The 72,089-nt window shown below is 38.9% G+C and overlaps 1 protein-coding gene and 1 pseudogene across 1 annotated transcript; one reads left to right on the top strand and one right to left on the bottom strand.

Annotated features, from left to right (window-relative positions):
• The first annotated feature begins 15,689 nt into the window (after positions 1-15,689).
• Positions 15,690-58,774, top strand: LOC140144085 (NXPE family member 3-like). Its single transcript, XM_072165921.1, has 6 exons — positions 15,690-15,834; positions 32,831-32,947; positions 35,039-35,068; positions 47,209-47,978; positions 57,823-57,875; positions 58,293-58,774. The coding sequence occupies exons 2-6, from the start codon at positions 32,855-32,857 to the stop codon at positions 58,772-58,774; spliced, it is 1,428 nt and encodes a 475-aa protein (XP_072022022.1). The 5' UTR covers positions 15,690-15,834; positions 32,831-32,854.
• On the bottom strand, positions 46,408-46,506 carry LOC140144104 (small nucleolar RNA U3; annotated as a pseudogene).
• Positions 58,775-72,089: the final 13,315 nt, after the last annotated feature.

The raw sequence follows: 72,089 nt of genomic DNA on the forward strand, positions 1-72,089 counted from the left end.
ATCTTGTACATTTTTCTGTAACCTTTTGTAAATAGGCCTATATAGCTTGTAAATCCACTTAGGCCAAAAAAAATATTGTTGTGTTGCCCTCAAGTGGGAAAATGGGAAAGTTGGGTCACACGGGCGGATTTCTTTTTTTTTTTCTTTTTTTTTCAAATATTAAATAATGCTTCTTCAATTAGGAAACATTTGTCAATTTTGACTTCTAAAACCTGTTAGACATCAATTTAAGACTAGTCTTTCAATAAAATATTAATTTTAAGTGAAAAACATTGATTTTTGAACAAATCTGTAAAAATCATCATTCAAAAAAAATGCCGACCCTGATTTTTCAGGTTTTATGGTCGGGCGGATGAGGGCAACACAACAAAAAAAATTTGGCCTTATTGGCACAATATATGCCAAAAGAAAATAAAAATCATCTTTCTTGCTCTGCTTGGCCAAGTTTTCAACTTGTTGGTCATTGAGGAAATAGTCTACTGCAGTTCCCAGACCCACAGCTGAGATACAAAGTTCTTTGTAAAGTAACCCCTATTTTTGATAATCTCTCACAGAATGATTTTTTTTTGTCTAAATTCACTAACTTCTTATCCAGCTGACCTGACAATAGGCTCAATTTTAAAACAGTGGGCCTATAAATTTCATTACTTCAGTAAATGAAAGGATTGACAGGTTTCACTTTTTTCGTTAATATAGGCCTAAACAGTTTGGAAGATAAGCTAAGATATATATAGCCTTGATCAAGGCTTCCTCCTTACTTTTTCTCTATTCATGCTCTTCATTGGATCCATGTATAATCAGTGGTAGAAGTAGGCCTATCATATACTGGACTCTCTAAAATTTTTAGTCAGGTCAGATTTTTGTGTAGGACGAAATGAGCTAGGGAGGAAGTGTGCCTTGTGGGGTGGGCGTGGTGGGCATTTTGGTCAAACACTACCCCTGCAGTGCACAATATGCCTGGAGTAAAGTAAGATAAGAAAGTCAACTATCTGGCCTCAACAATTCAAATGTCAAATAAATTTTTACAAAGTTATGATGCTAAATAATTATTTCTAAAGAATAACTTTTGAAACAGAAATTTTTGTGGCAAAGCTTCCATGAATTTTACATTCACTAACTATGGACGCCAAAGGACTTGAAACAAGTCTAAGATATATAGTCCAAAATTTCATAATAACATTTATTTAATGAATGCAAAAACGAAGCCCTATTTCCAGACGGGAAGGGGCACTCGAATCTGGAAATGACAGGGATGTGCAGACACCAGTTTGAAACTAGGTGTCTTTCAGTGTGATAATTGACACCAAACATAAAAGGGAGTCATTTGATGAAATCCCCCCGGTCATTCTTTGAGACTGCATGGGGAATATTTTACCCCAAAAGAGGGCATGATAAAGTAGCCCCATTCCCTTTTGGAAGACCTAATATGCAGCAAAAGACTTGTTTGGACAACCCCACCCTGGGTTTTACCCTAAACCTAATCTATGAGGGTGTGAAAAACCAAACACCTGTATGATGATGCAGATTTCACAATTGCTTGTGCATGAGAAACATGTATTTTTATAGGGCACACGAGGACGCACACGACTAGTCCCAATGGGACAGTTACTCCAGGTCACTATAGTTACACTTGTAGCTGATACTGGCTGCTCGAAAGTTCATGGTAGTATTTATTCCACAACTCATTTTTCAAGCAAACTACACACAAACTGAATTCCCGGGACTGAATTCTCTGACTGGAAACTTTAAAATCCCATTTGCTTCATAATTGTTCATTTATAAACAGCTATAAAGAAATGTAAATTACTTCTTTACACTGTGCACATTGGCTATTTAGACAACATGTTCCAACTATATTGATGATATTTTAATACAAATCTTCAAAAATACAAAAATCAAATCAAGTTGAAGTTTACTGGCATTTCAATTAATATTATGGATTCACTATTTAAACAGGGAAGTGCCATTTAAAGCTATAGGATTAAGGAACACTTATAAATATTATTGTTCGATTACAAAATGGTGTCATATTTAAAAGAAAATATATAAGTCAAAATAACTTCCCATACACTGCATTTTGAATTTAACCACTTGGACCTGCAAAATTGCTCTATCCATGGTAGATGGCAAATAATACTTTCCATGTAGGCAATGAAGAGATCTGACTTGGAGTGACAGGGGTTTCTCTTTGGTGAGGCTTTTTGCGCCACGGTTGAGCACCGGACCGGGCCGAGAAGGCAACCAACGAGAGCACTCTGAAGAAGTCAGAGGCTGCCCTGACCAAGCTTCAGCAGGTCGTGCACCACCGACTATACCGGGCCCGAAGCTACCTCTGCAGCACCCAAAAAGTCTGGGAAGCGCAAGAGTAGCGCAGGATCATCAGACAAGCCCCAAGAAGAGCAAGCGTTCTTCCAAGGGGAGCAAGTCAGATCGTTCCTGAGGGCACGGCGGTCGACAGTCCATGCCGGCGGCAAGCCGTCTCTTCGGGCACCTGGGTATTGTCGGTAGTGAGCGGGGGTTACAGACTGGAGTTCACCAGTCCCCCCTCGTGCGCCTTTACGTTTCAGAGGTCCACAGTAGTGCCGTCAGACGGCCCCCAGCGTCGGGCACTACTATCGGAGGTCACTCAGCTTCTCACGAAGCGGGCGATTGTCCCGTCTACCCTCCTTTCCCCAAGGGGTTTTGGAGCACATTCTTCTTGGCTCCAAAGAAGACCGGCGACTGGAGGCCCATATTGAACCTCAAGCCGTTGAACGAGTTCATCAGGCCCAAGAGGTTCAGAATGGAGACTCTCGCTTCGGTGCTAGATCTTGGCATGGATGAAGGTTCTGGGCCTTATGGCCAGTATGCATGGTATACCTCGTACCGTACTGCCGTTTTCACATGAGGCCTATCCAACTGCACCTTCTCGCCTTTTACAGGCCCAGTCATCACCGATATCCCTCGCGGTTCCGATGTCGGAGATCACGCGAGAGGAACTCTGGTGGTGGACCCATCAGCCCAATTTGACCCAGGGTGTCAGGTTCCCTGCACCTGCAGTACGTCATGTAGTGACGACCGACGCGTCAAAGCTGGGCTTGGGGCCCACATCCACGGGGACTCAGTCTCGGGCCTATGGTCGGCCACGGAGACAGAGTCCCACATCAACATTCTCGACCTATGGGCAGTGGGGACTGGAGAGAACTCTCCAGCACTTCGAGGAGGTGATCGTGCGTGGGATCTCATATCGTTGTCCAGATGGACAACACAACCGTGGCCTACCTCAACAGACAAGGGGGCACCAGGTCACCTCGGTTGTGCCTGCACGCACTGCGCCTGATAGGGTGGTGCAAGTCCAGGCATATTACGTTGAGAGCGATGCACATAGCAGGCGTCACCAACATCCTCGCGGACGATCTGTCACGAGGGAAGGTGTCGGGACCAACAGAATGGTCCCTTGCTCCGCAGGTCGTCCAGATGATCTTCGAGGTGATGTACCACCCCTCGATAGATCTGTTCGCATCTCAGCGCAATCATCAACTGCCGGTGTACTGCTCGAGGGTCGCGGACCCACAAGCGTCCGCCGTGGACGCTCTGTCCATAGACTGGGGAGGGATGACTACATACGCTTTCCCCCGATCTCACTACACACGAGGATGGTGGCCAAGATCGGGAGGGAGGACTGCAACGTCATTCTGATCGCGCCGTTCTGGCCGAAACACCTGTGGTTTCGTCCGATGTTACCAGATCTACTCCGGATGCCCAGATGAGAGGTACCCAGTCCACCACTAGAGCACCTGCCGTCAGCTGCATGGCCCTCATCAGCGAACGCGCAGCGGAGGGAGGCTTTTCATCAGAAGCTGCTTCAGCTCTCATCGCAGGGGGTAGACGAAAGTCTACCCTCCATACGTATAGCCAGCGGCTGGCTCCCTACTACGCATGGTGCGGTGAGAGAGATATCTCTCCCACTAGAGCGTCTGTGCCTCTAGTGGCAGAGTTTCTGACAGAAAAGTTCCAGTCAGGACTTCAGCAGGCCACGGTGGCCAACTACAAGTCGGCGATTCTCTCCGTTCATCGAGGATTCGAAGACGGGTCGACCATCAACACCGATGGGTCCCTCAGTCTTCTCCTCGACGGTATGTTCAACGATAGGAAGGTGATCCCCCCGTGGGATCTCAACACAGTCTTAGATTACCTTAAGGGTCATCCTTTTGAGCCCCTGTCAAAAGCGACGCTTAAGTACGTAACTCTCAAGATGGCTTTCCTATTGGCGTTGGTTCGGGACGGCGGTGCTCAGAATTGCATGCGGTCTCGAAGTCAGCTTCCGTGACATTTCACAAACAACGGAGCGACGCTCTTTCTGTGCCCCGATTTCTTGGCCAAGAACGAGCGCAGTACATTCCGACACTCATCCTCTCCATACCCAGAATTGGGCAAGGTTCGTCAGTAGCCGAAGACAGGCTGTGGTGCCCGGTGAGGGCGCTTCAGCAGTACCTCTTCCGAACACAAACCTTAAGAGGGACTCATGACCGCATATTCATCACCCATGCAGAAACTCATGGTCCAGCCGCTAAGCAAACCCTAGCACGGTGGCTGGTCCGGGGCGGTCGCAAAGATGCGCGCCCCAAGGCCCACTCAACAAGATCGATCTCATCATCCTGGGCCTATCGTAGGGGGTCCCCAATGAAGAGATCTGTCAGCCAGTGTCCTGGAAGACCCCGTCATCATTCTCTTCGATATACTACAAAAACGTCAGTAATCAGAGAGCAGGCGACAGGTTTGCCAGGGCCGTTCTGGGGGCGTTGATATGGTGGTGGTGGGGTACAGGTGCAGACAATTCAGAATACTCAGCATGGTATGAACCAGTGTTTCTATTCTTAACCACCATACTATAATAAGTGCGGAGGTTTTTGTCTGTATTCATGCTCATTTTTGTTTCCCGGCCGATGTGGGGGAAAATTCTTTGACCACAGGAAAACCGTGCTACCTGCTCCCGATCCCGTTCCTGATCAGATGCTGGCCAATCTTGTACCTCCATCCGTCGGTTACTTGCTAGATCGATCTTTCAGATGTTGATGCAAGCCTATCTTAATCAACATCGGAAGGGAAGATCGTCCGGTGTCGAGTCTAGTCCAAAACAGAAATGTTTTGTAGACTCCTAACCGGAACGATCTTACCTTTCCGATGTTGATTATTCCCGGACCCCGGCCGCCCCCTACAAGTTTGGCCGAGTAGGGGTGCCCAAGTCGGATAAGGGATGATTACCGGATGTGACGTCACCAAATGGGTGAGTCCATTCGGGGGATCGTTTTTTTTTTTTTTGTTATTTATTCTTTTATGTGGGACAAAATGACTATTGGGTTTTTCCACATCTCGGGATCGATGCAAGAAGTATCTTAATCAACATCGGAAAGGTAAGATCGCTCCGGTTAGGAGTCTACAAAACATTCCTGTTTTGGACTATTTTTGACTCAAAGTTTCATTTTAAGATGCTAGCCGAAGTTGTCAATTTGAATATTTGTGTATTCTCAATCTGTCAAAAGTATCGTATCGGAGAATGGCCGATACCAAATGGTATCGACTACCGATACCACTGGTATCGGCAGTATCGAGTATCGCCCAACGCTAGTACACCGCGAGTTTGTCTTTGTCTTAAGTTCCCCACATCAAGTTGGCTAGAATTTTTATGCCCATTCAATGGTTACTAATCCTATATCTCTGTTCACTAGTGAATCTGATCAGAGAAGATGTATGAAGCATCCTCTATGATCTGATTGAATCAAATTTTGTTTTTTGTTGTTATTGACAAAATACAGCAATTTTCACATGAAATTGACATTGCTAGCAGTTTTCAACATCTGACAGGAAAACAATGTGGCTCTTTTTATTTATGATTATCAGGGTTAGACCCACAAACACTTGCAAGTGATTAATGCTGACTAATAAACTAAAAATAACAGCATTAACATTTCACTATGAAATTTTAATATGAAAATTAAACAAATTTATAAATCGGCCAGCCAAAATTTGACTTGCCACCCTCAACCTCCTCCCCCAGGGCTCATTATTACCATGCATATGTACCATATCTGGAAGTTAAAATCTGGTCCATTGAAATTCAAAGATTTTTAACAATTTTCATTGATGTCCTCTATCCCACCATTGAATTCCAGACTTTTATGGAAATACAAGTAAAAATTCCAGGATTTTTAAACATTTCCATGGATGCCCTCTATAGGCCCCTCACTATACATGGAATTCCTGTTATTTTTTCACACATCCGGAAAAAATTCCATGATTATTCTGATTATTTCATGCATGCCCTCTATAGGGGTTTGATTGAATGCGCCTGGAATTCCATACTTTTTGCGGAGATTGGGTCTGGAATTCCAGATATTTTTTCAAAAAAAAAGTTTGCCCTCTATAGGGGTCTGATAGAATGCGCCTGGAATTCCATTCTTTTTGCGGAGATTGGGTCTGAATTCCAGATATTTTTCCAAAAAAGTTTGCCCTCTATAGGGGTCTGATGGATTGCGCCTGGAATTCCATTCTTTTTGCGGAGATTGGGTCTGGAATTCCAGATATTTTTTCAAAAAAATAGTTTGCCCTCTATAGGGGTTTGATGGAGTGTGCCTGGAATTCCATACTTTTTTGCGGAGATTTTGTCTGGAATTCCAGATACTTTTTCCAAAACAAACTTGGAATTCAGATTTTTTCCAAAAATAACATTTGCCCTCTATAGGGGGGGGGGTCTTTTATTATCTGGAATAGCCCATTATATGTTCAAATAAGTCTCACGATGGCCAACAAGTCAGGTAGCCGAGCGGTCTAAGGCGCTGGAAGTAGACCAATGCTGTATCCACAATAGCGGCGCGGCGTGGGTTCGAGCCCCACCTCTGCTCAGCTTAATTTACTTCCTTTTTCAAATTTCATATTAGGGGGAAAATGCGTATTAGGGAAATGTGGCTGGAAGAATTTATGTATGGATATTAATGCGGTCATTGACCTTTATTCATTCGGCGTCGGTTTTGATTGTTCTCCATCGTGTCCGACAAGTAAAAATATTGTTATCTAAATGTTTATATTCATATCTTTTGCAGTATTTAATAAATGAAAAGTCACTTAAGAACACTTGTTCAGATTGTTATCTGTGCCTTCTATACCAATGCAGTTACGGAAATAAAATACCCGTGATTGGTAAACAATCCAGACGAGTTAAATATGCAAACTTATCTAAGTAGAATAATTCTGATCAACACCCCCCTACATAATACAACATGACTTAACAATAGTAACCTAAGCCTTATTTCTCGATCAATATTTTAGGTGACATGTCTTTGGACAAAACGACAATGTTTTACATTATTATCTTCCTCCACATATGTCATATATCAGTGCCACGACTTTTCATACAAGCAAGTTTAGCGATAGTTTGTAGTGTTGGTTGATTTAAGCATCAAGCAGGAATAAAATGCCGATTATCCGTTTTAAATCATACTCTACTCGAAAGTGGAATAACTTTATTAGAACCTGAAAAACAACACACATTTTTCAAAAAATGCATATGTATTTTACCCCCATTTTATTAAAACCTAAAAAAACAACACACATTTTGGGACTTACTCATTTTTCTTTAAAAATTTCAACACACGCGTATTACATAGTGTATATTGTATTTTACCCCACTTTATTAAAACCTAAAAAACATCACACATTTCAACACACATTTAGGGACTTAGTCATTTTTCTTGAAAAATTTCAACACACGCGTATTATAGTGTGCATGCATAAGGTATTTTTACCCCACTTTTTGGGACTTAGAAACTTTTTGAAAAAATGTCAACACTACTGCAAGTTGGTAATAACCCAGCAAACACAAAAACGTCTTTAAAACGTTTTAAATAAGTTTGCAATATTTTGGGTTTTGGTTTTGGAAAAAACTTTTTAATAACATTAAAATAACATTAAAATGTCGGGTTATATAAAGGTCATGAAATCGTTTTAAAACGTTTTGTATGAAACACACTACAACAATATTTTAAAAATGTTTTCGAAATGTCATTGTTAACTATTTTTTGCAAACATTTTTGGCCACATATTTTGTCAACACTTAAATAACATTATGTTAAAATATTTGCACCCAGCAAACACAGAAATGTTCTTAAAATGTTTTTACAAAACGTTTTAATAACATTTAAATATCGGGTTATACAAAAGTCGTGAAAACATGTTAAAAATGTTATTGTAAATATTTTGGGCAAACATTTTTTGTAAAATAGTTTTTCAACCCCAAGATAACATTCTGTTTAAATGATTTGTACCAAGTTTTCAAAAATGTTTTTGGGATGTTATTAAAACGTTTTTATACCCTTTATATAACCCGACATTTAAATGTTTTCTGTAAAACATTTGTGTTTGCTGTGCAGTAAATTACCAACAAATGTTATTTAATTTTATGAAAACGTTTTATACTAGTAAATGTACCCTTTATATAACCCGACATTTAAACGTTTTCTGACAACATTTTATAACCTTTTGCGAATGATGTCGAAAACGTTATGTGTTTGCTGGGAAGCAATGCATTAAGTAACCCACTTTGTATCCGATTTTTTTATTCCACCCTGTGTAACTTGAAGGTCACCCTGTATAATGAGTTGAAATCTGGTAAAAATCTGGTACATTTAAATTGCCTATGCCTTTAGCTTTCCAAAAATGTATAATTTTGCTAGATTAGGGTTGATAATTGTGGAGATAATCTAATTAGAAACTCGATTGGTACACTGATTAGCAGAATAACATATGAAGAGCTTTGTTGCAAAATCCCTTACATCCACTTTTGACTTTTTGAGAAAAACAGCTTTTTTTAATTGTTCAAGTATTACTGGTTCGATTTGATTCAATTTGGGTTTGGATAAAGTGTTGATGAATAGAAACTAAAAGAATAGGTTTGGTTCAATTTTGAAGCCTTCCTATTCATTTTATTATATCTTTTATATCGCGCCTTTTGTGGATGTAAGGGCTTTTGCAACAAAACAAATTTACCCCTTTTCTAGAAACCACCTTTGCAATCATATTTGAGCCCATTTGTTTACACTACTTTATGTAACTTGACTAATGCTTTCAAAATCAAAAAGAAAAATTGGAATATCTCATTTACTTTTTTAATTATGAATTTTTAATTAAATTCGGGAAAATGGCATTTTTTGAGTATTTCCGAAGCTACACCTTTTGTTAATTAAAATGATTTTTTCAAAAATAGTGACCCAAAAACAGTTCCCTTTGGTTTTAATAGGTAAAGAACATTCCATGCTACTAGTATACATCAAAAAATTAAAACAAAACAATTCTATATTCATTTTATGTTCAGATTTCAGGAAATTCTCTAAGATTTCCCAAACGGGAAAGATACCATATCTCCGGAAGGGAAAGTGGTATGAAGGTCAAACAACCACCAAAATGTGTATTTGTACCCACACTATAATGTCATGTCCATAACTCAATTTCAGCCAAAAGTGGATGTAAGGGGTTTTGAAACAAAGCTCTTCATATATAAAGTATGAATATTACGTAAAATATTTAATAAATCACGGAAAATCGTGTTTTGGCGCCATATCGCAATAACATAAATTTGTCCCATCCTTCTTTTGTCATGGAGGGGCAGTATCCACGGGATGGCAATGGGGCACCTTTGTTTCATAACCACTAAGGTATAGGATATTTTTTGTTTTAGCTATAGCCCCTAAATATTTAATTATATTTGCACTTGCTCAAGCATTTTGTGCAAATTGTATTACTCAATTTGTTGCTGTTCTTTTTTATGAGTATTTAAGTGCCTAAAACGGCCTAAAATGGGGGCCTTTCCAGCCTTGTCTAATATTAATCTCCATGTAAAATAAAAATGTTCATAAAAAAAAAGAAAGAAAGAAAGAAAGAAAGAAAGAAAGAAAGAAAGAAAGAAAGAAAGAAAGAAAGAAAGAAAGAAAGAAAGAAAGAAAGAAAGAAAGAAAGAAAGAAAGAAAGAAAGAAAGAAAGAAAGAAAGAAAGAAAGAAAGAAAGAAAGAAAGAAAGAAAGAAAGAAAGAAAGAAAGAAAGAAAGAAAGAAAGAAAGAAAGAAAGAAAGAAAGAAAGAAAGAAAGAAAGAAAGAAAGAAAGAAAGAAAGAAAGAAAGAAAGAAAGAAAGAAAGAAAGAAGGTGTTGTGGAGATGTTGGAGGATGTATGGTAGCAGAGTGTGCGCGGGTACACTCATAATTTCGCCAATTAAAAAAGTCTTAAACAATCTTAATCAATCTTAAACTCATGTTAGTTACGTGGTCCTCTCGTCGAAATATTGGTTAAGGGCCCTTAATTTTCTTGTTGTTTAAGGCTCAAATCAATAGTTGGTTAAAACTTTTAACCAATAAATGCATATAGCACTTTAACCAGCTTCAAGTTTAAGTGCTTAACCAAGAAGGTGTTGTGGAGATGTTGGAGGATGTATGGTAGCAGAGTGTGCGCGGGTACACTCTTATTTCGCCAATTAAAAAAGTCTTAAACAATCTTAATCAATCTTAAACTCGTGTTAGTTACGTGGTCCTCTCGTCGAAATATTGGTTAAGGGCCCTTAATTTTCTTGTTGTTTAAGGCTCAAATCAATAGTTGGTTAAAACTTTTAACCAATAAATGCATATAGCACTTTAACCAGCTTCAAGTTTAAGTGCTTAACCAAGAAGGTGTTGTGGAGATGTTGGAGGGATGTAATGGTAGCAGAGTGTGCGCGGGTACACTCTTATTTCGCCAATTAAAAAAGTCTTAAACAATCTTAATCAATCTTAAACTCGTGTTAGTTACGTGGTCCTCTCGTCGAAATATTGGTTAAGGGCCCTTAATTTTCTTGTTGTTAAAGGCTCAAATCAATAGTTGGTTAAAACTTTTAACCAATAAATGCATATAGCACTTTAACCAGCTTCAAGTTTAAGTGCTTAACCAAGGTGTTGTGGAGATGTTGGAGGGATGTATGGTAGCAGAGTGTGCGCGGGTACACTCTTATTTCGCCAATTAAAAAAGTCTTAAACAATCTTAATCAATCTTAAACTCGTGTTAGTTACGTGGTCCTCTCGTCGAAATATTGGTTAAGGGCCCTTAATTTTCTTGTTGTTTAAGGCTCAAATCAATAGTTGGTTAAAACTTTTAACCAATAAATGCATATAGCACTTTAACCAGCTTCAAGTTTAAGTGCTTAACCAATTAGGTTGTTTAAGGTCTTTTAATCAATATTTGCTTAATAACTCTAAACAGATAATGATTTATATGTTCTATTTTATCTAAGGATTGTTTAAGAAATACAAGTGCTTAATCAATGGTTGTATTGGATTTAATTATGATTGGGACTTTCTTTCTTTCTTTTTTTTTAAATTTTATACTGAAACATAAATCATGATAGATTTGAAGTCATCATATCTTGGTCAACTGTGAGATTCGTTCAAAAATACAATTTCATGCATACAGTATTTTTTTTTATCACTTCAACCCGCTATGTATCCGGGCAATGTATCCGAGTAAAAAATTAAAATCTAGTAAGCCTTTCTCTCTCGCATGCATTACGATACAATGCTAAAATACAATACATCAACGCTAAAAATTCACACACTCGATACGATATCCAGCATACCGATACTTCAATGCATCTCGTCTACATTGTAAGCTATTGTGCGTATGCCCAAAACTGAACATCGCGGTACACACATTGGTGATATACATGTACCGTGCACGTAGAACAGTACAGTACAGTATCGCTAGAATGTCAATCCCAATGACGTTGTTAAATCTAGCAAATGAACGCATCAATATCCATCCTTTATGTCTCAACAATGTCTATGCATAACTTATCAAACGAATCTCGAGTTTGGTGCAACCTGATTGACTCAAACCTACCTATTTGAACGAAGTTTCAGATAAGCAGCACGACCAGCATTCACTCGTGGCCGCCATTTGCTTTTGTCATTTTAAACAATAATTGGTTAAAATTCCGTGGCGCGAGATGTATCGTTAAACAGGTAAAGTACAATTCCACTAAACATTACACAGTTTAACGCCTTTAAAAATAAAAAAAAATAACCACCTTTATACGCTCGAGTTTAACAGTCTTTTAACATACGTTAAACTTTGCAGATTAAGCGCAAAATCACGCCTTTAAACATTAATTGTTTAAAAATCTTAAACTTTTCTTCTTGGCGACTGTTAACTACCGCAACAAGAGCGTATCTCTATCAGTCAGTTCTAATGCTATTTTCTTACCCGGATGAAGTCATATAACACGGGATGGCAAAATGGTTCAGTTTTGGGTGACGAATCCCAGCGTCCAGTTTTCACATCTTACATGTAAATCATGGGGAATCGTGGACTAAAATGAGACCGAGCTCTGTGGGGCATATTCCCGTTATAAGAAAGAAAGAGAGACGTGGGAGGGATGTTTGGCGGTGGTGTGTGTGGTGGTATCTATCAGTGCTCGTGGTATTTCTTACCTGGATGATGTCATAATACTGCGGATGTCAAATTGGTTCACTTTCGGTTGACAAACATACGAAGTCCAGCGTTCAGTTTTTTCTTCTAATAAATTGGAAGAATCTTGGATTACAATAAGAGTGAGCTCTGTCAGTGGGGTATATATAGATGTTGGGCTATATAAACTATTATAAGTGATACAAAACATTACATAACATTCACCGTATTGCTGCAAAATATTCCAACAAAATGTTCTTTAAATGTTCAATTGTATCTAGGGAAATTACAGTATAGGCTAATTATTAACGCGAGGCTGAAGTCGAATAAAGCTCGCTTCGACTCGGGTCATTGAACACATTAAATTATAACAATATATTAATTATGTATAGTATAAACTCCAGTCCAACCATGGTAACAGGTTGCCATGGTACATTTGCTTTAACTATCTTATATCGATTACAGAAAGAACAGCATCAATATATTATCATAAATACTTTCAATAATTAGAAATAATATATTCTCAGTTCCTTGACGACCGTGACGATTCGTGGCGATTTTACCAAATTGTTAATTAAACCGTTGTGGATACTTTTATATTATTCTACGGTAAATTCGTTTAAATTATTTTTTTCATCTTATACCGTAAATCAAGTAATGTTTAGAAATGTCAGTGAATACTACATTATGTGGAACAGAAATACAAAATCATCTCTTAATATGGAAAAACACAGTATAATTTTCTTTCAAATATTGCTGGTTTTCACATTTCGATTTAGAGTCGAACAAATGAGGTAAAATATACACAGTATAGTTAAGGGACCTGGAATGAGCGTTTTGAGCGTTTCGACAGCATTTTTTTGTGGGACATGAGAGCACATCAGACATATCGAATTGCATTCTGAATACGAAGAATGTCTTTCTGATATCAAATAACTTTCATTTTATGAAATTCACGATATACTACAAATTTTATGACAAATTATTTGTCACATTTTGGAGATATAACAGTCCTCGAAGTAAATTTTATAAATTTAATGATATAGTCTTAAAGTGTATGTAGCTGGGAGGAAAAATAGCCGACGATCAATTGAAAATTTGGACCTTTCATATTGAAGATATGGATTTTTTTCCCCAAAAGACCTATTTTTTTTGGGTGTTTTGGGGAAAAATCCATATCTTCAATACGAAAGGTCAAAATTTTCAATTGATCGTCGGCTTTTCATCCCACCTACATACACTTTTAGGTAGAAATCATCAGATTTATAAAGTTTACTTCGAGTACTGTTAAATATCAAAATATCAATTTTTAATGATTTGCCATAAAATGTGTATTACATTGCGAATTTCAAAAAATCAAAATTATTTGATATCAGAAGGACATTCTTCGTATTCAGAATGCAATTCGATATGTCTGATGTGCTCTAATGTCCCACAATAAATACTGTCCAAACGTTCATACCCCTTCCCTTAAAGCATTTGAGGCTTAGTTTTCACAGGGTAATATAAGTACATCATGAGGTATCAAAATCATTCTGTTGTGGCGACGTGTACGCACTCGCTTGTAAAGACTTGAGATTTTAGTATGTCGGAGTACATGTAGATTAAACAGGCTTTAAAAGTGATATGCCTAGTTCCATAGCAATTTGCAAAATTACATCCATTGGGGTCAAAGGTCATTGGGTCAAAGGTCATTGGGGTCAAAGTTCATGCAGGTATTACTTCCGGTATGTAACAAAATACCCTAGGAAGTCGCACTATAATAGCGCATGACCAAAGTTGCACAGAAATATTTACATGAATATTGTATAATTTTTGGTTAACGAATGATTTCACATAAGTGTAATATACTTAATAATAATAATACTACAAACTTCTGTTCATACATGTATATTATAATGAATTATACCAGAGAAGATGTAAGAAAGAGGAGGTTGATCCAGCTATCCTCAAATAAAATATGTGTGAGACCGCCCATTCAAAGTAAATTATGAATCACCCTATTTAGCCGCTTAACAATAGAATACCACAATGGGGTTTGAACCCTTGACATGTGTGATACACAAGTTACAGATAACTACTTTTAGGGATAGGTCAGTGCTTGCATTTCATTATGCCATGCATACCATACATGCAGGCCCTCTCATCCAGTCAGATTTCAGATAAAATATGACTGAAGTTCCACGGCAAATTACAATGTTTGCCACTTGTTGACACTTTCAACCTCTATTATTTATGACAGAGAAGATTTTCAATTATCAGAATATCTTTATTAGGTTGACAGGAAATGACAGGAAAATACATAAAAAAGTAAAACAGAAATGATCAACAATCATCACTTCTCTAAAAAAATCCTAAAAATTTCTTCTTTAGAAATTTATATATTTACCAAAAAGGGCGGATTTTGATGGAAATTTTACAACACTCGATTTCTTTCTTGTATTATCCACTTGTGGTATCCCATCCAATCAGCAGGTCCTTAACACACGGGTTTCTTACTTTTCAACAAATTCTGTATAGAAACATTTGAAATATTTCCAATTCTTGAGTGTAAATCGGTCAACCGTAGGCGGTCACACACATAACATCACAGGGTATTTCAAGTGGATGTGTAACTACTTCAGAATAAAGGACTATGAATAGATGGGACAGGATAACCTATGGGATTTTCTCAAGGATATAATTTTGTTCTCTCTCCTTTTCTTACATCTTCTCTGATTATACCAATATGCTGACCTTTTGAATTCGCACGAGTCTGTTTTTTTTAATCACTTTTTTGTTCCTAAAATGGGGGTTATATCGCCCTCAACGGCCACTCTCTCCATAGGGCTACATGTAAAGACCAGTTATAGAAAAATGACTCTAAAATAAAATGGACTCGTTCATTTTTCCTCAAATTTTGCATATGATGTAGATTTAACATCTGGAATGTAATGCAAGTGGTGTCGTTGCTGCTCATATTTTCGAATCTTATTATTTTCCACTCATAGTTTTTGACCATCACATTTCTAGATTTTATGGCCAAATGGACAATTGTCCACCTCACTTAATGGACATCTTGCCATAAAATCTAGAAATTTGATGGTAAAAAATTAGGATTGGAAAATAATATTATTCGAAAATATATAATAACGTGTTTACTTCTAAATTCATTTATAAAATGTCGGCCCCATTCCAAGGTTACCATAGTAACTAATGTATGCCACCATAGCTACCATAGCTACCAGTCAAAGATGGCTTAATTGCACGCCATAGGAACGATATCTTATATTCATTTATAATTTCATAAGCATGCATTTCATGTGCAACGAGGAACTTAACTTCTTGGAATATTTTGAATTTTTGAAACATAGCACTGTGAATTTGTGAAGAAATTGGTAAGTATTTTGTTTCTTTAAATGTAAACGTATCACATATATCAAATGAAAAGATGGGAGGGAATTAAAGTGGCGTAGCCATGTTTCGAAAACAGAATGGTGGGTATTAACCTTGTGAATGCATCAAAAAACAGCAAGATTGTTCTTGTCAAGTATGTCACGTCAGTGGCACCTCCTACACTTCAGCGTGCCAACCAAATGTACGAACTACTTTGCTGGGACAAATGCACTCGCAACGCGGAAAATGTGTAATTTCAATGCTTTAAAAATTGGTGAAATTAAACGTGCACTGAAGAAGCCCAGATGGAAGACAATGCACGTGTTTGTTTTAAAACACACCAGGTCATGTTATTGTGTTGCTAAATGAATTAACCAACAACTAACTTTGAATTTGACTAATAATACTCTTATATTGCTGTTTGAATTTGCACCGTAAACTTTAATCCTCTGGATCTCCTACTGTTAATGACAATGATCAGCTCCTTGAGCATGGTTGAGTGTGTCCCACATTTAACGGGTTTGGCAATAATTTTAAATCGACTTTCGAAAAGTTTTTTGATACGTTCATTGATTTCTCAAAAAGTAAAAATCGCAGTTTAACAAATAACTGTTCAAATGAAAGCCATTATTGAGGGCTAATTCTTGTATCACTATGAAAGGCATGACACCAATATAAACATTTGTTTCGGTGACCCAAGTTCATGGTCATTTCCGCCCACGCACTTTTTTACAGATGGCCTGGAATTTCATATTTCGGTTTCAGCGATTGCCCGAAAAAAGGTGGTATGTTTTTTGAAAAGCGTTTCCGCTTGGAATGTAGATAGTTATTGTTGCTATTACTCTTCGCGATTTTAACTTATGCATTCTTTAGCCGACAATTTTCAATGCATTTTACATAATAGAAATGTCGCTTGCATAAATACCGATATTTTTAACAGTATCGTTTTTGTTAACCAAAATACCATCCACATTAATTCCCAAGACTTTGATGAAAACATAGACACCAAATCGGACTGCAGGTGATGAACAGATTTTAAACTAGAATCAAAAGAACAAGCGTAGGCCCTCTCAAAATGTACTTTGTTAATATATGGCGTTGTGATAAATTTATTTTATTAGTTCTTATTTTGCCTGGGGAAACCCCATCAGTGCAAGCACTGTTTTTCAGGGGTGCCCAGGGGTCAAACAAAATACATCAAAATCTTTTAAAAACACATACATTAAAATTAAATATGAAATACATCAAAATCTTTTAAAAACACATACATTAAAATTAAATATGAAATACAGATAATAAGAATTGAACATTTATAAAAATATACTTTATAAAAACATTATGTAAAAATACATTTAATTACTCATGCCAGCTGCGATTACATTAGATGCACATAATTATAGTGAAGAAGCATTTTAAATATCAAAATTGCACGAAGAAAAGTAATGAACTAAAAATGGTGTTATGAATACAAAATATGCTTGAATGCTCCGAGACTCTGGAAGGGGATTTTTTGCTATTTGAGGTAATTCATTAAAAGACACCACCCCTCTTGAAATAAATTTGCGTTTGTCAGAATTATTTTTGCATGAAGGGGGGACCAGATTTCCCTGAGAGCATGCTCTCGTCATGTGGTTATAGGTTTTATGAACATGATTAAAATATTGCACAGGTTGGAAGGAAGACTGCATGTAAGACTTTTGAAAACCATGACATTCAAATGAATGGAGCGACGATCATGAAGCTTTTGCCACCCAAGGGTGCGAAGCAAAACGTTGGTAGGATACCTACGAGGAAGACCGAGAATTATCTTACCAGCTGCATTTTGAAGTTTGTCAATTTTGGAAAGATAAGTCTTGCATGCATTTCCCCATACTACGTCACAATAGTCGAAATGAGGGACAATAAGTGATTTAAAAAGCAAATTCAGTGTGTGTTGCGGGAGGATATTGCGAACACGCCTAAGCAAACCGATACGTTTGTTTATTTTAGAGACCAATTTATCGGTGTTAACACTCCAAGTGAGAGAGGGTCTAACCAAATGCCAAGATATTTAAAACAATTGACATTTTCGATGGGGTCGTTTCTGATATAAACATTGAGAGACTCTTCGGTCCTGCCTAATTTGTGTTGAGTTGCAAACAACATGGATTTGGTTTTTTTGACATTCAAAGTGAGTTAGTTATTCTGCAATCTGTATCATCAGCATATAAATAGACCTTGGAATCAGTACTCTTAAGGTGGTTAGAGAGGTCATTTATATACATTGTATAACGCCAAAATTTATGGGAGCCTTGGTAGAGTAATGATCTCCCACTTTGGTTATTTGGAAACGATTATTTAAATACGATGAGAACCAGTCAAGTTCTACGCCTTGCATTCCTACACTCTGAAGCTTTTCAACAAGAACATTATGATCATGGATCGTGTCGAAGGCCTTTTTAAGGTCCAGAAAGACTGCACCTGTAAAATGACCTGAGCTCATATTATCAAGCAAATAATCAGAGACGTTAACAAGACACGTTTGTGTGGAATGCTTTGGCCTAAATCCCGACTGGTTCGAAGACAAAATATTATTACTATCAACAAAGTTGTATAATTGGGTGTAAACAATCTTTTCAAAATTTTTCATGCAGGCAGGTATAACAGATACTGGTCTATAATTGCTAGTATCAAGGGGATCCCCCTCCTTGAAGATCGGTGAAACACGACTTACTTTCCATGCAGAGGGAACAATACCGGTTGCCAGACTTAGGTTCATGATATAAGCCAGTGGTTTAGCCAGATATTCATAACCAACCTTGAGGAGTTTTGGGGCTGATGTTATCAAGGCCAGTGGCCTTACCACCATCAAGGTTTCTGAGAAGTTTATAAACATCCTCCTCAGTTATTCTGAAAAAACAGAACTCTCTAGCTTCCGATGATGCACCTATGCATGGATGATCCTCAAGCACTATGTCAGCCTGGATGGCTTCAGCGAGCTCCTTGCCTATGTTGGAAAAAAAGCTGTTAAACTCATTGGCAATTATCTCACCATCATTAATTATTGTATCTTTGACCTTTAAGCTATTTATCGGTTTATGTTGAGAAGCAGGAATCACTGTCTTAATGGTATTCCATAGTTTACGAGAATCTGTACCAGCTTCCCTAATTGAGGTCTCAAAATATTCCCTCTTTAGCTTGGTAGCTAAATTGTTGACCTTATTTCGTATTGCTTTATAAGCTGCCCAATCATTCTCAAAAAATTACTGCTTTTTCCTTGTTTTTTTATAACAAGGAAAAGGTTTACTTACCTCAAACTTCTCACGTATTGTTGTCTCGATGTCCGTTGCTGGTTGGTATTATTCCGATTAAGCGATTTTCATGATTTAGGCCTACTTAGCCTACATTTGACCTAATATTTGTCCACACAATGTATGATATATTCCAAAAATGGCGCTGCATTCGGTGTCACATTAACGACAAGGTTATACTAACATGTGTGAGACTTTCTGACACTATATTCACGGTTTTTCTACTAGCTATTCAAACCTATACAAATTTGGCTGGTTTGCGATGTTCAATACCATTTTCACCCTGATGTGGCAGTGACGTCACGTCAGTACTGTACGAATTTTATTAGGTGCAGCCTCATTCGCTACAGTTTGATCAAAGCTCTGGTGTACATACGCACGCGCTTAAAGACGCCGCATAGATGCGCGAGCGAAACAGCCGTTTCCACGCGTTGAGGTCACTGCCACATCGGGGGAAAATGGTATAGGTAATAGATGACTATGAAACCTCAAACTCGCCCCTTGATAAAGGTTGGCAATTGAAGCAGGCCTCAGTTTAGCGAACTTTGCCTAGTTTAATGCGATGCGAGTGCAAGCGCCGCTCGGACTGTGAAGGTTTCTGGATACCATGATGCAGTCATGTCTACAGTAGAATTCATCTCGACCTTTGCAGGACTTAAACCCCATTAAAAGCTATTAAACCAAGATAACACTCATTGAAGCAGCTCAACTGATTAAATCAGATCTTCTCTGGTTGTGCACAAGTGTCTGTTTTCAATGTGCGACATCGCAATAAAGCTGGTATTATAGCTTCAGTTGGGTAACCGATTATAAAGGAAACGAAAGGAAACAATGGTATGTGTACCTTTGTTCACGAAATGAGACAAAGACCTGCTTTTTGTTAACCAGCATTCTTCAAAATGAGCAACATAATGATTGTTGACTTAACACGGTTTTCGGTCAAATCTCCATTCAATTAACACGGGGAGTTGGCTAGCTATGCCTTGCCCTCACTCATATTTTACAAAAGTGCGACTATTTCTGAACATCTAACCTAGCTGTAATTTTAGGTCGTGTTAGAGAAGTTTGGAGAATAGCTAAAATATTGGCTGGTTATTTTTCACACAGTGATGTTAACTAGGCAAGTGCCCATTCTTCCAACGTACATCATTTGTAGAGGTCACGCGTCAATGGTGAGAGCACTGTGTATTGTGTATAGGAAAACGGACAGTAACTGCAGTATGCCGAATATGGGCTTAGATTAGGCCTTTATCATGTCCTGTAGGCCATATAATATATTTTTGGAAAGGAAAGTCTAATCTCGGAGCCTATTCAATTGAGAAGGGACTGGATTTTGTCATAATAATATAAAAATTAATACTTGTCGTCCATAACAAGAAAGAATGCCTCGCGATTTTTTTGATATCCAGTCATAGTATTTTAATTGATTAAACTGAACATGAAGCTATATTTTTACTAGCTTCATGCACTAATTTGCAGACCCGCCCGGCCTTCTACATTTAGTGAGTAGCACATTAGATTGTGTTTACAAGAAATAACAAGCGCTGCCTCCTCGAAATTTCTTATGCCAGCAGCTTTGATGATTAAATATTATCTACAACCCCGCACCTGTGTTCAAGGCCTTTCTTTTATCTATTGACCTCAACAGAAAGGATTAGAATGATTAGAACGTCGTCCCTGACCCGTTTCCACACATTAATAATGAGGCGGTAAGGGAACGTGCTACCGTTATACTTCAGCGAGTACGTATGGCCAATACACAGTTCAATGGCCTTATTGTGATCTGGCGGGCGTTTTAAAAGCACGGTCCCTGACCGCGTGGGCATATATCCGGGCAAGGAACAATACGCCGTAGAAGTGACGTAGTTAATCGGATTAACTACCATAGCAATAGATGAATACAATTTTGACTATACCGCCCTGCACTACAACGTTCACGCGGTACCAATGCATTGAACCATAGATGTCAAAGAAAGGCTGATCACTCGCACCTGTAAGATAAGTATCTTTGAAAAGAGCGGTATTGTATTCAATCTATGTTTGCTGACATACACAGGTGATTAGTGCAATCTGCTTGTAGTGCAGGGCGGTCTATTCAAAAATTGTATTCATCTATTGCTATGGTAGTTAATTCTACGGCGTATAGAGACCAATTGCCTGGCAATGACGTCACATGTAATCCCAGTCTATAGTGTGATCAGAACATTATAGGCTGGTGGTCACTTATAGTACGATTAGTACGAAACGTCCAATGCGATTATTAATGTATTTTCTAAAATTTAAAGAACCACTTTTTGGCGGGAATTTTTGTAAGTTACACAGCTGATGTTGTGAAAGGGTTGAAAGACTACAATATTACGGCAGAAACAACAATTTCTTTGTTTGGTCGTTATTCCTATCATGCCTATAGGCTCATCCCTTAAAGGGTGTTTTGTTTAACCTTTTCAGTCAGTTTCGTAAGCAGCGCTCGAAATAAGGCGCGTCCTTGCACCAAATACCCGGAAAGTAGGCGCGGACCTGCAAATTTCCAACGGTACGGGACCACGTGACCCGTAAAAATTGAAACAAGCAAAGAGCAGAAAATCCTAGTTTTGTTGTTGCACTGGAAAATCTGATTCACATAATACGTACAGCTCCCTGAGTACACTTTCATTTTAGTTTCCCATCAAGTTTTCAACCGTGCTCGCCGTAGCTAAGTCTCTCTCTCTCTCTTGAAAGGCAAGGGTCCGGGGTCGGACTCTTGAAATTTCAAAGCTGCAGAAACGAAAACGTAAGGGATTTTAAAATGGACTTAAAAGTGAGTTGATCTGTAACTTGAAGCACGGTCCCTGACTGCGTGGGCATATATCCGGGCAAGGAACAATAGAGACCAATTGCCTGGCAATGACGTCACATGTAATCCCAGTCTACAGTGTGATCAGAACATTATAGGCTGGTGGTCACTTATAGTACGATCAGTACGAAACGTCCAATGCGATTATTAATGTTTTTTCTAAATTTAAAAGAACCACTTTTTGGCGGGAATTTTTGTAAGTTACACAGCTGATGTTGTGAAAGGGTTGAAAGACTACAATATTACGGCAGAAACAACAATTTCTTTGTTTGGTCGTTATTCCTATCATGCCTATAGGCTCATCTCTTAAAGGGTGTTTTTTTTTAACCTTTTCAGTCAGTTTCGTAAGCAGCGCTCGAAATAAGGCGCGTCCTCGCACCAAATACCCGGGAAAGTAGGCGCGGACCTGCAAATTTCCAACGGTACGGGACCACGTGACCCGTGAAAATTGAAACAAGCAAAGAGCAGAAAATCCTAGTTTTGTTGTTGCACTGGAAAATCTGATTCACATAATACGTACAGCTCCCTGAGTACACTTTCATTTTAGTTTCCCATCAAGTTTTCAACCGTGCTCGCCGTAGCTAAGTCTCTCTCTCTCTCTTGAAAGGCAAGGGTCCGGGGTCGGACTCTTGAAATTTCAAAGCTGCAGAAACGAAAACGTAAGGGATTTTAAAATGGACTTAAAAGTGAGTTGATCTGTAACTTGAATTCATTTTAGCTACGCAGATACGTGAAAAAATTGTGGGTTTTTACGTACAAGCATGACATTTGGCACAGTTGTACACCATGACATAGGGAATATTTTTAAAAGTGGAGACATTGCGAAAAATTCTAGGTCGCATGTTACAAAATGGCCGCCAAAATCCACTTTCGACAAAGGATATTATTATTTATATCAGGCTTTTGAGCGATACAATAAAACTGTATATTGTACAATATTTGCAAAATACCCGGATGCAATACAATGTGTTTATAATATTGTATGCGTATCTCGCACGCGTCGCGCGTTACCATGGTGACAGGACCAACACGCGTCATGATACAACAGCACAACAATACAGACATCGTAACCAAATGGTATCGGCTCACAGGAGATTTCGTAGGCCTACTGTATAAACAAGTAAAATCACAAACTTTAAAATTCGCCGCGATTCTGGATGATGATAACCTTAGGAAGTATAATCCACATGATCTAGGCCTACAAATAGGCCTACACATTGGTTAAATCTGGTGGCTAGGTAAGCTTAAAGAATATATTGCACTCGGTCGTGCAATAGGCCTATATTCTTCTATCACACTCAAAGCCATTCAATATTATATAAATATTTACTATATTGCTATTACAATATAATGTGAGGCAACAATTCATAAAATGACAACCCAACTATATATAAAGAGGAAAGTAAGAAAGTATCTTAAATTGCAGAAAATTGTATTTTATTTGGTGTAATCGGTGAAAAATGCTGCATGTGATGGCCATTAAAAAAAAAGGCCTATGTGGCAGCCATTTTGTTTGAAATGGCCAGGTTTGTTGATGCGTAACTCCAGAAAAGGGAGACACCTTTTCCCAGTGTCGAGGAGCTTAAAATACCTTTTGCCAGCATTTTGGCACTTGTGCCAACTCTTTCCATCTATGCTGGATTTTCTCCAAATGGGTACTTACACCTTGTCCCATTTTGGATGCTCCTGCCTACACTACTCTATTTTTTCATCGTTCAACCTGTTTACTACCTTCTCTACCTTAGACTTCCTTTCGCAACACAGCTGGTTAGGAAAGGTGAGCCAATTTAGTTGGCTTGGCAGCTTGTTTTTTGTCTGGTGTTGTTTTTGGATTGGAGCTTTCGTCCTAAGTTTTGTAGAGGATGTGAGTTCTTATTCCACATACTAGGGTAAAGGCGCTGAATTCCAGTACTGATGGGCACATAACCCATTTCACACTGGCGGTACAGGGTACAGATCCCTAGTGTGAAGAAGACGGCGCTGCCTCACGCGGACATCCGGAAATGGACGATGCTGTCACATTAAATCCGGACTGTGGCCTAAAAGGTTGTCCACAGACGGACAACATCGTCCATTTCCTTTTGTCGGGTAAAAGCTAGAGTGGGTGCCAGCTTGTGTTTGTGACTTTTACTTCTTCTCTTCATCTTTTCTTTCTTGCTGTCCCAATCATAGTGTTTTGTGTAGGAATGTGGAATTTCAGGGGGCGCTGAGACTCCACAAGCACAAACAACCGATAACAATGTCTGGCCGTGGTAAAGGAGGAAAGGGACTTGGAAAAGGTGGCGCCAAACGTCATCGCAAGGTCTTGCGTGATAACATCCAGGGTATCAGTATAACAGCAAGAGCTGACTTCAAGAACTCCTCTCTTCCAACTCGGAGCTCATCCAGCCTCTACCATGTTACCTCGTCAGTGTGGTATGCGTAGGCAGAAGGAAGGGACACTTTTGTAGGGTGAACCTTCTTTAACCCATGCAGCTATGGGTAAATAGCGAATACTAGCTATGGTTTAAATAGTTGTCAATGGTCAACAGCATTGATGTATGTGTTGCGCAAAATTACAATTACACAAAACACACATCTGGCATCCAGGGTTTGTGTCAAGAGGAGGCTAGTACTGTAAGAACTCAGGAATGGCCCTCTCTGTTGGTACGGAAGGACCTGGCCACCCACCGTACTATTTGGCCTCGAATGTAAACATGAGAGTAAGAAATCAAAAGAAAACGAGGGTATCGGAAGGTGCGACCCGCAGGCCGGAAGATACGTCAATGGCTACTGGGGAAGAGAGAGATGCTGCCCAGAGTACACATGTTGGTGATGACAGATCAGGATTAAAGCCTGTTACAGGAATTCCTGTTCTTGACGGTCCCAGGAAGGAAAGGAACAGCACCCCTTTAAGGAAGCCAATAAATATTGCTACATGGAATGTACGCAATATGTCAGGAGTAAAGATTGAAGTTGTGGAGAAAGAATATTAAGATCCTAGGAGTAACAGAATTGTGGTGGCTTGGACAAGGGAGGTTCACTACAGATGATGGAAGTATGTTCATCTATTCTGCAAAAGATACTGGAAGGAAACGAGTGGGTGTCATAATAGAAAAAACAATAGCAAGTGTGTTTTGGGATATGTGACGTGTCATGTCAAAAGGAGACTTTTGGGCAGGATCGTAAATGGAGAAATAGCGAACAATCTGCCTGGGTGATTTTTTGAGAATTTGGGTTTGTTGCAAATTTGTGATGTTATTAATGTTTATTAAAATAGTGCCTGATAGTTTCAAACCGGAATATAACTGGTATCTTGTATTTTTTGAGACATTTGTCAAGGTAATTCCTACTCTCAACATTGTCAATAATATTTTTAAATACCGATATGTCAATTTCCAATTTGTTAATACTATAACTTACTAACTAAATATCTCCGCTTAGGAATGTCCGATTTCATTGGGGGAAAACGGTGTTGTGGAGCAAAATATCTCTATATTTAAGATAATCACCCTCATAACCAAAGTGCCTAAGTCATTATTACATGTTTCTCATTTGCAATTTTGATTTTCTGAGTAATAAACCCATAATTAATCAAATTTCCAGCCGCATTCTTCATTAACTTGTGGAATACATCAAAAGAGATATATTCCACAAGTTAATGAAGAATGCGGCTTCAAATTTGATTAATTATGGGTTTATTACTCAGAAAATCAAAATTGCAAATGAGAAACATGTAATAATGACTTAGGCACTTTGGTTATGAGGGTGACGGTATGTAAAACCTCAAAATTGATAACCTGCCCAAAAGTGTCTCCTTTTGACATGACACGTCACATATAATCCAATAAATGAGAGAGTGATGACTGCAAGACTGCAAGAAGATCCTTTAAATATTTCTATCATACAAGTTTATGCACCAACATCAGATGCATCAGAGAGCGAGATGACGGACTTCTATGCGATGGTACAAGAAGAGACTTACTCATCGTACTGGGGGATTGGAATGCTAAGATTGGCAAAATGAAGGAGAAAACTGGGTGTATAGGCCAATATGGATTTGGGATCAGAAATGAACGTGGAGACAGACTGGAGGAATTTTGTGAAGCTAATTACCTAGGCACTGGGAACACGTTATTTCAGCAGCATCCACGGAGACTGTGGACTTGGATGAGCCCAGGAGATACAACAAGAAACCAGATTGATTACATCATGGTCAGAAAAAGGTGGAGAACATCACTCCAAAATGTCAGGACACGACCAGGCGCTGACTGTGGTAGTGACCATCAGCTACTTGTAGCCAAAGTGAAACTAAAACTGAAAGCTAAGAGAGACAATGCACCACCTACCAGGTATGATGTTGACAACATTCCCACTCAATATTCAGTACATGTGAATAACAGGTTTGACGAGTTACTGAAAGTTAATGAAGAGGAGCAGACCCCAAATGAATTGTGGGAAGACATGAAAGAAGCAGTCCAGAGCACAGCAAAGAAGCACATCCCCAGAAAGATGAACCGGAAACAGCACTGGATCTCTCAGCAGAACTTAAACCTAGCTGATGACAGGAAGAGAGCAAAGGCAGATGGAGGAAAGGAAGAATGGGCACGCTTAAACAAAGAGGTCTCCAAAAGTGTTAAGGAGGACAAAATAAACTACATCGAAAGGAAATGTGTAGAAATGGAAAGATGTAAGGGTGACTCAAAAATAGCTTTTGATATTGCCAAAGAACTTACTAAGAAGTGGACCCCCAGGATGGATGTTATAAATGATGAGAAAGGTAACACTCTTACCGAAAGTGAAGACATCAAAAGGCGATGGGTTCAGTATAGTTCCCAGCTGTTTGAGGCACAATATGACAAGGGGTATGTACAGTGTGAAATTAGTGAGGAAGAACCTCCACCATTGAGATCTGAAGTTGAGCTTGCCATGGAACAAATGAAAAATACTAAGTCACCTGGCATTGATAATGTAGCTTCTGAGTTGTGGAAGGCAACTGGTAAAGAAGGGATAGATCTAATGTGGCGTCTATGTGGTATCATCTGGAAAAAGAAGAAATGGCCGAGAACCTGGTGCAGGGCAGTATTTATTCCACTGCCAAAGAAGGGAAATTTGAAAGAGTGTGCCAATCACCGGACCATCAGCCTGATTTGTCATGCAAGTAAAGTGCTTCTAAAGATCATCATTAAGAGAATGAAGAACAAAATGGAGCAAGAAATATCTGATGAGCAGGCATGATTTCGTGAAGGAAGGGGGACAAGGGACCAAATCGTCAATATCAGGAATGTGATTGAGAAATGCAGAGAACATAGACCTCCTCTTTACATGTGCTTCATAGATTACAGTAAAGCTTTTGACTGTGTTAGCCACCCTCAGATGTGGGAAACTATGAAAAAGATGGGTTTCCCAAGTCATCTTGTGGATCTGATCAGCTGCTTATATGAAAACCAAGAATCGGCAGTCAGAATAAGTAGTGGGGACACAGATTGGTTCAAGATTGGAAGAGGCTTACGACAGGGCTGTGTGCTATCCCCAATCCTATTTAACACCTACTCTGAAGACATAATGAGAACAGCTTTTGAAGGGTTTGAAGGTGGAGTGAAGTTTGGCGGTACAATAATTACTAACCTGAGGTACGCCGATGATACCGCTCTTATTTGTAGCAGCAGAGTAGAGCTGATTGATCTTTTACCATTGACACGTATGGATGCGAGTCTTAGGCTATGACCAACAATGATAGGAAAAGAGTAGATGCTTCTACGAGTGACATGGAATGACAGGAGAACAAATTCCTGGATCCTCGACAAGATTGGTACAAGTCTAACCATCAGAAGCGGCATAATGGAGAGAAAGCTGAAGTACTTTGGCCATATTGTCAGGAAACATGGAGTTGTAGAAAAACAAATTTTGCAAGGGGCTATGGAAGGCAAACGAGGAAGAGGACGTCCACCAACATCTTGGACTAATGACGTGAATATGGTTTCTAACCAAGGAATGCAAGGTGCAACGCACTTGGCATCAGATCGAGTGAGATGGCGTACTCTTGTGAAGACCACAGCAGCGCTACACAGCGCCACCTGACACAGAGAGAACTCCAGTTTGTTTGTTAGCTTCTTTTTCACCTCCCATGCCTCTGTACCTTTCACTCTTGCATGTCCCCTTGCATGCCTTTTTATTTCCCTTTCTATCTACAACTTCATTATATCTCTCCCAGTTGCAGTACATGTGGTAATATTATCTCTGCCTGTCCAAATTTTGCTTGCGGTTTTAACCCATACCCCTTTCTATTGGATACCTCAGATAAACGGATGCGCGCTCGGGAGAGGGTTGGAAAACAAGAACAATTTACTTGTGGTCTCTAAAGTGTATTGGAGCAAGAGGCTGATGGTCACTTCTATACTCCTAATGCACTGTGACTTTGATTTCAAAACATAACTTGCCACCATCTGGAGTGAAACATTCTGGAAATGCTTAAGATCACTTGAAGAGTTGATGAGAACAATCAAACTGGTGATCTCCTTATCTGAAGGGCCGTTCTCAGTGCGTTGATGTTTGTGGTATCACCTCTGATGAATTCTTTCTTCATGAGGGCGTACCTCAGGGATCCGTATTGGGTCCACTCATATTTACCATGTATACTGCCCCACTAGGTGACATCATTTCATCCTATGGGTTGAGTCATATGATTTATGCTGATGACACACAGTTGTATATAGTTCTTGATCCATCCAAGCGTAGTGAGAGTATTGGTATATTGAACGGTGTGTTTCAGATATTAAGGCATGGGCAGTTACCAATAAGCTAATGCTGAATGATACAAAAACTGAGGTTATTCATCTGTCATCTCAATTTGTCAAAACCCTGCCACTACCACCACTTACCATTGGTAATGCAGCTATAGATCCATCGACCTCAGCCCGAGATCTTGGTGTTGTGATTGATAGTGCACTTAACATGAAAGAGCATGTAAAAGCTTTAACAAGATCAGCCTCTTTTGCTATCTACAAGATTGGTAAGATCTGCAAGTACCTTGACAGTAAATCAACTGAGCGCCTTGTACACGCATTCGTTAGTTCGAGACTAGACTGCTGCAACAGTCTTCTGGTTGGGCTTCCAAAATATGAGATTGCCAAATTGCAACGCATCCAGAATTCTGCTGCACGTCTGGTCTCTCGTGCTAAATATCGTGACCACATGAAGCCAGTTTTATACGATCTCCACTGGCTTCCGGTTGAACAGCGTATCGTGTACAAGGTGCTCCTGATTACTTTCAAGGCCTTGCATGATCTAGCCCCACTGTATTTAAAAGAATTGGTTAATACATATCAACCCACCCGTTCACTACGTTCTACTACACAAAACTTGTTGAGTGTCCCAAAGTGCAATACAAAGTTTTATGGTGAGAGAGCTTTTTGTAATGCAGCTCCAGTCTTGTGGAACAACTTGCCTATACAACTCAGATCTGCAGATTCCATCAATCATTTCAAGAGTATTTTAAAAACTCACCTTTTTACCAATGCATTTAGTGATGTTTCTTAAACTTTTAAATTTGTTTACCTTTTAACCTAGTCTCATCTCAGCTGGTTCTGAGTTTTATCTGGGTATCAGTTGTATATTTTTGATATAGTTGAAATGTATTTGTGCAATTAATCTTTGTAGTTTTGGTGTTTTTAATATATTGTAAAGCGCATTGAGATTTTGTATGTAATGGGCTATATAAGAAATAAATATTATTATTATTATTATTAAGACGTATGAGCAAACTAAATGTGATGCGATCAAGCAAAATCAGTCGGAACTCGGAAATATTGATTTTGAGATATAGCCGAATAAAGGAAATATTTCCCTTTGTTTCCTTTTGTTTTGGAAACGCTTTAATTGCTCATATTTTTGGAACTGGTTGTTCAATTTCAATGGGGTTTTCTGCAACATCCAGCTTTGTAAATGTGTTTTACTATTCTGTAAGAAACTGAAAATTTATTATTGCCGAGTTCCGACTGATTTTGCTTGATCGCATCACAAATGTTTCATGATGGAAAACTCACTGCCTGGTGTAAAGTGCTAATTGATGTGAGATAGAGTTGCCTCCTATCCATACACTCTGATCAAGGATCAAACTTTACTTCTGGAGTATTTCAGCATGTCATGTACCATTTAGGTATAGATCATTATAATTCTCTCTTGAGCCATTGCTGAGAGTTGACCTTGACTTACCATGCTGTCAATATCCACCCAAAATACACTTGATGTAATTCCAGAACAAGGTTCGTTGCCGTCTTTTACTGGCCCATCGTTAGGCAAGCTGAGTATATGCCCTACAAATTTCAGTTAAGTCCTGGCTTTCTCAACAAGTGGTGCTGTCTCTATCATATTGCAGATGGTAGTATTTGGTACTCTGTCTACTCCCTTGATGTTCAGCATAATACCCCTTACCAAAATTAAGCCATATTTAAGCAATATGCCTAGCAATATCATAAGGCGTGGAAGCCTTGTACCCGTATGCCTTATAAGCAATATTTAAGGCATAAAATCACCATAAGGCTTACTTAAGGAATATCTAATGGCTTACTTTCTGATACTTAGGCATATATTGCTTACACAAAGAAGTAATATGATTTTCTTATAGCAATATTATACTGTATGCCTTATAAGCAGTATAAGGCATAAAATCATCAAAATAAGGCTTACCTAAGGCATACTTAAGCAATATTTTTAGGCTTCGTGAAAGCAGTATTTAGTGTAAGCATTATTTGTAAGGCTTATTGTCAAAATTATGAGAGCAGCTGCAGGTAATTTTAACAATGTACTGCGCTATACTTATCGATGGCTTGTTCTGCATTACCAGTTCTAAGGATTATTGTAGTCTAAAACATGCTTAGCCCTAGTTGCCTAGTGTCTTGCCTTTTTGCCCAGAATATATAAGGCAATACTTGCTACATCTGCATCAATTAGGGCAATTGCTATCAGATATGAAACAGCCAATGGAATGTTTGAGGTTCAACTTGAAATATATTTGGTATCAAGACTTGGTATAAAATGAACTAGTTAGAGGTATATTGTTACATATGGTACAAGTAAAAATGCTATTCGAGATTAGTATAGGGTCATGCCATATGCCATGCATTTTGCACTTCTCGCCCTCCACGTTGCGATCCAAAATCCAAAATTTTCACATTTTACGCCCTGTGAGCTTCAAATCAGCGTATCAACATATTTGCAATGTACTAGTGACGTAGTGTTATAGCTAGAGCACATATCCCTGCCCAATCGATCGATGAAAAAGGCAATTCATTAAAAAAGATAAATAATAACAATTTGGAAAAACAAATGTTCAAAAAAAAATAAAAAAATTCCAGTAAACATTCAAAACAAGTTTTAAAAAAAAATTCAAAAAAGAAAATTTCAAATAAATAAATGAATAAAGCACGAGATGGACGTGGCTAATTAGCATATATGAATATGAATGAGCGATTGTAAATAAATTAAAATGTTTAATCGGGAAGTAGATTTTAGGGAAATGAATCAATGAGCATGTAAATGAGCGATTGAGCACTGAAATGAGTAAATGAGCGGCGAAACATTCATATTCTATTCAGTATCAACAAGTTGAAGTCTGCAACTATGAAAACGTGTTACTTATTATCATCAACTATGAATTACTTGTATTTCAAACCAATAAAACTTTAGTCTATATAAAGTAATACACTTTAATCGTCATTGTCATTCATTCATTCATTCATTCATTCATTCATTCATATTGCCATAAATGAAATCTCATAAGATTAAGGCGAGTCGGATGGTAGCAGCCATATATTTTGCAGTTTTAGCCATTTAACTTAAAACCTGTAGTGTATTTTCTAATGTTGATCTCATAGGAAATCAGTCAAGGAAGCAAATAATTTATATTTCCATAGGTCTTGCTGTTCTTGAGTTAAGGTCAATAATATAATCAATACGAAAGTATTGCTTAAAGGGCAGGTCTATTACAAAAACAACATCATATCATTGGCAAGCTAATATTATGAGGACAATGAAAATGACTCCTTTTTGATAAAATAAAACGATTAAAATTGATATTCCGCAAAACCAACTTAAGCGGTGGGCCATTCAAACTTTCTGAGTACGTACCACTTTTTGGGGCCATATTTTTTAAGCTCATCCCACTTTCAGAAATACTAGATTACAAGTGCTTTTCAGTTCTGACGAACACTTGTTGGTATTTAACTGCAGTAAATATCAACTTCAAACCTCAATAAATTTGATAATACCAGAATAATGTTGCTCCAAATCAGACATTTTACCCCCACAAAACTCAAATTCAGTGTCCTTAAATCCGCCATTTTAGGCTAATTCAATTCATTATAAACGCCAAAATGTAAACTCACGGAAAGCACAGTTTCTGACAAACGATTTTTTACATCATCTACCGACACGCCTCAATTAATATTTAGCACGTGCGGTTTATGCATACCACTTTGAATTTTGCGAAACAAATATTCAATACTTAATGTCAAGTCTGTAGTAACCGCGCATCGCGTTCGCGTTTTGGCAAATAAACACGTTTGATTAAGTCTTACTCATCGCGTATATTTAAGAGGTTATGTATGTATTGTCCACTTTTTAGGCAAAACATACCACATTGGAGGCTTTTTTCGGATGTTTGCTCCCGCCCTCTTGCAGCACGTACACCACCCCTCTCCTACCCACAATTTGATGCTTTTGCCATTCCTAAGTTTGGATGAAGCCATGATGCGTACGCTCATATTTTATGCTGGCTTGGGCAATTTCCATGAGCCTGGATCCATCCAAAAAAGCGACAAACAAGTATAACATACACTTGTTTATGATTATATTATTTTGGTTGTAATTCTGATTGTTTTGACTCTTTCATTACAGCTCATCGGGTTAACTCTGAATACAATGGATCAAATTCGACATTCTGGTGCGAAGCGATGGTTCTTTTTGGCTTTATGTTGCCTGGTCTCTCTGGTTTACTTCATATTTACATCATCGGTAAGAGTAAATACTACTAAATATATAATATATTATATAATGTATTAAAACGTAAATTAGGAAATGTTAAAAAACCCTCTTTATTTCATCTGGAATGTTAATACGTAGAAGCTGTGATTTGAGATGCTCCTACATTCAATTACTAATAAACTGTCGATGTTTACTCAAATGTGTGACCTTATACCATTTAGAGTGGAGAGAACTGTTTAAATAAAAGTTAAGTGCGTATAGAAAATTACAAGAATTAAATAAATTTTACATCAGAGCGATGTAATGTTTACCAAATTCTATGAATTTTTGGTTACTTTTGTTCAGTGAAATATCACTATAAATGTGAGTAAACATCTACAATTTATGCAGTAGAAACTTGATCTGCTTTATAGTTTTGTACAACACATTTGCTGAGAATTAAGAACTCGATGAAGTGAAAATAGTTTGTAGCCTTCACTTTGGCATCCTGTTTTTGAAGATGGTGAATTAGTCATTGGATCATCCCATTTGCTTTCCATCAAAAAATGAAGTATTACAGAAGACGGGAAATGTCGGGTTAAAGGGAAATGTGAGGGTCAAGGATATATAAGGTTGTAATAACATTCAAAAACATTTTGTTCAAAACTTGCTGCAAAACATTCTAACATAATAGACTTTTAAAGTACACACAATGTTTGGCAAATGATATTTTACTCTAGCATTTCGAATTTTGGTTTAAAATGTTGTATTATTTTTTTTCAGTATTACACGTTTTAAAAAAGAATTTTTATGATTTTTATATTATTAGACTTTATTTCAACACGGAAAGCCCAATTCAACAAAAGTTGTTCTTCCTTGGGGCCGTGCATATACAAACATACATGTACAAAATAACAAACTATTACAAAAGCTTATAATTATTATCTAGACTTACGCATACAAAAATGTATTAAAAACTCAAAATTATTAATTGTCAAAAGCCAAAATGATACTTATGGTTACACACTTACCATGTTTACAGGCATGGCTTTATGATTTTTAAAGATTATTTTTGAAAGTATACAATGTTGGAGAAGTATGGATATTATTTTCTAGCTCATTGCAGCTTACAGCACCTCTATATGACAGACTGCGCTTTTTGTACTCTGTTCTTAGCAGGGGAATAGTTACATTACTTTGGCGTTGACGAAAATTATAGCTATTGTTTACATGACTGAAAATATGACTCAAATAAGGAGGTGCAAGATGATTTAAGATGTTGTAGGTTAAAATTAAACAATTTGAGTTTTGTCTGTCAATTAATGGTTTCCAATTAAGTTCAGCACGGACATCTCTGCTAAGTGTGTCCCATTTTGCACCACGGATAGTTCTTGCAGCCCTGTTTTGAATAACTTGAAGTTTCTTTGAAACAGTAACACCACAATATCCCCATACAACTTACAATAATCTAAGTGTGGCAGAACAATAGCTTTAAATACACAGTATATAAAATATCCATGGGGAGACAATTTGCCCTGCATACCCTTTTAGGCTTTTTTTACGTGCATTATTGATTTGCTCATTCCAAGTTAATGGTCATCAATAATTACACCCAGATATTTACATTTATTAACTTTCTTTATAGTTACACCATTTATGTTGATAGATACTTCATTAACACGGTTCTTAATTGTATTGAGTCTTTGTCTAGACCCTATTAGCATAAATTTATATAAACCGATATTGATATGTTATCAAAATCTTTAATCTAAAACCAAAAACATATGCATTATCATGTTTTTAAAAAAATGTTGGTGTTTGCTGAATAGTATCCATAAGTAAACACTTTGACAGCTAGTTAATGCAACGAAATAACAATGGCGAAAAATGACGTTGCACGAACTGCTGTCACCCGTCCAAAACAGACCGTCCAAAATTATACCGCAAAATAGGGTCCCTAGGCTACGTGGCTAAACCATAGTAGCATAGTAGAGTTGGGTAGTATTTTATTGAGAACCCTGTAGATTATTAATGTTGTCCTTCTGTTAGTATCGGCGTAATGTTGGATCTACAATTTTGATATGCTGAAATTAATGAATTGTTTTTTATCAAGTTAACTTTTTGTTTACGTTTTGACCCCAGATCCATTCAACTGTTCTAACCAGACTTCAGGTGAGTATACATTATTGAAATATAATAGCTGAACTTCGCCTTATGTAACAAATAATATTAATAGATAGAATAGCAATTGACATTATGATAATGTGTGTACGCATGTGGCTTCAATTCGATCAAATTAATGAATAATGCCGAAGAAATAAATAAGTTATTTTTAAGGGATAGCATGATTGATATGATTTTCGAATTCTACATGGAAGTATTCTCAACGCAATGGGTCACAAATATAATCATTCCTCTACCAAAGAAAGGTGACCTCTCTCTCATGACAATTACCGTGGTATTTCGCTTATGTCCATTGCCGCAAAAGTGTACAACAAGATCCTTTTGAACAGGATCCGACCTCACACTGATCCTTTACTGAGAAGTAACCAGGCAGCTTTAGATCAGGTCGCAGCTGTGCTCAGCAAGAACGCATTTCGAGGAGGATCATTGAAGGCGTCAAGAAGTACCGACTTCCCTTAATAGTCACCTTTGTGGACTTCAAAAAAGTCTTCGACTCCATCAACAGATCCATCATGTTTTCAGTGCTGCGGCATTATGGAATACCAAAGGTTGTAGTAAATGCCATCCATGTGCTCTACAGGGACTCCAATGGTCCCGTTATGGTAGATGGAAGTATCTCTGAGCCTTTCCAAGTAACAACTGGAGTGCTTCAGAGTGATGTGTTAGCACCATTCCTGATCACTATCCTGGTAGATTACCTTCTGAAGAAATCAACTTTTTGAATTGACGTTGGTATTGTTACCTACCCACGTCGGTCAAGCAGGTATGTGTACTCCTGCTAGGATGCTACATGACCTGGATTTTGCGAACGATATTGCCCTGTTGGAGTCTTCCACAGCCAGATCCCAGTCGCAGCTTACTAGGACTGCAACCGCAGCAGCAGATCTAGGCGTTCTCATCAGCGCACCCAAGACAGAATATATGACTGAAAACTGTAATGCCCAACCAGCACTTGAAATCTATGGTAGTAGCATCAACCATGTAACATACTTCAAGTACTTGGGTTCCAAGATGGGCTATAGTACTGGAGACCTAAAAATCACTAGCCTGGGCAGGTTTCTGGAAACTGGAACGCCTTTGGAGAAGCCCAACCCTGCCAATCGAAACAAAAATCAAGCTGTTTGAGACAACTTGTGTTACTGGAAAACAAGATCAATGCCTTTGCAACATCTTGCTACAGAGTCATGTTGAACTTCAAGCGTGTGGATCGGATTCCGAATGAAACCATCTACAATCTGACCAACACCACTCCACTTGTAGCCAGAGTCAAGATTCATCAACTCAAATTTCTCGGCCATATAATAACGATGAGCCTGTGATAGAATGTGCCCTTTATATTCCACCACATGGGAAGAGGAAACCGGGACGACCACGCACACTATATTTAGTACATGGTGTTACGTAGAATTATCATTAGTCAGTGCTAAATTTGCTACACTAGTGGAACCAAGGTTTTTTTTGCACCCTTATACCCTATGTAACAAGACCTGAGTTGGTTCCATTTTTTTCGAATGTGTCTTCGGCGACCATTTTGAAATTCAAAATGGCCACTATATTTAGCCTTTTTTAAGCCGTATTTGTCCCGAAAGCGCACAAAGTCATATTTCTCTTAATGATTATTTATAATTTTGATTGTCCAAATCCACTAAGAACATAATTAGGATCATTTTCTAGAATCCAAGATGGCTGCCAAATCCAAATTGGGCGCCAATGTGTCTAAAATGGTCTGCCAGCTATAAGGATATTGATTTCTTTCCTTTTTTCCTGATTATTTTCACTACTTATATTTCTGAGAATCAACTGAGAACTAAAAACTTAATTTGGTCCATTTTCTCCAATCCAAGATGGCCTCTAAATCCAAAATGGCCACCTCTTATTAAAATATGGCATACCGCTTTAGGCAATTACTATCATTGAAAGTAAAATACATGTATCTCATTTCTGTCAGATATGGATAAGAAAATGATTATAAACATCTTAAAGTAGTGCAACAACATTGTTTAAGGACAATATAGATGCATTTCACCTTTCAAAATGGCCGCCAAGGTGTCTTGAAATTGGCTAAGATTAATTTTTCAGCATTTATGCAATGAAATGCAGAAAATCATGTTTTTTGGGTTTTTTTACGACATGGCATAAGGGAAAGTTAGTATTGCTAACTTGCTTTATTGTTCAGCAGTGCAGAGCCCCCTCTGGCTACCTACGTTTGTCGCCCTCTATTGTCGAGATTCCACAATTGACTGTTCCATTTTAAGCATCTTCAGTTTTCTAGCTGCTACTTTTTTTATATTATTATTATTATTATTACTTATTTTTTGGGCCAATTTGGGCGATCGGGTCAGCGCTTGGTGCCTTTTCACAGGCCCCACTTCGCTTCCCATAGCCAGATCAGTGGAACCGGACGCTCCGTTTTGCTCACTAGGGATCCACTGGTCTCCTCACTATGTTGAAGCAGCTGCTTTCCCCGGTCGGGCAAATTATTCCCCTTTTCTCACCTATACTATGTATAGGTGAGATTCAGTGTGTTGGGTTTGGCCTACGGTCTCGTCATCCCTCGGACCTTGTGTTGGCGATTGCGATGCGCATAACTATAAGGGAAAGTTAGTATTGCTAACTTGCTTTATTGTTCAGCAGTACAGAGCCCCCTCTGGCTACCTACGTGTGTCGCCCTCTATTGTCGAGATTCCACAATTGACTGTTCCATTTTTAGCATCTTCAGTTTTCTAGCTGCTACTTCCCGCCCTCTCCTCCCATTTAGCTATGCCCCCATTGGCGCTCTTAGCTCAGAGTTTGTTATCTTCTTTTTGTTTTGGGAAAGCGGTTGCTTGGGCGATCGAGTCAGCGTTTGGTGCCTTTTCACAGGCCCCACTTCGCTTCCCATAGCCAGATCAGTGGAACCGGACGCTCCGTTTTGCTCACTAGGGATCCACTGGTCTCCTCACTATGTTGAAGCAGCTGCTTTCCCCGGTCGGGCAAATTATTCCTCTTTTCTCACCTATACTATGTATAGGTGAGTTTTTTCATTTGTTCGGGTTTTGACAACCCTGGATAACCCAAGAAAGCCTCTATTGAAGCTTATTTCCATTGGGGTCCATTTGAACACCGGGACGGGTTGGGAACAGTCAGGGGTTAACACCCTACTCTTTTCGAAACTGGCTGCGAGATACATGTACAGGTATGGCTCTCTGTACACGGGACCGACGGCTTAACGTCCCCTCCGAAGGACGGAGTACTTTCATGATTCATTTGCCCAATTCTAAATGAACCATGGGGAGAGCGGAAGTCTGAATATAATCTACAGAAGTTGCCAATTAATTTCAGACTTTTTTTTTCCCAAGTCAATATCCCAGCAAATCGCCACCGCCGGGAAACCTCATGCACTGAAGGCAAGTACCCTAACCATTGCGCCACGCTCTCCATGAGACTCTCCGTGAGATTCAGTATGTTGGGTTTGGCCTACGGTCTCGTCATCCCTCGGACCTTGTGTTGGCGATTGCGATGCGCATAACTATAACTGGGCATTAACAGCAGAGACAAACATCATTTAGAAGCTGCTGACCAGGAAGCACCCAGAACGCGATTAACCTCCCTGCTGAAGTTGGCCCTCGATCTAATGGCTGGACTTTGGGCAGGTAGAGAATTCCATAATTGGGATGTAGATGGTAGAAATGATCTTTCATGGCTGACAAGGTTTTATCTTGGGACTTCCACGGCTAGGTCATGGGATCTCACAGACCGTCTCACACTACCTGAGGTAATGGACATGGATGTCTGGCATCAGTTGGCATAATAACTCAGGGGCCTCCTGGTAGAACATACGATGGAAGAGGGTGCCTGCTCCAACTGCCCTGCGGTCGTTCAATGGCTGAATACGATGATCTTCATACTCATTCGTTGGCAGACCAATGACACGCTTAGCTCTATTTTGGATTCAACTTTAGATATTTATGATAGAGCTGACCTTGAGGCATTTAAATGCCTAGTTGTCATCATCTATGTTATCAGTATTTTCAAGTTCCTCAGTTTGGTACACAGCTGTATTGGTACACTCTTCATCTGCTCCACAAGCACTTGTTTCTGTACAAGTCAGATTGTATCGTCTGCAGGAACATCTTCTGGAGCATTTGCTTATTCCACATCCGCACCTAACAAGCTCGACAACATACTCGGGAGTTATTGCAATGTCTGACAGGATAGGTACTGGAATGTTATCTGCATCACTTGACCATCCTAGCTTGAACGGGTCTGGAATATTTGGATTTACCACAAGTTCTTGACTCCAAACATATGCTTGCATATGCGTCCGCAGAATGTGTTGATGTGTTAGCCAAAAATAGCTTTGAGTCATGGATGGGGGTTGTGTCAGCAACAATGTCGGCTCTCGCTGATGATTGGACTCCTAACTTACGACGTCTGATTATATCTTTGATTGAGTTTTTTCTTCCATAATTATCAAAGATGACACGGCAACCTTCATAGTCAATGCTCCAGATATGACTTTGTGCGCTTTCGAGACAAATACGGCTTTAAAAAGGCTAAATATAGTGGCCATTTTGAATTTCAAAATGGTCGCCGAAGACACATTAAAAAAAAATGATCGTAGGGGTATTCAGAAGCAAGATCGCAATAGTTGGAGAAAGCTTGTAGTCGCCTGCTCCGCAGCCGACTGATGATGATATACTTGAAAATGGTCACCCCCTCGAAATTGCCTTGTTCCCTCTCCCACAATAAATAATGTTGACACCGCCTGCATTTCGGGCGATAATGTGTTTTTCTAATAGTGGCAAACTGGATCATCGCTTATGATATCACCTTTTCCTGAACTGTTTGCCATTCTAAATATTTATACTTTTATATATAGGCCTACTATATACCAATAATAGTATGATGCCCAGGTATGATACCCAAAAGTTTCTATAGTTCCAGGTTTAAAACCAAAATTAACTTAAACTTCCTTAGTCAGTTGTTACGAGTCGTACTTGACTCAAGGCCAAAATCACCTTTTACCCGAACTTACACGAATGCACAACACAAATACACTGTTGATTAAGCTAACAAAATCTAAGTCTTTAATTGAAAACAAAGTATGCTTGGTACATATAACAACAATATTGCATATACAATAAAATCACACAATCAGTTTTATTCTATCGGTACTTAACCAGCGGTCTTCTTGTTGGTGATCCTAAAGTTCTTGCAATGTTCTGGACGACTGATGTAATATATCCTTATTCACTTGTCCTGCGAAAATCAGCAAAGTCCAGTGTACACTTGTAGGCCAGCAGATTGAGACTCATTTTAGGGGTGAAGTGGCAACTACCGTCCTACCAGCTAATTTTGGTATTTTTGGAAAGTATGGGTCCTTACCATCTCCCAGATATAAAATTGCCCAAAATATCTGTGGGGGAACATGCTGAAATGACGTCATCAAAATGGCCGCCCGAATTTTAGCACACCATACTGGACATGACCTTATTTCATTAGTTTATCAAACAATTCGAGTTACTTAAGGTCAGATATGTTATATATCCACTTCGTAAACATTATTTACTTACCTACAGTTGATCTAGACACATTGGAACATTAGAAATGATAGAGGGTGCTTTCAATATGGCTGCCAATTAGCCAATTATTAATTTTACATGATTTATTTAGAACAAAACATGACAAAAAACGACTACCGTCCTACCAGCTAATTTTGGTATTTTTGGAAAGTATGGGTCCTTACCATCTCCCAGATATAAAATTGCCCAAAATATCTGTGGGGGAACATGCTGAAATGACGTCATCAAAATGGCCGCCCGAATTTTAGCACACCATACTGGACATGACCTTATTTCATTAGTTTATCAAACAATTCGAGTTACTTAAGGTCAGATATGTTATATATCCACTTCGTAAACATTATTTACTTACCTACAGTTGATCTAGACACATTGGAACATTAGAAATGATAGAGGGTGCTTTCAATATGGCTGCCAATTAGCCAATTATTAATTTTACATGATTTATTTAGAACAAAACATGACAAAAACGATCTTTTAAATTAAAATAACATTAATATATACTGCTCTATTTTCCCCAATCAAAATATTTTACTGGCCACGGATGTTGTTTTATAACAAATGACGTCATCAAAATGGCCGCCCAAAATTTCAAATTTTAGCACACCATTCTGGAAATGACTTTATTTCATTAGTTTGTCAAACATTTTGAGTTACTTAAATGACAAATATGTTATATATCCAATTCGTAAAATTATATACTTATCTACAGTTGATCTAGACACATTGGAACATTAGAAATGATAGAGGGCGCCTTCAATATGGCCGCCAATTAGCAAATTATGTGCTTCCCCGTTCAATGCCTGTTGATGCGCAGGGTCTGAATCTTGTTGTTTCTGTCTGCATCAGTTTCTTCTTGCCTACGCCAAAAAATGACGACACTGTGTCGTAGCCAGTGAGAGCTTGGACTGCAGGTAACACACCATAAACTGTTGACAATTTGACAATAGCAATATAAATAGGAATCATTCTCCGCTGGTCAATGGTTTTAGTAATCCTTCCAGTCTGCATCCAAATTTCAAGAACCGCTCGCATCCGTGGCAAGTAATATACTAATAGAACCATTACACCAGTGTCTGTTGATTGAATGATTAGCCCTCCAGTTGCATTCTTGGAATTCATTTTCTTGTCAAAGTCCATTGAATGGAGCTCGTGTGTGGAAAACAACTTTTAAACTTCAACCAAATCTGCAGATGTCACACATTTGGTTGTAAGACCAGATGTGTAACCTAACCATTTGCCATTTGTGACTTGTTGGATGACTATCCCATCAATGATTTCCATATGGAAGTGGCCGAGCCCCTTCAACCGGATACTTGTGTTTGCCGTTGTCCTTGTCTGCGGGCCCTCTTTCACCTTTTGGCGATGTTTCCTCATCATAGCGGTCAAAAACAACATGTACCTCTTGTGCAGTTTCAAGCAACTTTGTATTGTTCTTGCGGAAGGTTTCTGCAACGTCTTGGAAGTTCTGTATATTATGTTAAACATTCATGCGTCATAAGTCACACATCATCATTCGCCCTTTATCCATAGCATTCAACAGGGAATTGCTGATTTCAAAATAGTTACTAGACCACTGCCTAAATCAACTAGTAATTCAGGATGTGACTCTACATCGAATGGATATGTCCTGTTATCTCCCATATGCCCCATATGCTTAAGAATTTGCTGGGTATGAGCTTCATCCTTTGTCATCATTGCTGGTTTTATTTGTTCATGTGACTCTGGTGTGGTTGACTTTGTGCCACTGCGAAGTTGCATTGTACCACTATATTGATGAAGAAGGTGGCATGTCCATCGAAGCACATTAGATCCCCTTCTTGTCAGGCCAATGATGGCACTATCACTCTTGGTATCCTTAATGATGGTGGATTCCACTCCCATATCGCTCCATATGCCCTTAAATGTTCCTGGAGTTTGCTTGACTGAAAACCCTTTATTGGAAAACGCCTCTTGAACTGTGTCTGGTAGTGAATATAACATCTCTGTTGCATTATAGTGATCGCCAACAAGAATAGTTCTGCCGATCAGCCACAGAAAAGTAAGAGAGCGTATTTAACTTGAGTTCTGGGATGCAGTTTCCAATTGCCTTCTATTTCAGCATTGATGTTGCCGAATACGGATCCCATGTAATGTACTCTGCTAAAATTGGTAAGAGGGGACCAATGATTTCTGGTGGGACACTGTCATGTCCAATGAGGGTCTTCTGTACATCACTTATCACTCTATTCTCAAGATGCCTTTGATCTTCAAACCATTTCAGGAAGTTTGTGATAAAATCTGAACAAGGGCTTCATATACCAGAGTAAGACCTCTTGTGGCTCGATAAAATTTCTTTCCAGCTAACATACTTTCAACAGTGGCAGGATCGTACATTTCTGAATCTGCCAACATATCTTTCAAACCAAATTGGCCCAAAGTCGTCCAATACATAAGAAGGATGAATATTGTGAAATCCTCCTAGCCGTATGACAGGATAAGGAAACTCCTGTCTCTGTTCAGCTTTACCACCTGTGCCACTGCATACAACTGTTATAACCAAAGCCAAAATACATTATTGACCACACTTTTCAGCCAGATCTTTTCTTCTCTTAAGTGTAGTGTAAACTGTTCTCATATCAAAAGGAGGTGCCTCAATTATGGGTGGATATGTAGCTACAGCAACAGCATTTGGATTGTATTGAGATACTGTTGCATGGTAGCCTGTCCAAAATGGAACGTCCCGAGTGCACAAAATGCACACCATTCTGGATTGGTAAGTTTCCATGTGGTAATTGACGTAAGAATTCCTAAGTGTTTTAAACAATGAAATAGCTCAAACTGGTCAAGCTGCTCTTAGGCATCCGCTTTGGTTCTGGTCGATTTATCGGTTTCGCGAAAAATGAAGTCTCCAAGCACTTCTGTGTTCTGTACGCTGAAAGTTTGTAGATTCTGTTTGTCTACCCGTCAAGGGATGTTCTTGGAATTCTGCTCTTGCCATTTAGTGGTAAAGTTTTTCTATCTACAGTGTCTCCATTGATATTTTCATTGTCATCACCCTCCTGCCAGAAGAGGCTGTCTTGGGCAGAAGTCGTGGTGGTACATACACATCATTTGCAGCATATGCTACCTGTTCTTTTGTTGTCGCTGTTTAAAATCTGCGAAGCTCATCATAGATAGCACACATACTATAAGCATTACGAATTTTAATTAAGCTGCTGCTGCCATACTCATGAGGCAGTTGGGGTATGAGCCCAATGTGAAACGGTAGTATTACCTGCTTCTTACCGCGGCGACTGCAGTAGATAAGGCATTCAGCTAGTTTAATGTATCGACGTCTCACATCATTTGACGACTTATGAAGTATTTGATCTTCATTTTTTCTTGTCCTCCTCATGTTCGTTATTCTCCACCTGGTCAGTCTCAGCAATTTCATCCAGCTTTCTTAGCTAGAAAGATTTTACAAAGCAACTTTAAAAAGCTGCACGCGGCTGTGTGTAGTGGTTGTGTATGGGATGCATAGGTGTTTGGCAACAAACGGGGAACACACACTCGCATTTCACATTCAAACCGCGGACCACTCTGCAATGTGAGACCGTCCTTGGTTTCTGGAGGTCTGCAAACGACCGCATATGCATGTACAGGGTATCTCGAAAACAAGGAGGCCCCTCCTATTTCAGAAAACTTGATCAAGTATAATGTTGGTATATAATGCAGCCTTTACCCGTTAGCTTTACTAAACCGAAACAATCATTTCAATCGGCTCATAACTTTTGAAGATATGCCCTTTTAAAGAAATGTATCCGTTCCGTTTGGAGGCGATTATACGTGAATGTGTATAGGGGATGGGAGTGAGTGGGGTGGGGTGTGGAGTGGGGTGTGTCTGTCTGGCAACCTTGTTGTATTTTATTAGTTTTCAACTTGAATTGTAAATAGTGCGTATTACAGTTTTTAAGTATGTATATATATTGCCGTTAACATCCAAATAATAGTTAAGCTAAACATTTTAATAATCAGATATTGGTTAATAAATAATATAATGTGCAAAGTGAAAAAGTTTATATGGGATAAATAGAGCATTATACCATATACCAAACATCTACAAAGAATATAAATATCATATTAAGTAAAAGGGAGTAAGTTTTGCCATGTTTTATCTGTTTAAATCATGTACTTCATAATTGGCTACTTGGCGGCCATATTGAGAGCGCCCTCTATCATTTCTGATGTTTCAATGTGTCTACATTAACTCTAGATAAGTAAGGCATGTTTACAAATTGAATATATAACATATTGGAACTTTAAGTAACTCAAAATGTTTCAAAAACTAATGAAATAAAGCCATGTGCTATAAATTGTAATTTTGGGCGGCCATTTTGATGACGTCATTCCAGCATGTTCCCCCACAGATATTTTGGGCAATTTTATATCTGGGAGTTGGTAAGGACCCATACTTTACAAAAATACCAAAATTAGCTGGTAGCACGGTAGTTGCCAGTTCCCCCTTTTTTAGAGCACTTTTTGGCCATTCTCTCTTCACCTATTGCGTTTATAAATATCCTTGCGTATGAAATCCTCACACGAAAACGATGCTGCTTTCTCATATTACTTATCTTCTTGCGCTGCTTTCTCCTAAATATATAAGCAAATCGATTCAAAGATAGAGGAGACAATCATTGACATTGATGAATTTCTGGAAGTAAATAATAAGATATTTTGCAATATAGAGGGTATTCTATTGCGCAACACTTCGCCACAACCCTTTTGTGTACTGTGTGATGTGCCCTCAGTAATTTAATTTAATTATTTAACTTTGTTTACAAGCTGAATGTATGTCATGAGAAGTGTGAGACAAGGGAAAACACCTTGGAAGCAATCACGCAATAGTTTTTGTGTTATGGCATGTTCTGGGGGAATTCCCTTTCATTCATCAGGTGATCAAAACAAACTGAATCAGAGTTATTAATATCATAGGGGATTTTCCGTATTACTCAATATTCTGTCAATTATTGCACCATCAGGAAAAACCCCAGGAAGTGATGTAATGTGAAAGGTTGATACCAGTTTATGGCATTTGGTGCATTTTCAAAAGTTGCAAATCAAAACGAAGCACGCGGTCGCAATTGCTTAGCGTGGCAATATGGTCAAGCTTGCTTGCCCACGATCGGCCCCTGTCGACTATCCCAAGTGCGCGCTTTATTCAATTGTTAATTTAAAACGCATTGATTGCTACAGTGCTTTGCTGATGGATACTAGGGCACGATGCGATCGATATGACCTAGCGTTTGTTTCGGGCTATGTCAATGGTCTCGCTCTCCCATTTACCTCTACAGGTCCGCGTGGTCCGTTTTTAATTTGTAACTTTTGAAAATGCACCAAATTTCATATACTGGTGTCAATCTCTAAGATCAGGTTTTGGTGTAGGACGCCCAGATAGCATGGCAATGGTGGCCCAATGAAGGGCCAATGTTTGAGTTCAATTGGCCCAACATTGGCTGACAATATTGGGCCAATCATGTTTTGCTCATGGGCCCAAGGTTGGCTCAATATTGGGCTTGGGCCAATGTTGGCCCCAGCTTGGCCCAAACCCTGTCACAGTTATTGAACCAACATTGGGCCTGTACCTATTTCTCATTGGCAAACAATTGGCTGCCAATGTTTTAACAATATGTAATTTTAGTATTGGGCCAATATTGATGCAATGGATTACTTTAATTTTTGGACGTTAGTGGCTCGGGAAAATACGATATGTATCATCTCTTGCCCGCTTCGCGGTAAGAGAGGAACACTAGCGACTCATCACCGTGGTGTTGAATAGCCATCAAGAGTATTTGATAGCATGGTGACACGTACTTTAGAAATTATCTTTAAAAGTATGGTCTTAGAATTGAAATTGCCGAAACTTCTTGTGTATTTTCTTTAAAATAAATAATCCGTGGTGTTAAATAGCGTTTGCCCTGCGTTTTATCATCCGTGGTTTTGTTTCCTATTATTTCAACTTAGTATAATATTTAGGATTTAAATAAGGTCTTCCAAACACTAGTACTCATCACAATAATTATTTGTTACCATATGTTACCCAATTTGTTACCGAAATTGGTGTGATAACCTGTATTGGCTGCCAACATGATGCCAATGTAAAAATTGCCAATTGAAAGCCAAGATTGGCCCAATATTATATACTGATGTAATGCCAATCAAACGATATATAAAAGGCCAACAATAAACCAATGATTGGTGTATTATTGGCCCGAGAGCAGCTGCCAATGAATGGTGAACCAATATTGGCCCAATTATACTGATGTAATGCCAATGCAACTTTTTGCCAATATTGGCCCAATAAGTATATGTTATCTGGGCGGGTTACATGACTGCGGACTTTCTTTATTTGAGGTGTTTATTTTAGCCAGTTATGTAAATAAATAAAAAAAAAAATAATAAATAAATGTTTTATTACAAAATGCAGATTACTATTCCAGTATACGTGGTCCTGTACTAGTTTATACAATATTCACTTTGTAATAAATTAGTATTAACTATCATCACTCATCACTTATGTATTTGATATCACTCTTAAACATTTAGGTTAACAGCAACACTACTGCGTACACAAGAGGCATTCAACCAAAGGTACGATTAGCATTAACGGTGACCACTATGACCATACCAACACCACAGCTGAAAAGTAACACCACATCTGGTATCGAACATGCTGTAACTCAAACAATTCCAAGGAAATTTGATGTTGTCACAAACCCGGAGTTCTCCAATTACCGATTGATCAAATCAGGTAAACGGATAACGAAGGGTTCCTTCATACATGTTGCCATTGAAGCTCGTAGTGAGTCGCAGCAATTGATGTCATCTGGCGGGGACTTTTGGTTTGCTACAATGTCGGCTAATGATCCACATGAGGCAAGTACCGCCGGGAGAGTCATTGATCATGAGAATGGGACATACAGTGTGTATTTCTATGCGGCGTGGAGTGGCACTGCTGAAATCAACGTTACCCTCGTTCATCCCAGCAAGGCAGTGGAGTTTATGAACGATACCTTGTGGGATATTGGTCCTAAAGTATTTTGGAGCGCAACATATAAAAATTTTACAATTTTGTCGCATTTGAAAAACAAAGCAAATAAATTTTATACTTCATGTTGGATAACTAGATCAAACGACACCAATATAAAAACACTTTGTGAATTTCCATCGCCAAACGGTTTAGGAAATTACACATTTGTTTGTAGACCTCCAAAAGATAGACGATGTCGTCCACTCGATATAATAGCCATTGATGCATCAAAGACGGATGCAGCGACGGCAAAATCAGCTGCAGGTTACGAGGATTACTTTCAAAGGTAAGTAATCTGGGAAGATTAAAATGAAATATATATGTTATATCTTTTATTTATGTACCACGGTTGTTTGATGGGGTCATTTATTAGTTTATCAAACAAAACATCATGTACAACCAAATTTTAGGCCTGAACAGCTAAATGTGATATCATACTAATGTATACAGATGCCTTTGAGTCATTCTCAACTTTAATTTTCCCTCTTTTACAAAATTATTCACTTTTATAGCATTTTTATAGCTTTTTCGGATATAAAATGTATCTATTAATGACAAAATTGGTGGCGCTATTTAGTTACTGGAAATTACTCTTTTAAGATTTTAATACAAACAACTCCTTTTATTGTTTGCTTAAATGTGTTTATAAAATTTCCTTGTTGCTTGTTTCACCTATTCCAGCTGTTTTAATGGCAATATTAATCACCTGCCCCTTGCAAATAAAGTAATATGATTTATGATAAATAGCGCCATCTATAGTTTTCATTTAGTTAATAATGAAGCCAATTCTATATACATCAAACAACCGTGGTACATCCCTCTCCTCTCCTCTCCTCTCCTCTCCTCTCCTCTCCTCTCCTCTCCTCTCCTCTCCGTCCTCTCCTCTCCTCTACCTTTAACAGCTCTCATTCCATCTCTCATTTCGTCTCACATCTTCACCTCTCCCCCCCACTCTCTTTATTAGTTCCTGCATCTCTCCCTCCCCTCCCCCAACAATTTTAACATATACCCCTCCCATAGCTGCACCCCCACACCCCTCAAAAATATCCTTTTCACGCAAACATGCCTTATACAGTCATGGACAAAAATTTTGGAATATTTTTATTTTTTACATAGCCCTCTTTTTAAGTGCAGGTTTCTTACCATCAATGACCAGTCAGCCATGCAAAATGTATCACATATTTCTGGTCAGGTCTTAGGTTCCATCCCATATCACACAATACGTAATGTAGGACAATGGCTTCTTATGTCTGGTCAATGAACCATCGGGCATCATTTTCGCAGTTATTTAGTGATATCAGACTAGGAGCCCAGACGATTTATTCAGCTGAGAAGAGACAACAGGTTTGATGGCCTGGTTATGTGGGTCACAAAATAGGGGGCCAAAAAGTACATTTATTCAGCTCAAAAGAGACATGGACAAAACTTGTTGGATATCACTCCCGGGAGGATACGTATCATGCCTATAGCAATGACAGCAATTTTGGCCTGTACGGGGGCCCAGACAGTAGCCCCAAAGGGGCCCGCCCATATGGTGTTATTCAGCTGAAGAGAGACAAGGATGAATCTTTTTGCATTGGAACTATTACACTTTGGGGTGCACAAAAATACCAATGACAGCAACTTTTTCCTGTACTGGGGTCTAGACAGTAGCCTCAAAGGGTCCGATGCCCCATAACAGGTTATTCAGCTGAAGGAAGAAATGGATGAATCTTTTTGCATTGCAACTATTACCCATTGGGGATTACAAAAATACTAATGACACTACATGACAGCAACTTTTTCCTGTACGGGGCACAGACAGTAGCTTCAAAGGGCCCGGTGCCCCATAACTGGTTATTCAGCTGAAGAGACACATGGATGAATCTTTTTGAATTTGAACTATTACCCATTGGGGATTACAAAAATACAAAGGACAGCAGCTTTTTCCTGTACGGGGCCCCATACAGTAGCCTCAAGGGCCCCAATATCCCATAACTTGTTATTCAGCTGAAGAGACACGTGGGAGGATCTTTTTTTTTTTTTTCTTTTGTACATGGGGGTCAACAAAATACCAATGCCAGCAACCTTTTCCTGTACATGGGCCCAGACAATAGCCTCAAAGGGCCCAATATCCCATAACTTGTTATTCAACTGAAGAAAAATAGACACGTGAGTGGATTTTTTGAATTGGAATTATTGCACATTGAGGTCTAAAAAATACCAATGACAGCAACTTTTTCCTGTACGGGGGCCCAGACAGTTGCCTTAAAGCCCCGATACGTTTGTGAAGATTATCAGGCCCGATGTCACATAAGTGATTTATTCAGCTGAAGAGACACATGGATGAATCTTTTTTTTTAGAACTATTACCCATAATTAGCATGATTAGGGTTTACACACTTTTTCCTGTACATGGACCCAGACAGTAGCCTGAAAGGGCCCGATGTCCCGTAACTGGTTATTCAGCTGAAGAAACACATGGATGAATCGTTTTGTAATGGAAGTATTACCCATTGGGGTTTGTAAAAAAACAATGCCAGCAACTAATTTCCTGTACGGGAGCCCAGACAGTAGCCTCAAAGGGCCCGATAGCCCATAAATTCTAACACCCTGTCTGGTATGCCCATCAGAGTTGATTTACCAGTGCTGCAGAATGGGCGTCAAGTCTACACTACATCAAAAGTCAGAGCTGAAACATTTTGCCAGACCTTTGCCGCTATAAAATGTTAGCTTCCTCGCACAGAAAAATCTGCTCCTGAAGTTCAGCTTCAGCAACATGCTCAAAGGAAAAGATAAAGCTACTGGTCCTGATGAAATCATTGCAAGCGTCCTGAGGGAATATAGCGCATAACTGGCAAGACCACTCACTATGCTGTTTGAGCTTTGCTTCTCCAAGGGAGTTTTTCGAAGCCAATGGAAGACGGCATTTTTCATCCCTATTTACAAGAGATGCGAAGTCTAATTCATCTATGTACCTCTGCTCTGCATCATCAGCAAGAGCAAGGAGGCTGTTGTACAGAACCAACTTCAGAATTACCTCCTTGAAAACCAACTGATATCAGACAGACAGTTTGGATTTAGGCCATACCACAATATAACTGATATCTTTACCATTCTGACCCAAGAGTGGTCCAACTTCCTGGACAGAGGCAACGACCTGCGTCTGACTGCCCTGGATATCAAAGGAGCATTCAATAATGTCTGTCATAATGGACTTTGATCATGGCAAAAGGAGTATCCGGGAAGCTGCTCATCTGGATTAGTAGCTACCTGACAGATCATTCCATCAAAGTTGTCTGTATCTGGCCATCCTCCATTAGGGGTCAATATTGAACCCACTTTTATTCTCTGTCTTCGTTGATGACCTGGGTGATTAGTGTGAAACCCAATTCTACATCTACGCAGATGATTCCATCGTGTTTTGTGAGGTTTGTGAGGCATGACAGACGAATGGTGACCTTCGAGACATCGAAAGGTAAGGCAATGGCAATATTAAGAAAGAGGAATCCAACCAAGATAAATATTCTGTTTGGTACCACCACACTGGGTGAGAAGGAGGAGCTGGAGATCCTGGGAGTCGCAGTCGACAGCAAGCTGAACTGTACAAAGCACAATTCTAACGTCTCATACAGAGCAGGACAGAAGTTGGGTGCTCTGAGGAGAGTTGCAAATAAACTTGATGTCAGAGAGGCAGAGCAACTGTTTACAAGGCTAAAGTTTGCAGTGTGATGGAATATGCCTCACTGTCTAAGATGAGTGCCAGCACACCCACTCTAGGATTACTAGACTCTATCCAGAGAGGAAGGACCTTCGAATCATAAGCGTGAGCGAAGAGGAAGCAAGTACAGAGCTGAACATCACATCTCTCCATCAAAAACGTCAAGTGGCTGCAACAACAGTCCTTCATAAAATGCACACCAGCTTGTTCCCACGAGATCTGAAGGCACAGCTACCAAAGTCATTTGTAGACAGAAGGGCTACCTGCTCAAGCCTGTCCATACCTTGCCATGCTCTCACAGTACCAGTTTCGAGAACCATACCTACTGGCAGGACCTTCATCCACACTTCAGTTCACGTTTTGGAATAGCCTACCAGATGGGGTAGTCGGAGACATATCTGACAACGGAGCACCATCCTTCAAGAGCAGCGTGCATAAGGATCTTATTTCACATGTCTGATGCTTTACCCTTCACACTTGTTGTTCCTAAGCTACGGTGACCCACTGATGGCAATATTACCAACTTCAACAACAAATATATACATATATACATAAACATATCTGCATGGAAATTCAAAAGAATAAATTATTATAATATTAAAACCATTGTATTTATGTGAAACATCATTAAAAAAAATGGAACTATTGCATATTGAGGTTTACAAAAATACCAATGACAGCAACTTTTTCCTATTCGGGGACCCAGACAGTAGTCTCAAAGGGCCCGATGTCCCATAACGTGTCAATATGCAATAGTTCCAATTCAAAAAGATCCATCCATGTGTCTATTTGGCTGAACAACCAGTTTGGGACATTAAACCCTTTGAGGCTACTGTCTGGGCCCCCGTACAGGAAAAAGTTGCTATCCTTGGTATTTGTGTAGACCCCAATGTACAATAGTTCCAATTCAACAAGATCCATCCATATGTCTCTTCAGCTGAATAACCAGTTATGGGATATTGGGCCCATTGAGGCTACCGTCTGGGCCCCCGTACAGGAAAAAGTTGGTGTCATTGGTATTTTGTATACCCAATGGGTAATAGTTACAATTCAAAAGATTCGTCCATGTGTCTCTTCAGCTGCGCGGTCATCTTCGGAGTCTAATTTCACCCTTATTAAGATAAGCATTCCTGGTGTAGTTCTCTCTTGGAAGATGACAACATTGGAAAAATCAGTTATGGGACTTTGGGCCATTTGGACAATTGGAAAAATCAGTTATGGGACATTAGGACCTTTGAGGCTACTGTCTGGGCCCCCGCACAGGAACAATTTGCTGTCATTGGTAATAGTTCCAATGCAAAAATATTTATGCATGTCTTCCTTCAGCTGAATAACCTGCTATGGGACATCGGGGTACAGGAAAAAGTTGCTGTCATTATATTTTTGTAAACCCCAATGTGTAATAGTTACAATGCAAAAAGATTCATCCATTTTTTCCTTCAGCTGAATAACCTGCTATGGGACATCGGGCCCTTTGAGGCTACTGTCTGGGCCCCGTACAGGAAAAAAGTTGCTGTCATTGGTATTTTGTGCATCACAATGTGTAATAGTTCCAATGCAAAAAGATTTATCCATGTCTTCCTTCAGCTGAATACCCGGTTATGGGGCATCGGGCCCCTTGAGGCTACTGTCTGGGCCCCTGTACAGGAAAAAATTGCTATCATTATATTTTTGTAAACCCCAATGTGTAATAGTTACAATGCAAAAAGATTCATCCATGTCTCTCTTCAGCTGAATAAATCAGCTATGGGGCATTGGGCCCTTTGAGGCTACTGTCTGGGCCCCCGTACAGGAAAAAGTTGCTGTCATTGGTATTTTTGTGCACCCCAAAGTGTAATAGTTCCAATGCAAAACGATTCGTCCTTGTCTCTCTTCAGCTGAATAATACCATATGGGCGGGCCCCTTTGGGGCTAACTGTCTGGGCCCCCGTACAGGCCAAAATTGCTGTCATTGCTATAGGCATGATAAGTATCCTCCTGGGAGTGATATCCAACAAGTTTTGTCCATGTCTCTCTTGAGCTGAATAAATGCATTTTTTGGCCCCCTATTTTGTGAACCCCAGGCTGCCCGTACAGGCTGTGACCCGGCAGCAATATAGAATATTGAATCTTGGGCCTATACTAACATAACCAGGCCATCAAACCTTTTGTCTCTTCTCAGCTGAATAAATCGTCGGGGCTCCTAGTCTATATGATTCAAGGTTATACTTATTGGCTTTTGCATTACGGTGTGAACGGTGTGAAGAAACCAGCTCAACTCTGTTGCATCTGTCTGTTGTATACGATATTTCTGATCATGGGGTACGAGTTGAGCACAGATCTATACGCCCATGTCATTGTCTTACGTTTAATCAAGGATATTGGTGCCGCTTTAGGAATTACAAAAGCTACAGCTTCTAAAATGTTGAAAAGACGTCGAGAGACCGGAACTACTACACCTAGACCACGGTCAGGTCAGCCCCGAAAGACAACCGCCAGGGAAGACCGATCTCTCCAGAGACTTTGCCGTAATGGCCGCGAGAAGCCTGCATCACGAACAGAATGGCCTAGGTCCATAAACGCGCCTGTTACCAGGGAACTTGTGAAGAAAGCCAATAATTCTGCAAAGCCATCGTCCTGCTCGCTAGTTTTGGTCACAGAGACATAGGAATTTGTTAATAGGCCACTGGCGTAATGTGATCTTCAGTGACGAGGCCCGGTTCCTCCTCTGCAGACAAGATGGCCGATTCAAGGTCCGAAGACAGGTCGGTCAAGTCCTGCTTGAGGACTGTATCCTGCCTGGACTCCGAGACATGGTGGTGCACCCGATACACACATATATACACGTAATACATTGTGTCAATACGGTCGTATTGGCACGGTAAATGTCGTGCTGGGATATTCTGTATTGCTTACTTGCTTAGTTGCTTAAGATGAGTGGTGTCCTCGAACTACAACAGCACGCCAAACCCTTCTGTCCTGCATGGCCGTTCCTAAATCCATAACATCCAGTCCAGTGTCCTGTTTCAATACATCCACGTATGTTAGAGGGGGTCTACCAGGTTTTCTGTTTCCATGTTTTGGTGTCCAATGGATCAGCTTAGCTACAGGTTCGTTTTTGCTTCTGTATGCGTGCCCAGCGAAACGTGTTCTCTCTAATCTTCTGTGAAAGTTTCGGTAGGTCACCATATAGCTCTTTGTTCGCGATGTGCTGCTTCAAATTGATGTTGTATACTGATCTAAGCATTCTTGTGTAGCAACCATCAAGTTCTTTACATAGTCTGGGAGACATATTCCACGCTTCAAATCCATAGGTTAGAACGGATTCGGTAGCAGCAAATAAACGGCTCTTGAATTACTTTGGGAGAGTTGACCTCCAGATTTTGTCAAGGCTGTTACATGCTCTCCATGCAGCTGCTTTGCGTGTTTTTACATCTTTTTCCGTACTAACCATCCATGCACCCAGATACTTGAAATCGCTCACCTCTTCTAGTTTGGTGTCATTGTTTGTCTGTATAGATATATGTTGATTGTGGTTGAAAGACATGAACTTAATTTTTGAAGCGTTCATTTTGAGGCCTACTTTTCCAACAGATGATTCAACCCTTTGCAGTAGCTCTTGTGCTTGGTGGATTTCCTCAGACAATAGGGCTATGTCGTCTGCAAAGTCTAAATCTGTTAGCACTTCAGGTCCGATCCGTCTACTTCTTCTCTTCTCCAGCTGGATTCCAAGCTGCTCTTCTTTGCCTTCAACTGCCTCCCTCAATGCATAGTCCAATACCACCACAAAGAGGTATGGGGCAAGTGTGTCTCCTTGCAGTACACCAGCAAGAATATCAAACGGTTCAGTTTCTCCATCTGGTGAAACTACTTTTGCCTTGGTATTTTCATACATCCTTGCACAAGTTGATTAGGGATTCCATAGGCCTTGAGAATTTGCAGCATCTTTCCTCTATGAATGGTATCAAAGGCTTTCCTGAAGTCTATGAAGGTTATTATTGCAGGCAGGTTTTTAGCCTTCACTCCTTCTATGATCCTCCTTAGGGCCAGTATGTAGCTTACTGTTGTTCGGCCAACCCTGAAACCATTCTGGTTGATCCTAAGAACTTTGTCTACTTCAGGCCTGATCCTGTTGAGTATCATTTTGTTGAATATATTGGCTTGATGTTTTTGGTTGATACTGGGCCCCAGCATCAACAAACAACAATGAGTAACCTTAAGGTTGACGTGCTGTCTCTAAAATATTTTTTTAAATTAACCTTGATGTAACTACATTGAAATGTAACTTCTAAAAATACTAGTTTTAATATTCTGTAGTGTTATATTGCCTCAAATATTTATTCACTACGTTGAAAATACGGTAAGAAATACGGTAATTTGACAACGGGGTACACCGTACCCATACATTTACTGTAATGCAGAATATCCATCCAGCACAACATTTACCGTGCCAATACGGCCGTATTGACACAATGTGTTACGTGTACATATGTGTGTATTGGGTCGATGGTGAGATCACAGCATTTCTTAGTAGGTCGAAATCACACCTCTACATGCTAGAAGGACACATGAACCAGGACCAATAATTGAATACATGAATACAAAAGCCACCTAAGTCCAGGCGAAGTTATTTTGAGAGAAAAACCCGTGTATCATTTTAATTCCTTCAGTTAGATTTACCTGGTCAATATGGTAAGTTTGACGTGCAAATGAGTGGATTAACCTGTATTAGGTATGACGATTAGCATTTCAAGGACTTCGTGGGGTTCATTTTAAATTTTGGACTTGTGTTACAAGTGGACTTTTATACATACTGGATTTCAATCAATGTGTTACAAGACTCAAATCATGGAATTGGGTGATTCTTTCATACATGCTATTTTTCACATGCCCAATAGACACAGAGAATGAATTTGAGTTGTTCTTTCATGCATATGACAGGCCTATGTATAGCAACAATTTCCCATGCTTAACTCAATTTGGCCAAAGTATGGACTTAGGTGGCTTTTGTATTCATATATTCAAGTGCATGTTCTTGATACAATGCTTCCGTTTACAAGAAGAGACTTCGGAAACAATTTCGTGATCCAAGATGACAACACCACGGCGCATAGAAAATGAGAATGTAGAACACCTTGACTGGTCGACTTTGAGCCCTGATATGCACCCTATAGAGAATTTATGGGCAGAAGTATCCCGCAGGATAGGTAACATGAACAACCAACCAATCACGCTGCAGGAACTTAGACACGTCCTCATCGCTTGCCGAAGAGATATTCCAGAAGGAACCTTGGAAACCTGGTCGAGGGATGTTACATCGCGTGCATGACATTGAGCTGGCAAGGGGTTGAAACATCTTATTGAGATGTGTTTTCTCAAGCAAGAGACTTATCTGAACATATCACAGTGAGCGAGTTTTTGTTTAAACAATAAAGTTTGCTAGTGTCTTTAATCTCATTTTGTGATACAAAGAGACCGTCAAAAAGTGTTGCGATGTGTGACCCTTCCATTATACATGTTGCAATGCGCTTCCTCGGGTAATTCTTTGTTTAATTGACAAACTGTGTGATGCAAACATCAAAGGACATTTTAAATGTATCTTTCAATAGAGGTTATCCACTTCATTCATGTGTGACTTCTAACAAAAGGTGCTGGTTCCCGTAGTATTCCTCATTCAACCCAATTCAATGCACGACCTCGGAGTTACCTGCATGACTTTGGCGGGCTATTTTGAAACAGTCATGGTGGCACAAGCAAGTACTTCTTTTGAAAATCCTAAACAAGGTATAGCAGTCGTTGATAGGATATGCAGCTTATAGAACATGGCTAACCTCTATCAAGTTCAACTGAGCACTACTCCAGAACAATAATCATGTTCCTAATTAGACTTGTTTCAAGTCCTTTGGCATCCATATAGTTAGTGAATGTAAAATTCATGGAAGCTTTGCCACATCTTCCAAAAATTTTGATTTCTTTCCAAAGTTTTGAAGTTATCTATTCTTTCAAAATAATTATTACCATCATAACTTAGTGAAAATCTATTTGACATTTGAATCCCTAGATAGTGGACTTTCTTATCATACTTTACCCCAGGCATACTGTGCACTGCAGGGGTAATGTTTGAGCAAACTGCACACCATGCCCACAAGGTATGCTTCCTCCGTAGCTCATGTTGCCAGCCTACACAAAAATTCTGACCTGACTAAAAATCTTGAGGGAGTCCAGTATATGATAATTCGACTGTGGGTCCTAAGAAGAGCATGAATAGAGAAAAAGTAAGGAGGAAGACTTGATCAAGGCTAGTTCCTAATATGATTGAAAACTGCATTTGAAACCAAAAATAAAACTATTCAAAACTTTTGTCCATGATGTATATAATATAATTTCCTGCTATAACAATGAACGTATTTTGTCATGTAACTTGATATTTACTTCAATTATATGTTCACAGCAAATACTTCAACAAGCGATTGACGAAAGGTCCAAAAACGATTGTTATAAAAGGTAAAATGCATTGTTAAACTTGTATAGGTTACTTGTTTTTATAGTGATAGATACCGCCCAAATATATGAACTATGCAAGTGTGTGTAAAATATTTTGAGCTTTTAGAGATTGTATCTGACATCTAATTATTTTTCTTATTGTATGTAAATGTATGTAATATCTGTCTTATCATTTATGTACGTTACAAATATCAGGTTTTCTTTGTTTTGCCTGTTCTGTTGAAAATTAAAAACTGATACATTTGATGGTGAAAATTAACCATAGAATGAAATACAAATATATTTTATGGAAATGTTGAAAACATGACTTTAACTGCAGAGTTAAGAGTTAGAAACCCAATGGGAGTGTCATGCATGTATGTGTTTCTCTTCGAATCATAAAACAGGCGTATGGTGGTTCTTTGTTTCTTTTTTCAGACTCCAACTATTGGATACCAACATCTAATAAAGAAAAGTACAACTCGACCTTACCATCATCATGGTCGTATCCAAGCCACGGATATTGGTTTAATTACACATGGACATCGCTCTTATATGAAGATAAACAGTGGACTAATTCAAGTGATATGAGGGAATGCTTACGAAACAAACACCTGATGTTATTAGGTGATTCCACGTCCAGACAATGGGCTCATAACATAGGAAAACTTTTCAGTCTAAATCAAATGAGTCATCGACATGAATTTCACAATTTCTTTTTCGAAGATTACTACAAAGAGCTGAACCTTTCTGTAAGACTCCGATTCCATCCACAAACAATCACGGGAACCCGTATTCCCAATAAGTTGTTTATATATTTTGCAGATATATTAGACTCAATACAAACCCACGAGTGCGCTTACCTGATCATTGAGTTGAGTCCATGGGCTCATTTTCAACAATGGACTCGGATAGTCTAACTCAAAGATATATCAAATTAAGAGAAGCTGTTAGTCGATTAAGACTGAGATGTCCGAACGTTCCGATCATTGTCAAAGGGCCCCACTTTCGCGAACATCGTGCAGCATTTACACGATGGGGTTGGAGTGACTATATGTATTATCAATTTGGGGTCTTAATGGAACAAATATTTCAGGGATCAGGGATCTGGTTTTTAAACGTATGGGACATGAATCTATCTTTTCCGTCCAGAGCATCTGTGCACATGCCTAATATAGTCGTACAGGAGGAATTGAAACTTTTTACCACTCATATATGTGGACAACTGAAACACCGAGATCAATCGTGATGTGGAACTTGTGTAATATTCAAGTACTTCCCCAGTCCATTCCCTGGGGAATGTGGGGGAATTATGTGGAGCTTGTAATTCTAACTAATTAGATTTAAGTACAGGTCAGTAAATTACACAAGTTACAAAATGATGCACGCGCCTATCCCTGGAGTGCAGCAAATAGCTTATCATAAGACTTACGGATTTACCACAGGAATAGATGGAGTAGGGCCCAATTTTCAGGGGCTCAAATTTGGGAGGATGAAGCAAATCATTTGGCCCCTATTAAAAATAGTGAAATACTGGTAACGAAAGATTAAAATGTGTTTCCGCCAGTGCTGCACACATTTTTCAGCATTTCCATTGTAAACTGCTAAGTCAGCAGTTGTGCATGTTTGCTCCAGTTGAATGCAACACAGTAGGTGATCCATTGTTTGTGGTTATGTTCCACAATCGCAGGTTACATCTGTATTCTTTCGACATCCCCATTGCTGAGGTTGACTTTACATCTTCCTTAACCTATTGAGGTATTTCCATTCAACCCAACTTGCATATGCACCAGATGGTAGTTTTTCACCAACAGGAATATTCGAAATTTGTGGGTGATTAAGAGGAGTTACACTGTTGAGGAAGCTATCTCTGGACTTCAGACGACTTACTGGAGGGACATGTCCAAACAGGGGATGTCTTACATCAGTGGCTTGGCGCTGGCGTTCTTTCATACTTGCTACGTTACGTCTAGCATCTGGTGGCGCTATACCTGCTAGGGTGTGTATGCTCTCAGTTTGTGTTGCTCGAAGACATCCTGTTATCAGGCGACAGCTAGCATTCAGGGCTGGATCCACCTTCTCTCCCATACATTGCATGCGTACTCTGCTGTTGAGTAGCATAGAGCCAGAGGCGTTACCTTCGGATTGTGAGCACTAGCACCCCGGCTTGTTCCGGTGAGCTTACTCAAGATGTTGTTTCTTGTACTGACTTTCATCTTTGTCTTCTCAACATGATTCGTATAGGAGAGACACCTATCCAGAGTAAGATACACATGGTGTTCACAGTGTTCAAGTGCTGTACCAAAACAGGTGACTTTGAGATGGCGTTTGGCTTCACAGCTGCGTAAATGGAAGGCACACACCTGTGTCTTTGATGGGTTGGCTCGCAGGTGGTTATCCTCATAGGATGGTGTGAGTTCATCCAGAGCTTTAGAGAAGCGTTCTTCCACAACTGTGAAATCTAGATCTTGAGCTCCAATACCGAGATCGTCAGCATAGATGAATCGAACAGTGTTCTCACTTGTTGGTTGGTCGTGTATGTAGATGTTGAAGAGGAGTGATGCAATTATTTAGCTTTGTTTACAAGCTGAAAGTATTTCATGAGATGGGAAACCTCCTTGCATTTGCAGGAGTTGGTGTGTAAAGTCATTTTGGGATTCCCCCCAAATTATTGTAAACAAAGTCAGATCTGTGTTTGGAACTTGGAAATCCCCAGTTCAGTGTATTGCACCATATGAAAACCCCCAGGAAGTGGTGTAATGTGAAAGGTTAATGTGTATAATTAATCTTGGGAAATCCCAAGCTTGCATCATCTGTTGCGAATATGTGAATGAAGTAATGGTTTATTAATAGTGGTTTTTTGCATGAGTACTGGTATAAAAGCTGGAGGCTTGAGTTTGGACTTTACAGAATGTCATGGGAGATTGTAAAACTCCACATCTGTGTGTTGGTATTCGTGCTTCAAAAAAGAAATACATTTTAACTAGATTACGTGGCCAATAGTTGAGCTATTTTAATACAGCAAAGAAGGAGATTTGTGAGTACGCGAATGTGCTCCTCCTCATCAAAGGATTAAAGTTCTTCTGTCAACAACACATCTGACAAAAAGTGATTGGTGAAAGAAACCAATTTTGGAGAAAGCAGCTCAAGGAGATATATTTTTGGAGAAAGCAGCGCAAGAAGATAAGTGATTGGAGAGAGCAGCATCATTTTCGTGTGAGGATTTTATTCGTATAGATATTTATATGCAAATGTACAATGGACTGTGCTGATTTTCGCAGGATAAGAGAATAAGGATATATACATCAGCTGTCCAGAACATTGCAAGAACTATGCTTTATCTTCAAGAAGAAGAATGCTGGCTAAGTACTAATTAGTTAAAGGAGTGATTACTATTATTTGATTATTTTTGTATGTGTATTTGTTGTCATATATTGTACCAATCATATTTTGCTTTCGATTAAGACTTAGATTTTGTTAGCTTAATCAAACAGTGTGTTTGTGTTGTGCATTCGTGTGAGTTCTGGTAAAAGGTGATTTTGGCCTTGAGTCCAGTACGACTCGTAACACACTTCCCCGTGGAAGACCATTCTTGAGCCTACGTCATATGCTCTTCTTGCTAGGATAGAGAAATGAGTTACGGTGATGGGTTGAGGTATTATTGGTAAAAACTGTCAAGAAAGTTTTCTGATCCTTTTAAGCCAAACCAATGAGATGACATGAAAGAAAACTAACTCACTGTCTTAGTCGGTGAACTGTGGTGTTTTATGGGGGATTTATAAATCATGATTTTGACTTAAATTTAACCTTGCTTTGTCGTCCTTAAAACACAATTAATTTGGATGTATCTAATTAGGTGTAAGTTGGGACATACGTGTAAGTAAACATTACAAATATACCACAAAATCAGGTTTGAACAAAATTGATCAAACTCATTTTAAAATATCGTACATTATGCTTTAGGGTTGGGTAATTTAACAACTTCAAAGAAGCAATTATTGCTTGAAGTTCAAAGAGCTACCCTTAATCAAAATCTTTTTTACCCAAGCATTGGAGGCTTGATGCTGATGAATATGTTTCTAGGTTGAAGTAGATAATGTTTTTATTTTATTTTAGGGTGAATAATTTGAATTCCGTGTCCTTTATTTAAGTGCATGATAATGGGAGAGAATATGGCCCTTTTCAGACTTCGTTATATCTGAAGTTTAAGTCCAAAGTATATTGAAGAGATTTGTTGCAAAACCCCTTACATCCACTTTTGACTTTTTGAGAAAACAGCTTTTTTTAATTGTGCAAGTATTACTTGTTCGATTTAATTCAATTTGGGATTGGATAAATTGTTGATGAATAGAAACTAAAAGAATAGGTTTGGGACAATTTTCAAGGCTTTCTATTTATTTTATTATTTCTTTTATATCGCACCATTTGTGGATGTAAGGGGTTTTGCAACAAAATAAATTTACCCCTTTTCTAGAAACCACCTTTGCAATCAAATTTGAGCCCATTTGTTTGCACTACATTATGTAACTTGACTAATGCTTTGAAAATCAAAAAGAAAAATTGAAATATCTCATTTACTTTTTTAATTATGAATTTTTAATTAAATTCGGGAAAATGGCATTTTTCGGGTATTTCCGAAGCTACACCTTTTGTTAATTAAAATGGTTTTTTCAAACATAGTGACCCAAAAACAGTTCCTTTTGGTTTTAATAGGTAAAGAACATTCCAGGCTACCATTATACATCATAAAATTCAAAACAAAACAATTATATATTCATTTTAAGTTCAGATTTCCGGAAATTCCCTAAGATTTCCCAAACGGGAAATATGCGATAACTCCGGAAGGGAAGGTAGTATGAAGGTCAAACAACCACCAAAATGTGTATTTTTAACCACACTATAACATTATTCCAATAACTCAATTTGGCCAAAAGTGGATGTAAGGGGTTTTGAAATAAAGCTCTTCATATATAAAACTATACATTTTTGCTAAAGGAATGAGTCGCGTAATCCTATGGCAACGTCAGACCTAAACAAACATGTTCAATTTTTGAACAAAAAATTTACAAAAATACTTTCTTTTACCCTCATTTTTTGTGACAACATACACAAATTTTTAGTTTCGAGTAGTCCGTAGTGAACTTGCTTTTATTGGGTTAGGATACAGCTTATGCTTTTGCTTTGAGCTTGTTGTCTTGTTTGCTATATACTGAGTTATATTTGTTCTTGCCTACAGTTTTTGACTTGAATTTGTTTTTGAACTACAGCATGATTTTATATTTTGCAGTCTGTCCCTAAAAAAGAGCAGTTTATGTGATCGAAACGTCGGAGTTTTTTTTTGTCTGTTTGGTTTAGTGTACACACGCGTTACGCAACTCGAATCACGCGCGTAATCACAATACTTCACAGACTCGCATATTTTCCCACTGATTTGATTTAGATGTTTTGCCAAACAATGATTTTATTGGAGCAATGAGTTTTGAAAATCGCTGTACTATAGTTTATGCTTAAAGGAACATTACTCCAATGCGTTTGTGTGCGCTAAGTAAATTACGTGCTATTGCAGGCCTACTCAGCCAACACACTACATTTTCATGACTGACGCTGACGCTGTACTTAGGTTGTAATAAGGTAACGTGGCACAGTGACGTGTTTACAACGTTATTTTTACGTGGCCTTTTTTTTTATTTTAAAAATACTTTTTGAAGTATTCGGTAATGACGTGGTATTTACGTCTGAAACATGTACGAAGTTAACTTTCTGTAATTCGTACGTTGTTACAACGTTCGACCTGACTTAATCACCGACGCTGGGAATAGGAAATGTAATGGCCTGACCTGGTCAACAGAGGGCAGCAAACAACTTGAATGTTGAGAGTTTGTGCAGAAGAGCAATATTATGTTACGAATTGAATTATGCCCTTTTGTCTCATGAATCATAGCCACGCAGGGATAAATAAAGAGTAATGAACAGAAGACACATGTCTTGAATAGTATGTCAATGATTTGTTTCTAAAATCGAGGTTATATAAAAAGAAATATTATTTTCCCCAAACTTAGCACGCCGGCCGCCACGGCATTCACGGTAACAAAAATAAATATTGCAAGCAGCAACTATTGATAAAATGTAACATGTAACAGAACTGCATAATATTATTATGTATTGCTACAAAAGAATCTATCTTTTATAAATTTACCTTTTTGGGGCAGTTCCTCGTTTTCATGCATTATTAACTTGAATCAAACTTGTAAATCAAAAGGTAAACTTCTGGCCGATTTAAAATAACCCCGCGAAATATTTTATTGATGTATTATTTGTACCGCGCGTTCTGTGTATAAATCTATTTTTGATATTTCACACACTCGTGCTAATTAAATTATAACAATTTATTAATTTGGAAGCCCGTGAAATGCAAAACAACTCATATAGCGTGTTTCTATTAAGCATCCAGAATTTTTCCAGTGAAATTGTTAACCGGGTAATAGCAGAGAATGACGGCTAACGGTCAATTTCTATTGAGGACTGTTATCCGGAAAATGTAAGCAGCTGTGGCCCGATCGTCACACTTTGTGACTTTGCCGGAGAAAGGTCATATATCAGGTCATTGCAAGTCTTGTATGGTTGACGATGGCGAAGTTCACTTTTAATGGGAATTTTAACATGTTAATTCTACCTTCAAATGAAGACGAAGTGTGACGATCGGGCCACGGCTGCTTGCATTTTCCGGATAACAGTCTCCAATAGAAATTGACCGTTAGCCGTCATTCTCCGCTATTACCCGGTTAACAATTTCAGTGGAAAAATTCCAGATGTTCAATAGAAACACGCTATAATAGTGACGGATAAGTCCTTCAAATCGTCATTTGGTATTTTTAAAATGAAAAATTTGTCAAAAAAGCACACAAAAAAAAAAAAAAAAAAAGCAGTGTTGACGAATTTGAAGCCCCATTCAAATACATGTAGCTAATTTGTATATAAATTACAGATTGATGTAAATGCCTTATTTTGTCTTAGATACACGGCTTTCGGCTGAACCACTCGCAGGCTATGTTAGCACATTTATGACATTGACAAAGGTACCAGAATTTTGATGATTTTTACTATCGTCTGGATGAGCAAATCACTGAATGGGCGTTTAAGTGTAAAGCTTTTTGTTGTTGTAGTTGTTTTTTTAATTAAGACTAGCTATGCAGACGTGAGAGTATAAGAGAGAGTGATGGTCTGGTGGGGTATTAGAGAGAGTGTGGTCCAGTCTGGTGGTGTTTTAGTAGGGGGCCACATGACAATTTCAAACCCACCCATGACTTTTTCTGTCAGGATTGTTCCTTCTGCAAAATGATTTAAAAAACCTTTTGAATCAACTGAATCTGACAATCCGTTGCGAAGATATGCCCTTCTAAAGATTCATAAAATTGGTAATTTTTACCCCTTTTTAGGAAAATCCTGATTTTGTCATAAATGTGCACATTCATGTAGTGATAATTGTGGGAATAAAGTTAAAGAAGGCATGAGATGTATTGTTTTTTATTTATTTGGTGTTCTTTTATGCAAATATTAAAAATCCAGGGTCTTAATTGCTATATTTTCTTCTTTACAACATTTTTAAAATGGCTGAAATCACAAAAATAACTCTTTTGCCAGGACTTTTAAGGTAAATATGTGTGATTTTCACCGTTGAGGGCGCTATTATGTGCCAATTATGACCTTCAAAGGCCTGTATTTCCTAAACCACATAACCAAATTGTCTGATTTTTGCACAAGATTTTGCTCTGAGGGTCTAGATTGTAAAACTCAATATAGCATAATTGTACATCTTTGGGAAAATAGTTTTATTTGATGACAAAAATGATTTTGTGCGTAAATTTTCCATGCCTGACCGCACAAAAATGCTATATTCACCTTCATTACGAGCAGAATTACGAGCAGAATATTCTAATTAGGTAGTCGGGTTTGCACAGAAGTTACTAGGAGACAAAATATATGGAATTCAAAGTGCCCAAAAATTTTCCAACTGCTGCAGATTCGGTTACATTTCTACCATACATGTGTGTATGTAGGCAGGGGTACAACAATAGCCTAGCATTGTGGCCACCCTAGTTTTAGAGAGAGAGAGTAATAGTCTAGTGCTGTATAAGAGAGAGTGAATGCGTGGTAGGGCATTATGTGTCATGAGCATTACATGTATATCAAATCAGTGCTCAACCAGTTTTCGTTTGTGAATAGGGGAAGATAGGGGAAGTGGGTTAGGTGTGGTCACAGGCATAGATATTCGTGTTTGGTAAAACACAACTGCGTCACCTAGTTTGTTCTTGTCCGTATGTTGGAGCACAACCCAGGAATAATTGAAATTCCGGGGCCTTATAACAGCTAACTTGGTGCCCTATATAAAAGTATACGTGGACAGCATTATGCTCTTAATAATTTTAAACACAATATAATAGACATAAGTACAATATTTATTGACGATTTCCTTTTTCTTTTGGGGGAATTTTGATCAATGTCTTACATGTTTGTGAATTTATATGTTTGTTTTTTAATGATATTCTACAAATTTAGTATGATTGAAACACTATTATATTGATGAATATCAAATTTTTAAAATCATGCTTTTCAGCTCTTTTGATGATTTTCTCCAAAAAAGCATTAAATAAATTTAGCGTTACATTGGATTCGTCAAATTATTTCCATTCTAAATATTTGTACATGTACATACTTTATGACAACGATTTAGCAGTTATGAGGACCGTTTGAGAGTCTAACCTTTCTAATACTTCATTTTTTAAACATTATTTTATTTACGGTGTAAGCTAAACAATATATATTGAATTTAAATTTACCGTATCAAAGTATTCATAATGGTTTACTTAAGGGGTGGGGTATGAACCTTTGCATTGACCTTTCGTATTGAAGATATGGATTTTTTCCCAAAACACCAAAAAAAATTAGGTCTTTTTTGGGGAAAAAATCCATATCTTCAATACCCATATCAAAAAATGAGACCTTTCCGGATAACTTCCCGATAGTCACCGGGTAGACACCGGCAAATTTCACATGCAAATTAGATAGGTAGCGGGTGACTACCCGATAAATTTTTGGGAAACCATAGTGGATACCTTTCAGGTAATAGGTACCGGATGACTACCCGATGACTTTTTTGGGAAACTAGCGGGTAACTACCCGGTGACTTTTTTGGGGAACTAGCGGATAACTACCCGCTAACTTTTCGGGGACCTAGCGGATAACTTTTGGTGACAATATACCTGGTGACCTCTTTGGAGACTTCCTGTTGACCTTTTGGGGAATGCAGAAATACAAATTCATGAGTATGCACAAATTTATTAGACAGTTAGTACGCTTATTATTTGAATTGTAGTTTTAATTTGGAGAAATACAACTCTGTAGGCATGGCAGTTGCGCTTATAAAGTGCTATCTTGCAATAAGAAGCTTGAAAGTGTACAATGTGTAGTTAGTGTACAAAATATTCTTCTGATGTAATTTGGTTCACACCTTTATAAGGTGCATACCTTAATTCTCGCTATTCGCAATAAGGGCGCCGCCAGCGGTTTGTAATCGTGATGTATCATGGGAAAATCGTGATGTATCATGGGAAAAGGTCGACATCAAGTCCGCGCAATACGAATATTACCATGCTATTACATAGGAACACGTGACAATATTTTTAGTTTGTCAATATAACGGTATTACACGCAAATCGATAGAGAAAAAATTAATTGTGCACATTTCAAATCACATTATTAAGTATTATTGAGTATCGATTCGCGTGTAACACCTTTATTTTGACAAACTAAAAAATATTGTCACGTGTTCCTATGTAATAGCATGGTAATATTCGTATTGCGCGGACTTGGATGTCGACCTTTTCCCATGATACATCACGATTACATCGCAAACCGCGCTGGCGGCGCCCTTATTGCGAATAGCGAGAATTAATGTACAACCAAATTGTTATGATATAGCATATGTATTACAGTACCTAAATGTGATGACACAACTATAATTTTTATATCAAATATTATAATTTATTTACAACAAATAGCTTAACATAAAGCTTTTATATCAGTTAATTGACACATTAGCTGATGGTATTAATTTAATTGACATTAATTTACTGTCAAAATCATGTATTATTTACTAGAAAAGATATAAACTAAAACATTCAAATGTGTCATATATTAGGTACATGTATAAAGACTGCATCAATATACAAATCATTTCATACAAATTTTTTACCTGCATTATCATATGAAATCAAGCATTCAATGCTTTATAATTCCTACAGCATGTTCCAGATTAATTAGTAAACATCTTGTAATATCCTACATGTAAATCCATACATTTGGACCACAAATAACTTAATTATTCTGCACAAATATATTCCAACTGCCAACAGCTAGCTGCTCCATTTTGAATTCATTCAGTGACCTTTGACCATATACCCACCCACAATGCATTCTTAAGATGCTTTATGCTATTTTCAAGGTCAAATTAAAAGCGGATAACCACCGGGTAACTCCTGCAAAGAATCTATGTTTCTGGGAACCTTCTGGGTAACTCATTTGAAATATTTAAGTTTTTGGGAGACTTCCGGATATCTACCCGAAAACTTTTGGATAACTTAATTAGGTATCCGCAAGGTATCCGCTAGCGGGCACTTTCGGATAACTCTGGAAAAGGTACCCAAAAGGCTTCTGATGACCACCGAATGGTCATCGGGTGGTCACCGGGAAACTTTTCTTTTTGCTATGGGTATGAAAGGTCAACATTTTCAATTGATCGTCGGCTTTTCCTCCCAGCTACATACACTTTAAGAATATATCATTAGATTTATAAAATTTACTTCGAGGACTGTTATATATCAAAAATGTGCAAAATATCAATTTGTCATAAAAATTGTATTATATCATGAATTTCAAAAAATGATAATTATTTGATATTAGAAAGACATTCTTCGTATTCAGAATGCAGTTCGATATGTCTGATGTGCTCTCATGTCCCACAAAAAATACTGTCGAAACGCTCAAAACGCTCATTCCAGATCCCTTACCATTTGGTAAAATCGCCATATATAATATAATGCTGTTCTTTCTGTAATCGATATAAGATAGTTAAAGCAAATGTACCCTGGCAATCTGTTACCCGAGTCGATGCGAGCTTTATTCGACTTCAGCCTAGCGTTGATAATTAGCCTATACTGTAATTTCCCCATATATAATGTTGTTGGGAAATATATCAAATTACTGTCAAATGTATGGCTTGTGCTAACTACGACCTATCGTTATTGAGTTATCCTACAAAAACCTAATTTTTAGGCTAAATGATCCTTTTTTGTTTGTACATGGATCAAAATTTCAACTTACTCCGACTTGGGCAAAAATGGTTGGAATTTTTTTGTGTAGCTGAGTAGAACCAGAAAAAGAATAGTTGTGCTTATCTACTGTGTTCACTGGGTTCATTGGGTGGCCATAGACCACTGTTGATCACTGACTTCCATGGCACGTAACAAGTAAACAGTGTAGAAGCTGACTATCTCCAAACCCAAAACAGATTTTAAAAAGAGGTCCTCTCATATTGCGGTGTCAATGTATGGACTCCCTTCCTGAGGAATTAAAAACAATTAATTGAATACCTGGGTGGAAGGCCGTCGTGGATGGGGACGTCCATCAATACCTCGGAAAAATGATGGGAAGAACGTTTCATCACACGGAATGTATGGTGCAACACGTTTGGCTTTTGATAGAAGTGGATGGCGTACTCCTGTGAAGACCACAGCAGCGCAATCATGTGCCATCTGACCCAGACAGCGAGAGATCAATGCCACTGTACATCCTTCTTTTCGTTTTTCGTATTTTATGGCACCGTACAAATAACCCCTTTAACTAACGCAACGGAGCTATTACTTTAAAGTAGTTATTTTGGAATAAAATTGTGAAGTATAAATCTGTAATGCTAGTTTAGACCGACTTATAAATATTTTACACATAAGGCCGTGTAAAATTAATATTTTGGTTCTCGTCCCCTCCCTCCTCAATTTCTGGGATGTGTCAGATTTTTTTGGATTTTTTAGATTTGTCAATTTTTTAGACTTTGGAATGATTTATGAAATCTTCATACATATAAATAAGTTTATTAGAGAACAAGCATCACTTCCAAGTCTTTTTGTGGTACTCTAGGGGTTTATCCCTCAGAATCTCACATTAGAAAAAAAAAGGGCCTCATCGTTTCCTCGAGCACTGTTGGAGAAGACCGAAAACTACTGACAATGCTAATTTTACATTGAAAAAAAAAACAAAAACAAAAACACCTCCCTCCCTCATCAATTCATGAAAATCCTCTGGACGAGAACCAAAACATTAATTTTATACGGCCTAATAACATTGTGAGTCACACAATGCTATCTTCTGTTACTTACAAATCGTAACGTACACGCGGTATTTCAATTAGAACTTTTTTTTGTTGTATTTTTCCATCATTCATTCATATATCTAAGAAATTCATTGAAGGTTAACTTTAAAAATCAAACTTAAAAATAACTCAGACAGATCAGTTTTAATGCAGTTTTTGGCCCTAATTGTGAAATATGTGTGTCATTTAACATTAGGGATGATATGAGTGACCACTCCCTAAATAAAACAAAATTGTCATCATCAATTCTCTTACTTTTCGAAAGTAAATAACATTCTCCTAAATCGTGTATAATATGATGCTCATACTACATTCGGTTTTTGTGTTATGAAACCAAAACTAAGTTTGACACAATATCATCTCGGACCCCGAGTTACTAAGTCGGGGCCCCGAGTTACTATCTCGGACCCCGAGTTACTAAGTCAGGGCCCCGAGTTAGTAAGTCGGGGCCCTGAGTTACTAAGTCGGGGCCCTGGGTTACTAAGTCGGGGCCCCGAGTTACTATTTCGGGGCCCGAGTTACTATCTCGGGGCCCCGAGTTACTAAGTCGGGGCCCCGAGTTACTATCTCGGACCCCGAGTTACTTAGTCGGGGCCCCGAGTTACTAAGTCGGGGCCCCGAGTTACTATCTCGGGGCCCCGAGTTACTATCTCGGACCCCGAGTTACTAAGTCGGGGCCCCGAGTTACTATCTCGGACCCCGAGTTACTATGTCGGGGCCCCGAGTTACTAAGTCGGGGCCCAAAGTTACTAAGTCGGGACCCCGAGTTACTAAGTCGGGGCCCCGAGGTACTATCTCGGACCCCGAGTTACTAAGTCGGGGCCACGAGTTATTATATCACTCATACATAAATTCTAGACATTCATCGAGGTAGCAAACAAAAATAATATCTCAACTATTCGCCGTAGAAGTGACGTAATTAATCGGATTTTGTGTTATGAAACCAAAACTAAGTTTGACACAATATCATCTCGGACCCCGAGTTACTAAGTCGGGGCCTCGAGTTACTATCTCGGACCCCGAGTTACTATCTCGGGGCCCCGAGTTACTATGTCGGGGCCCCGAGTTACTAAGTCGGGGCCCAAAGTTACTAAGTCGGGACCCCGAGTTACTAAGTCGGGGCCCCGAGGTACTATCTCGGACCCCGAGTTACTAAGTCGGGGCCACGAGTTACTATCTCGGACCCCGAGTTACTAAGTCGGGCCCCGAGTTACTATATCGGCCCCGAGTTACTATCTCGGACCCCGAGTTACTAAGTCGGGGCCCCGAGTTACTATCTCGGACCCCGAGTTACTAAGGGGCCCCGAGTTACGTCGGGGCCCCGAGTTACTATCTCGGACCCCGAGCTACTAAGTCGGGGCCCCGAGTTACTATCTCGGACCCCGAGTTACTAAGCCGGGGCCCCGAGTTACTATCTCGGACCCCGAGTTACTATCTCGGTCTAAGTCGGGCCCCGAGTTACTATCTCGGACCCCGAGTTACTAAGTCGGGGCCCCGAGTTAGTAAGTCGGGCCCTGAGTTACTAAGTCAGGGCCCGAGTTACTAAGTCGGGGTCCCGAGTTACTAAGTCGGGGCTCTGAGTTACTAAGTCGGACCCCGAGTTACTAAGTCGGGGCCCCGAGTTACTAAGTCGGGGCCCCGAGTTACTAAGTCGGGGCCCCGAGTTACTATCTCGGACCCCGAGTTACTAAGTCAGGGCCCCGAGTTAGTAAGTCGGGCCCTGAGTTACTAAGTCAGGGCCCCGAGTTACTAAGTCGGGGCCTGAGTTACTATTTCAGGGCCCCGAGTTACTATCTCGGACCCCGAGTTAC

This window comes from Amphiura filiformis, unplaced genomic scaffold (genome assembly GCF_039555335.1).
Source record: "Amphiura filiformis unplaced genomic scaffold, Afil_fr2py scaffold_39, whole genome shotgun sequence".
Classification (NCBI taxonomy): domain Eukaryota; kingdom Metazoa; phylum Echinodermata; class Ophiuroidea; order Amphilepidida; family Amphiuridae; genus Amphiura; species Amphiura filiformis.

What these genes read in the sequence shown, in the direction of transcription:
- LOC140144085 (XM_072165921.1), top strand. Translation starts at nt 32,855, where the DNA reads ATGGATCAAATTCGACATTCTGGTGCGAAGCGATGGTTCTTTTTGGCT. An exon ending in ACTTCATATTTACATCATCG is followed by an intron (nt 32,948 to 35,038) that starts GTAAGAGTAAAT and finishes TTTTGACCCCAG; the next exon opens with ATCCATTCAACTGTTCTAAC. An exon ending in TACGAGGATTACTTTCAAAG is followed by an intron (nt 47,979 to 57,822) that starts GTAAGTAATCTG and finishes ATATGTTCACAG; the next exon opens with CAAATACTTCAACAAGCGAT.